The 71,393-nt window shown below is 31.5% G+C and overlaps 6 protein-coding genes across 14 annotated transcripts; 2 read left to right on the top strand and 4 right to left on the bottom strand.

The window, feature by feature from the left end:
* Positions 1–790: 790 nt before the first annotated feature.
* Positions 791–1,746, bottom strand: LOC113852924 (pathogen-associated molecular patterns-induced protein A70-like). The gene has a single exon (XM_027483325.1). It carries the CDS (start codon positions 1,674–1,676, stop codon positions 1,104–1,106), a length of 573 nt encoding a protein of 190 aa, XP_027339126.1. The 5' UTR covers positions 1,677–1,746; the 3' UTR covers positions 791–1,103.
* Positions 1,747–12,012: 10,266 nt separating this feature from the next.
* On the top strand, positions 12,013–22,900 carry LOC113852750 (receptor-like serine/threonine-protein kinase ALE2). Of its 4 annotated transcripts, none has more exons than XM_027483112.1 (19): positions 12,030–12,643; positions 13,670–13,795; positions 13,920–14,045; positions 14,258–14,506; positions 14,593–14,727; positions 14,854–14,979; positions 15,084–15,212; positions 15,739–15,828; positions 16,507–16,635; positions 16,764–16,892; positions 17,531–17,737; positions 17,832–17,900; positions 17,979–18,056; positions 18,166–18,288; positions 18,408–18,779; positions 18,859–19,152; positions 19,541–19,930; positions 20,025–20,268; positions 21,998–22,900. In XM_027483112.1, the coding sequence occupies exons 1-19, from the start codon at positions 12,562–12,564 to the stop codon at positions 22,656–22,658; spliced, it is 3,759 nt and encodes a 1,252-aa protein (XP_027338913.1). In that variant the 5' UTR covers positions 12,030–12,561; the 3' UTR covers positions 22,659–22,900. The 4 variants fall into 4 exon arrangements, with proteins under 4 accessions (XP_027338915.1, XP_027338913.1, XP_027338912.1 ...); XM_027483111.1 differs by having other exon boundaries at positions 15,724–15,828; XM_027483113.1 differs by having other exon boundaries at positions 15,724–15,828; positions 18,187–18,288; positions 21,998–22,875.
* Positions 19,689–34,685, top strand: LOC113852751 (WD-40 repeat-containing protein MSI4). 4 transcript variants are annotated; one of them, XM_027483115.1, is made up of 17 exons: positions 19,689–19,699; positions 20,530–20,543; positions 24,891–25,214; positions 25,324–25,387; positions 25,585–25,671; positions 25,782–25,844; positions 26,060–26,125; positions 26,221–26,295; positions 28,894–28,969; positions 29,074–29,281; positions 29,984–30,065; positions 30,364–30,437; positions 30,589–30,700; positions 30,804–30,878; positions 30,968–31,044; positions 31,724–31,823; positions 33,955–34,685. In XM_027483115.1, exons 3-17 carry the CDS (start codon positions 24,973–24,975, stop codon positions 34,060–34,062), a joined length of 1,509 nt encoding a protein of 502 aa, XP_027338916.1. In that variant the 5' UTR covers positions 19,689–19,699; positions 20,530–20,543; positions 24,891–24,972; the 3' UTR covers positions 34,063–34,685. The 4 variants fall into 4 exon arrangements, 3 of the variants coding, with proteins under 3 accessions (XP_027338916.1, XP_027338917.1, XP_027338918.1); XM_027483117.1 differs by lacking the exons at positions 19,689–19,699; positions 20,530–20,543 and having other exon boundaries at positions 24,851–25,214; positions 33,955–34,070; positions 34,221–34,630; XR_003502456.1 differs by lacking the exons at positions 19,689–19,699; positions 20,530–20,543 and having other exon boundaries at positions 24,878–25,214; positions 30,942–31,044; positions 33,955–34,101; positions 34,221–34,625.
* A 6,488-nt stretch (positions 34,686–41,173) lies between these two features.
* On the bottom strand, positions 41,174–44,552 carry LOC113847394 (probable polyamine oxidase 5). Its single transcript, XM_027476484.1, has 2 exons — positions 41,732–44,552; positions 41,174–41,270 (listed from the first exon to the last, which is right to left on the bottom strand). The coding sequence occupies exon 1, from the start codon at positions 44,005–44,007 to the stop codon at positions 42,313–42,315; it is 1,695 nt and encodes a 564-aa protein (XP_027332285.1). The 5' UTR covers positions 44,008–44,552; the 3' UTR covers positions 41,174–41,270; positions 41,732–42,312.
* A 7,905-nt stretch (positions 44,553–52,457) lies between these two features.
* LOC113870878 (beta-galactosidase-like) lies at positions 52,458–58,216 on the bottom strand. 2 transcript variants are annotated; one of them, XM_027507403.1, is made up of 19 exons: positions 57,941–58,216; positions 57,745–57,840; positions 57,322–57,434; positions 57,122–57,188; positions 56,906–56,998; positions 56,651–56,794; positions 56,191–56,279; positions 55,999–56,104; positions 55,786–55,873; positions 55,512–55,630; positions 55,260–55,421; positions 54,897–55,072; positions 54,675–54,784; positions 54,479–54,588; positions 54,268–54,378; positions 53,815–53,925; positions 53,505–53,710; positions 53,285–53,419; positions 52,458–52,902 (listed from the first exon to the last, which is right to left on the bottom strand). In XM_027507403.1, exons 1-18 carry the CDS (start codon positions 58,115–58,117, stop codon positions 53,314–53,316), a joined length of 2,184 nt encoding a protein of 727 aa, XP_027363204.1. In that variant the 5' UTR covers positions 58,118–58,216; the 3' UTR covers positions 52,458–52,902; positions 53,285–53,313. The 2 variants fall into 2 exon arrangements, with proteins under 2 accessions (XP_027363204.1, XP_027363213.1); XM_027507412.1 differs by having other exon boundaries at positions 52,467–52,897.
* A 2,384-nt stretch (positions 58,217–60,600) lies between these two features.
* Positions 60,601–66,835, bottom strand: LOC113870866 (beta-galactosidase-like). Of its 2 annotated transcripts, XM_027507385.1 has the most exons (19): positions 66,359–66,835; positions 66,166–66,261; positions 65,896–66,008; positions 65,703–65,769; positions 65,489–65,581; positions 65,177–65,320; positions 64,616–64,704; positions 64,426–64,531; positions 64,237–64,324; positions 63,885–64,003; positions 63,633–63,794; positions 63,192–63,367; positions 62,965–63,074; positions 62,774–62,883; positions 62,559–62,669; positions 62,115–62,225; positions 61,805–62,010; positions 61,585–61,720; positions 60,601–61,204 (listed from the first exon to the last, which is right to left on the bottom strand). In XM_027507385.1, exons 1-18 carry the CDS (start codon positions 66,554–66,556, stop codon positions 61,615–61,617), a joined length of 2,205 nt encoding a protein of 734 aa, XP_027363186.1. In that variant the 5' UTR covers positions 66,557–66,835; the 3' UTR covers positions 60,601–61,204; positions 61,585–61,614. The 2 variants fall into 2 exon arrangements, with proteins under 2 accessions (XP_027363186.1, XP_027363193.1); XM_027507392.1 differs by having other exon boundaries at positions 60,794–61,200; positions 65,896–66,261; positions 66,359–66,822.
* Between the last annotated feature and the right edge of the window lie 4,558 nt (positions 66,836–71,393).

Here is a 71,393-nt window from a genome sequence, read left to right as displayed (position 1 = left end):
TAAATCAATTAAGCTCTTCCTTCTATGTCAGTTTTTATTTTTTTTACTTTGTTTTTTTTTATATATAGTTATTGCTATTTTACATTATAAAAGTGTTACTGGAAATGTTATTTTACAAAATCAGAGTAAAAGTGATTCTTAAAATTTTAAGCATTAAAATATATTATTCATATATTGAGCTTGTGATCCTGCACGTTTTTTATTGTATAATTCGTTACGTTAATCCATTGGTGAATATTGTAAACTCAGTCTTTTCTGAAGGGGAAAAGTACATATTACTAAGCGCGTGAACCGGGGTGGCTATGTAGTATTTAATAATCTGAATTACTTACCGAGCAAACACTTTTTGACTACCTTGAGACTAAGCCAAGAAATATGACAAAGGTAAAAAGAAAAAAAATGATAAAATTTATTGTAAAGGAAGTGCAAGTTGCAACTTACAACAGAGCTCAACAATGTCGAAAATTCCAAGATGTATGTAGAGGGTTATTTTTTTAACATTCCGGGAAAACATGTTCCTTCTCTTAAAATAATAATACTGTCATCTTTGTATGGTTATTTTTTTTTATTTTTAAAATTAAAAATAAAACATTATTCAATATTTTACTATTCTTAATGCAAGAAAGAGGAAGAATTGTTTATGTATAAAAATTGTATTATCGCCAGTCGTTTGCGATACATATAAATTATTCATATATTTTCACAACATTGCATCTCATTCATTTTTCGATCATTAACATTCAATCCATATTCATTCTACAAGTAAAAGTTTCTCCTAATTTAACGCTATTGCAACAAAGAAGTAACGCAGACTTGTGAATAATACAATTAAATGCAGTTTATGAACTATAATCAGTTCAAACTAATCAGAATCTCAACCCCGAGGGAAAAAAAAAAAAAAAACTGGAACGTTTTGCCAACTGGAGCAAAACACCATTCCTTCACAAAAGAACAACGAGCTAGGCCAATTCTCGTGTCCATGCAGAAAGATCGACGAATGAAGTATCTGAAAAAAGGATCGCAATTCACACACTGTGGCGAACATGTTTCTCCGTCTTTCAGTTAATCATGAATGGTGAATCCAAAGGCTTCTTCTTTTCTTTTCAGTTTCGTTTGAGCATATCCCTGTAACGTAGAATAGAGTCGAGTCTCTGCAACCTTAGTTGCTGCCTAAACCTATTGATAAAATCATCAGCCTTAGCATCCACCCCTTCTTCCTCTTCTTCCTCCGTAACCTTAGCTTTGGGTTCGGGTTCAGGTTCCTTCACAGACTCCGATCTGTATAGCTTCACCGACATAAGCCGCTCCAATAGCGAGGGAGCGCGGGTCAGTTGCTGTTTGGTCGGCTCATTCGGGTCGGGTTTCGGATCCTCTTCGTGTAGGGCGAGATTGAACGACCTCACCCGGTCCAGCAACGACGACGAAACCCGGTCGAACCGGGGTGCGTCATGGGTCTGAACTGGGTTTGACGTTTCGTGTTTGTAGCAACGGAAGGACATGAGTCGATCTAGTAAGGAGGGAGAACGTTGGAGTTGTTTTTTTGTGGGGTTGGCGAAACGAGAAGTGATGGCTATGGTTGCTATGACGAGGTTGATTATGATGAATAGGCACGAGGGTGTTAACCAACTTGACATCACTTCGTAAGCTGAAAATGCTTCTCCCTGTGTTTCACTCATCGCCTCTCTCTCTCTCTGTGATAAGAGATTCTATCTCTCTCTCGGTGGTTTTGATTGCTTTGGGTCTCGTGGAGGTTTATATATACAAGTGTGAGGGTGTGGAGAAGGGTTTGACGTTTGTTTTGCTTGGGCTGTTTCTTTTTAGTTTATCTGGTTTTTCCAACGTACTCAGGAGCTTCACAAGTGCGTTTTATTGTTCTTAATTTATTTCTATTATGTTGTTTACTGCAATTAGAATTCTTCTGCTGCCTATAATTATATTTGAGCATCGTGACGCGTTTATTGAATGTGATTGATTTCTATTATTTTATAGCAAATGGATAAAGATGATTCACGTCTTTATAGGAGTATATTATTCTAATACTTGTTATGAAAAAGAAAGAGGGATAAAAAAATAAACTAAAAAAGTGATGAACGTAATGAATAATATAATAAATAATTATAAAGTAGGCATATGAAATAATATGGATTAGTATAGTAAATAATGTATGTTCGTTTAAGCTCTTTTAAGTTTATATTTGGGAGAAGTCAAGTGTCTGTTTTTCAAGGATTAATTAGGGGAAGCTTATGAATTTTTATCTTTTTCTAAGCTTGTATGTTGGACTAATCCCTTTTATATATAGTAATTGGGCAGTTATCATATGTTACGATACATCGTGTACTGAGTGGGAAGATATTCATAATTAAGGTGATTGATAAGTTCATTAAATATTGTAATGTGTGATCATAACATTCAGGTTAAATGACAAAATGAAAGAACATTACGAATGATTCATCTAGTATCTCTTTTCTGCATGAAATTAGGATTCAAAATTGAAATTATACCAAATTTTAATTATGACATCACAATTTTTTTAGAATTAAAATCATAATCTCAATATCTAATTTCATGAATTTATAATATAAATAAAACTTTTTTTTCCAAATTTTGATAGAATGAATTAAAAAGAACATCGTGTTATATATATATATATATATATATATATATATATAATATATATATATATATATTAACAACTATTTGTCAATTGTTTATTAGCAATATTATTATTTTATTCCATCCATCAACTAATTAAAATTATAGCTTTTTGTCTGTTTCCTACGTAGCATTATAATTGAGCGTTATTTAAAATTAAACAACAAAGTTCTTCAGCTTTTTAGGTGCTTTTTCACGAATGTTTGGTTAACTTTTAGAGAGGAAATAACCCAAATTAAAATGGGAAGATACTAATTGCTGGTGCACAAAAACATAATCTACACAATGCGTCGTGAAATTGCCAATGTTCCACCTTTTTATTTTTTTTCAGAATTTGTTTCAGTTTAGGGACAAGATGAATACTCCAGAAGGTGACGCAAAGGTCGGCGAATGCATGCTCACAGCTCACGCGCACACACCTAAATAGCCTTTGATCATTCGTCTGGATTTGTTTTTAATATAGAAAGATATCAGATATTAATTAATTAGTACATATTATTTATTGTTGACCATATTTGAACTACCCTTTCAAGTCTACTGTTTCGAACTAGATTAACTTATTTACATTTAGAATATACTCGTCTGAATACTAACTTATAGTCTTTTTTAAATTAATTTTTTGGATGACTTCGTAGTTATCAACTAGTAATTATTTAAGGAGTACTAAGCGTTGTTAATTGTGTCAATTTTAGTCTTTGCAGACAAATCTGACTGCAACGTGTTTATGAATACAATGTTTGAATACTGTTTGCGGTCATGAGTGATTTGAACTTTTGGGTACCTGGGAATTTAATGATACCATGAAGAAATCAAGTGGCTAGAGTTCAATTTCTTGAGCCTTGACTCATGATACTTATCCTAATTAACTCCATTAGAGGACGAATTTTGTTAAGATACGGAGTTTTTAGCAAAAGTTGTATTTGGAATCATAAGCCAAGAGTTTGTCATATCCATGATGATAAGGTGTTGGTTACTTTTAATATCTCATATCCATGATGACAATTCTGCTTGCAATTTCAAATCTAAATATAATTATACGTTGAATAAAGACGACCTCCAATGCAAAGGGACATCATGAATAGAATAATTGATTGTTTGGTTTATCATTTGTACTATTAAGTAGCTTTTCTCCAAACGAAATTTGGAAGGCAGCGGAATTGAAGTGCTATTCAAAAAGGGGAGAAAGAGCAAGGAACGTGTAAGTTCATGACTTGGAGTTGAAGACTAAGTGATCGAGGTCAATGGTATCGACTTATATAGACAAATTACATGACTTGGTTTTGAAACTTAAAAAACTTGTTGACCAAGAAAAAAAAAACTTAAAAACCTTATATTTGAAATTTTTTAAACACTTCAACTATGGGATTATTTCAAAATCACTTCCTAGTTGGAATGATTACAGAGAGAAATTGCAGCACCCTACTGAGAATATCATTGTAGAAAGTGTTCTGAAACATTTGAGAATTGGAAAGAATTGAAGCAAAAGAAACTAATTTTAAAGTTAAAATTCATAGATGCAGATAAAATTGTCAAAGAAATACTATTAACATACTCTTTTTAACACACTTTTAAATATTAGGTAAAATTTATTAAAATCTATAAAAGTATAAAAGAGAAACATTAAATTAAAACTAAGAAAAAGTAAAATTCAAATAATTTTTATAATTTTAAAATTTTAGTCAATAATTAAAATGTACTAAAACAGTATATTAGAAAGTATATTACTAATATTTTTTAAATTGTTAAAACATTCTTAAGAGAATGAATTTATTGTAAAATTTGAAAGACAAAAAAATATTTATAATGTCATTAAAAATTGACAATATAAATATACGAGAAATATTAGTAATATTTTTTTAATATATTATTTATTATTAATTAAAATTTATTTAAAACCTTAATAATAAAATAAAATGAAAATTATATAATTTGATTTTTTTAATAAATTTTATCTAATAATAAAAAATATACTAAAAAGTAAGTTGCTTGACATTTTTTTAAAATGGCAGCACATCAAAGGTATGCTTAAAGGCAGCATACAATTTACTTTAAGACAGTAGTACGCGTATTTTTTGGAATTGAATTTACGGGAATTTCAAGATGTTGAAAGGGAGCTTTTTTTATGAAGTTAAAAAATTTTATCTTGTGTATAAAAAAGTTTAAAACGAAGAAATAAACAGTGTAGTACTTAATGTTTCTGAAAATTTTACAAATAGTTTTTGCATATAGGAAAAAAGTTTGAGGCTATATTAGAATAAGATTGTAATATCAAAATGGAGTGTTTGTAGTTAAATAATTAATAGTCCTGAATTAAGTATGATTGCAATAATTATGTTCATTTGTTTATTGTTGAGCAATCTTGGTCTTTAGGGCATAATAGATTAGTAAATATATTATAATTAAATGGGTAGAATACTCATAAAAACATGGTTTGATTTGTTGCGAACATGATATCAATAATGCTTATTTCCTCTACTGAAAGAACTTGTAAAATATTAAAAAGTGCTCACACTAATGTTTGTGAGTCACAATCATTAGTAGAAGCAAACTAGCTAGGATCAAGAAATGGAAAAAGAATCCATTAGATAGAATTTAATGTTATAATAGAATAAGGAATCGATGTTGAATTTGTAGGAACAAATTTGTATGTGCTTCCACATATCATCAAAGCCAATAAAAAGGTAATTTGCAAAACACCAAGTGCTTCGACCTCATTTGTTTATTAAGAAATGTGAGAATATTGGTCAAGTCAAAATATTTATTTCATACAGAGCCAACAATATCCAGTCAGCAGCAGATGTCTTCACAAATAATTAATTATTAATTAATTGGTGCAGATAGATCCATGTTCCCTGTGCCCATAAGATTTATTTTTCTCCTTTTACGTTTAAAATTAACGATTTATGATATACTGAAATGGGGAGAAACTTACCATTAAAACTTCCCCTTGTATTTTATTTAACTTTAAAGTATAGAGATTATCTAAGAAATTACGTGTTTTATTAAAAAAATTAAGACACTAATTAAAAACTAAAAGTTTAAAATATTAATTTTTTAAAACACGATTAAGATAACCCATATTTTATTGGTACATAGGAATTGATGCAATACTTTGCCATTATCTGGCTTGTCTCGACCTGCTAAAGTCTTCAAAACTTTCTTTGGTAGATAAAAAAAATAACCAAAACGAAAGCTTTTTAGTGTTCAACCTGCATCATTATTTTTAAAATAAACATTAGTTAATCAAGCAATATTGCATAACTACCGTTCACTAACAGTAGACGTGCTATATATACTGTTTATTAAAATCTTATAAGTTTAAATAAAATTTTAGACTTTCCAAAATTTATAATTTTTTTAGTTTTAGTTTCTTAAAATAAAATTTCTATTTTTTTTAGTAATTTATATCTTTTATAATATTTATTTATATAATATCTAACTTAATTTATATAATGTAAAAAAAATTAATGTGAATGATTATATGATATTTATATTTTCATTCCTTTCATATTTTTAAATATTAATTTTTAAAATTTTAATTTTATAACTTAAAATTTTATTTAAAAATGCAAAACTGTTGAGACGAGGGGACTGCACCTGATCTGCATTCCCACGAGGTAGGATTAAGGTCAAGGTCTGCCCAGTGTGACTAATTAATTGTGAATTCTAAAACTTAAGTATGAAAGTTCACACTTCAAACATCAAAAACCAAATCATTAGGTCACTCCAACCTACCAACTTCTTTTTTGCTTTTTAGCCATTGTTATATTTTTGTTTGTATTAATATTTGAGTTTGATTTTAATCAATTAATTTTTTAATTATTTAATTAGTTTAAAAAAATATAATATTTTTTAAATAATATTTTGTTTCAAATTTATTAATCTTCTCGAAGATTAAGGAAGTATTATTCTTTTTTTATTATTTCATCTTGATAATTTTACTAAGTGAAATAAAAAAAAACATTAATACAGCGATACTAGTTTAGATATAGTTAGTATATATATATATATATATATATATATATATATATATATATTTACCAAAGATAATTTCATATAATTGATGATAATTCATAATTTTTTTCTTAATTTTATGCAATTCTTTAAAATGATAAATATTTTGAAATAAAAAAATCCAATTTTATATTTTAAAAAATTATATAAGCTAATATAACTTATGAATAATGTAGATTAGTCCGAGTGACAAGCAACTATTTAAATAAGATTTTAAATTTAAATTTTTATAGATATAAAAAATCTTTATTAATAAACTCACTCATTATATTCAAATGATTGAGTCTTTGAATAAAAAAAAATATTAAAAATTTGATATTATCTCAAAAAGTCCAATTAATATAATATCAAATTAAAAATGAAATCCACTACTTACCCTCCTTATTCTTGTGGGCTGGTCTCTTTTCATTCACGAGTTTTGAAGATGGTCAATTTTTAGGGCTGCCATTTTAGGATACCTTTGGGCCTTAATGTATATTTGTGGAACTATTGACAAAGAAGAAGTACCACATGCATACGATTGAGATGTATTGATAATAAAAGATTTTACTTCATAGTCCACCTATCACCTTTCATTTCTAAATCATCACCATTCTAATGCACAAAATCAATACAGGAATAAAAACAAAATGCACTTCCTTAACATATAATTTGTTTTTTACTTTTCTTTTATCATCATATCACTTTTCCGAAATTATACTTCAGATTAAAAAAGTATAATATAGGTTACATCAAGTAATATAATTATTGGTTGGTGAAAATAGTGCAAGTTGTGCACTTGATTAAGACCAATTTGTACACCTATTAGGGTTTGTTTGGTTCTTTGTTCAAAATTTCTGTAAATTTGTTTTAACATTTTCTTAATGATCTTGAAAACCCATACTTTTTATCTTATCTTTGAAGGAACTTTCATGTTAAAATCTTCAAGTTTGTTCTTGTATGGAAGGGGTGGTTGCCCGCAAATTTTCACAAGTGGGAGGATTTGTTTATGATGCTATCTCCTTTCACCCCCACACTTTTTGCTGAATCAGCTTTGTTGGACCAACCAACGAAGAAAAAACAACTGTCGTTAACACATTTAGTGTTACACTTTTTATACCTTTATTAAATCAAATTTATAAATTTATGAGAAGATTCATTAAATAAAAACAAACTTTTTATAATAAATTTTAGCTAATAATAACAAAATATATTGAGTAATACATTAATACAATTACTTCCATCTAAAGAATTAGTAAACAGTATGATGTACTAAAAATAATAATCTTTGCATAACATAATCAAACATACTTATACAAACAGCTTGGGTGGATTTAAAATACGTATGATAAAAAAATACTGAATACATTGAAAAAAAAACATTAATGTACCGTTTTTTTGTAATAGTTTTGTTAACTTGGGTTGAAGAATCGAAAAATAGTCATTTTTATTACAAAAATGTAACATCGATTATTACACTTTTTATTTTTACAATGATAAATATTTATTTTCTTAATAAAAAATTATCACTTTTAGTTACTCATCGTTAGACACTGAAGTTAAGATTTTTCTTCATTTTTCTTTTTAAAAATATGATTAAAAAATATTATACACATGGTTACATCTAGGTATAACCTTTCAAGATGCAAGACACTGATGGGCCAAATTATAGTAAAATATTTTATAGAGGTTTCTTCGAAATTCAGCTTTGTAGGAAGGTGCCAACTCAACTACTGTGAGGAATGTTCTTCAAAAGCACGTGTCTTTCAGCCTTAGAAAAAAGAAAGATCCTAAAGCTATGTGTGTAATATATAAGAATTCTACATTAAAATTGAGTTAACTCGTTTTCGTTCTTGCACATGGTTTGAATCATTGGATGAAGCACTTTTATGCTGGTCCCCTTCTTCCCTTGGTAACGTGATTGTTATCTCGTAGGAAAAATTGCACACTAGGTTGAGCTTCCTTGAGGCAACGCCATATCAAAGAAGTATATGCTAAAACAGTAATAATGGATAGTGTCAACTGATAAAGAATAGAATTGATCAAATTAAAAGGAGTAAGAGGGTGGAGTAAGTAGCAAGAAAACCAAGGGATGCCAAGGAAACCTTTTGAGACATGCAGTGTGTTGTGTCACCACATTCTACTCGCAACTTTGTTCCTCTTGAACTGCCAATCCAAGTTTGCAAGTACATATATATTTTCAGTGGGGTTATGGACTTGAAAATTAAGGTAAAAATATTGAGTATTTTCAAAGATTAGGTGGACCATATTGTGTAGTTATATTCCTCTTTGTTTGTTTCCTTCCACATAACTTATGGTTTTAAAAAATAATAATATACTCTTATTAACATATTCATAATTATTAATTAAAATTTATTAAAAATAAAAAATATGTGGGTTTCACTTTTTTTTATTTAATACGATTGATCAGACAAATTTGCCTAAAATAAAATAATACAAGTAGACTAGATTCAAATAACACTGTATATATATATATATATATGTTTCATATATGGATTAGTTTTTTACCCATGTTAATTAAGGATGTATAATAAAAATGTATATTTAATAATATTGTTAAGAATTATAAAATATTACAATATATTTAATATATTAATAATATTAATTTACTATTTATTAATATGTCCTTAAATAAACGTGAAAAAAAAACATATGAATGTGTTTCACTTTGTGCTTTGTGAGTCACGACATATTTTGTGGAGATTAATGAGCAGGCAAATGATGTTTGTTGACATGAATACCATTTCGATACTTGAGGGAGGCTGTTGGTGGTTGTCAAGAATGTTTGGTAGTTTTCACTATCCTGGTCGTAGTGTAAATTTAGCTAGTTCAAGGTATAATTTGCACATGGATCCAAACAAAAGGGTATAGTTTTCGTAATTGTGACACGAAATTATAATATTGTAACAAATCAGAATTGAAAAGCATTTGAAATTATAATTGTGATTATACAGAGTGAAAGATTAATCTTCTAATAAATTTATATGAGCACCAGTTAAACTATAAGTTATATAAACTCAGTCCAAACAATTGAAATTCATTATGTGATCTTGTTTGACCAATTTGTATCTATTTAATTTAAACTTAAAAAATTATTTCCTATATTTGGAATAAAAACATATATTTTAACGCACATTTATAATTAAATTTAATTTTGATCTATATATATATATATTTTAATTACATTAATGATTTAAAATTGAATTTATCAAATTTTATCATGTTGAACTTCAAAATAAACAGACTCTTTTAATTTAAAAAATAATAATTTTTGAAGTTTTTGATGATAGAGACAAATCTTCATGAAAAATGATGAAATATTTATTTACATAAAAAATTGTTATCAAAGAGAAGGAAGTTTTATATTATAATAAAATTCAGGTTAGGTGTTGTATTATGCTGTCTTTAAGAAAGAAAATGCTGCTATGACATTTTAAATTGTCATGATGCAACTTCAAATGAGTTGTCATTGTGTCCCTAAATAAGGGGTGTTGTGTTGCCTTTGGAAGCTTGAAACCACATGTGGGCACTGAGTCCCATTTATAAAATAAATTAGTGTTTGGAGAGACAAGTTTCTATAAGAAAATGGGTAAAAACAAGAGTTTGCATATGGACCCTACACCATTTAATGTTGTTATGTTACAATGGTGCATGTGGACAGCAAAAGATTAAGCACCACTGTTCCATCACCACTACCACCATTTTGAGGCCATTGCCCTTACACTACAATCCAAGAAAGCCATCACTCACTGCTAGCCATCTAATCTACACTACCCTTCCTGAGAGGCCTTTATTTCACCCCCTATTTGGGTCCCCTCTATGTAATTAATGAGTGTCTCACTCACTCTCATTCATGTACCACTTTCTTTCATATCCCATCAATGACTATGCTTTTGTCTTCTACACTTCATTCAATTTTTATTTTTCTATTTGGGTGATTGTCATATGCACCTCAAGAATACATGATTTTGGGACAGGAATTTATTGCATTGATTCCGTTCTCAGAAGCTTTCTTTTTCTAAAAATCAAAACATTAGAAAAGGAAACATCACCTTGATCAAAGTTTACTGTAATGTTTGTAAATCGTCCATCAGATGAAAATTGGTTGAAAAAAATTTTAATTTCTTTGTGCCCCCCATAAAATGTTTCTGTCAAATTAGGATATGTAGATGTTTTTACAAATTCTGTAATACATAATTAATAAAATTATTAAATATTTATGTAGCATGGTCTGATTTATTATTATGATTATTATTATGGGTTGTACAGATTACAAATGCGGTGATCGATAAAAAGTACATTGGGTAACAGTTAGGCAATAATCAACCTGAAAAGATAATTGGATAGTGCAATATGAGCTGCCAAATGCCATAAAATAAAACTCTTAATGGGATCATTGCTGCTGTCTGATTTCGTATCGTCTCAGAAATTGATAAAATTGCTCCTAAAGTTCTGCTTTTTGTCTATTACATACTAATGTCATGGGTGCCATATTTTCCGCTTATTTTCCAATGAACTCTTCACCACTCTATGCAACTTGTTAATAAAACTAAAATTTCAAGGTGAATTAACGAGTTTGATCGTTCCATGATTATTTGTTTTTCAAAAATGTTCTTTTAATAAATTATAATTTCTATAATAAGTTAGGCAAATACTAATTATAAGATACTAGTTAAAAGTTTAAAAGAAATTTTAATACTCTTTTAGCATAATTTTCATATATTTTTAACATGATTTTTAATTAAATTTATTATTTATTAATTTTTTAACAACTGTCTTTAACAAATTTTAATAAATTAAGTTAAACACTTAATTAATTATTTTCTATTGCGATCCATTTTATTGAAATCATGAAATCATGATCTTTCTACTCTGTTAACACAAATATGATTGAATTAGATCCTTTGTTTTTTTTTTCCAAAAAAAAAAACTGTAATTTAAAATGAAAAGTGTTAACATTAGAAAAAGTAATAAATATATATAAATTAAAAAAAAAGTTTATAACCAATAACTTAATTGATGACCATTTATTATGTGTTGCAAAAGTCAATTTAACCATTAACTAATCTGAGATCATGTGGGGATGAGAAATGGGGTATCAGAATAAGATTTTGCCACATGGCACACCTTACTATCAATAAATCACTTTCTCAAGATGGGCAACAAGAGCTGCCCAAAGGGAAGAAGAAAAGCAACTAGGCAACCTCCATTGAACTCAAATCAAAGAAAAGTTTGGTAATTATCCTCTATTCACAACAACACAATCTCAAATCTGACCTTCCCATTGAAAATTAGTAAAGCAAAAAAATTAAAATATACAAAGTATACAATTTTATATTTTTTTTTAGTACAAATATTAAAACTGTTCTGTTCCTAAGCCTCTCTGCCCCACCCCAACTGCCTCTCTCTCTGAGAAAGGTTCTGTTACTTCACTTTTTCCTTTCTTGAGTTTCCTTCAAGTGTTAGTGGATTGTGCAATACACAAAGTTCATATTTTTCTATTGTTTTGCATCAATTTCAAACTTGATCTAGTTACCAACTCCAGTGGAAGAAATAGTTCCACTTTCTAGTTTATTGTCTCAAGTTTTTTTCTAACTTTGACATGGAATTCTCTAAACTCTGTCTATGCCAATTCATGAGCTCAACAAGTTCTCAAGATACACTTGTTTTGGCTCTTGCCCTTTTCACCAAAGACTCTTCTGCCTTGCTCCATAACCTTTCTTCTCGTTGCTTTGGTGTTACTATGTGTGGGTCGTCTTCAATTTAACCTCTGCTTGTTCTTGCTTCAAGCTATCAACTTGTAAATCTGTTATTTTTTTTCCCTCTTATTGGTTATCCTGTGATCGTTTTGAATCACTTTTTGGGAGGTTATTGTCTTCGGGGATTGGTTTGGAGATGAGGGTGATTTTAGCACTGCTTCCGCAGCTAGTGAATCTTTGCATCATTGGCTTTGTTGTGACACTCCAAGGATCCGAAGGTAGGTATATAATTTTTAGAACTCTGTGTTGAAGTTAATCTCTTTATAAATTTTAGCCAGAGTTTGTCGCAGATTATGATGAAACTTGTTCCTAGGCTAGAACATGATCTGGATCAGCATCCATGGTTCTTAAGTTGTCATAATAATAATAATAGTAGTAATAATACCATAGAAAACTTGACACTATTGCTGAGTTTGCAATAAAATTATTTGTTCAAAACTTCATACTTGCTTTGCTTACAAAATATAAATTTGGTTTTAATATATTAAACATAAGGCAAGCTGGTGGTGGATTTTGAATCCGCTGTTACAACTTAAAGTCTTGTGAGCCTATGTGCCATTAGCACCAAAGTACATTGGCTGCTCACAATAGATTGAATCGATAATTACTGAATTTTCTATCTGTAATCATTGCTTTATATGGGAAATTCTCCTCTGCTAAACATAGTATACAAATAGATGCATGTACATTTTACTGGTTTAACCAGGTCGTAACTTGCAACTCCCGTAGACATTTAAAACTAGAGAGTTTCTTCTGGTGAAGGTACGTTTGCCTGTGGATTGATTTTTTATAGTCCCCATAATCATTTTAAAACCAAAGAGGTTCTTCTAGTGAAGGTGCTTTTTGCATGTGGATTGATTTCTTATCCCTCTTTAAAGTCTTGTTTGTTCCTTTAGAATCTAGTGGCTTCAATATTTAAATTTGTATATGTAGAAAGATAATTTCTAAATTCTTTAAAAAATTTCCCCTAAATTGGAAAGAGATCCTTTATTTTTATTTCAAATTTAGTTATCCAGATACACTACAAAGCATAAACCCAACCAGAAGAGAAAGAATTACCGAGATTTCAAAATGTTAACAGAAGATATTGCTGATGTGAGCCCATATGCTTGCCCAATTAATTAGTCTATGTCATCTGATTTGATATTTGATAATTTTGAGCTTGCTGATAAAAAAATTGTTAAAACTTTTCTTTTTCTCCCATGAAAATTTTGGCTTCCCAACTGATAAATGTCTTATTCAAGGGTCTATTATATCCCCATCTCCATCATTTCTTCCTGTCATTCATCCTAGAGAAAAAGCACCTGGTCCTGTCCATCATGGACAGTCATTGGGAAGCAGTGCACCAAGCTCACCTTCAGATCCAGATGGTACATCTAATCTAAATCTAAATATGTCATACAAAATGGGTTTGAGTTTTTATTATTTTAAAGTTGATTATTATTTATTCCTAGTGGCTTCTTCTGGTGTTTGATACTTCTGTCCTTCTTTCAGGGTTTGTTATATCCCCATCTCCAGCAAACTTACCTGTGAATTCTTCCCCAAGTAAAGCACCTAGTCTTTTACACTCAAGAGAACCATGGAGAACCATTGCACCAAGCTTTCCAGAAGTACCAAATGGTAATCTAGTCTTTTACACTCAAGAGAACCATTGCACCAAGCTTTACAACATAAATGTGTGTTTGGAAACACGTTGAAAAACCTGTAAACTTATATCTAACATAAATTAGTAGCGTTGAAGTAAATGTATATATGTGACCATGTAAACGTGTAACCAAATATACTCTCTTATGGGGATCATCTGACCATAAAATTGGGTTTTGATCTTCCAGGGTCATTCTTGCACCCTCCAGTTACATTACAACCTGCTGCATCAGCTCCAACTCCTAAGAAGGTGAAAGGATTTGATCCATCTGTATCTCCCAGTCCTAGTACAAGCACCATAACATCATCACCACCGTATAAGGCTGCTCCTGCACCGTCAACTGATAAAGGGAATGTGACACCATCCATACAATCAAGTCCACCTCAAAGGATAACACCTGATGTTAGGCCTCCTATACCCACACCATCTGCTCCAGGTACATGACTGAGCAGTTTCTTCTACAAGGGGAACCTTCTCATTGATATTGACCCAAATTCTACTCTTGTATTGTTTCTTGAACAGCTCCTGTTGTAATACCCTCTAGCAATCTGCCAAGAACTTCACCAATCAGCCAACCAATTGAAAATGGAAGTTTGCCTCCTAAGGTTGATAAGAGGAATGAAAGTAATAGTCATGAGAAAGAGCCAATATCACGAGGTTTGTGATAAAAACTTAAAAGTGTTGTCATGTAGTTGGAACTCTTAAGGATGGGTTTCCATTTCATCATCCAGCTTCCGGTTGGTATTGACCTTAAATATGCTCTCCTGTTGAATATTTGAACAGCCCCAGTTGAACTACCTTCTACCAAATTGCCCAAAATTTCACCAGCAATTCAACCAACTGAAAATGGAAGTTTGCCTCACAGAGAGGGTGCAAATAAAGGTCACACCCCAGAGCTGCTTTCACCAGGCATGTGATCAAAATAACATTACTTCTGAAATTTCCTTTTTCTCATCTCCATCTTCCGGTTGATTTTGAGCCTAAAATATGATCTTCTAATGCATTTTGAACAGCCCCTGTCATATTCAATTTGCCCAAACATTCACCAGTGAGTCAGCCAACTGATCATGGAAGTTTGCCTCTAACTGTTCATAGAAGGAGGAATAACAACACAGGTCACTCATTGGAGCCAGTTTCACAAGGTAGTTTCACTTGATGGTTTTGTAACCTTTTTTTCATTTCTAATTTCCAGATGATATTGACATCAAATCTCCAATTCTATGGCATTTTGAACAGCATCAGTTGCAATACCTCCTGTAAATTTGCCAAAAAATTCACCATTCAGCCATCCAACTCATCATAAAAAAATTCCACCTAATGTTGGATAGAACTGCAAATAATGGCCATACTGACACCCAAGCACCAGAAATGCCACGAAGTTATATAGTCTTATGACTCTTATCTAATCATTTCTAGCATTCATCTGTTATGATTCTAAACTTATTTTTCATTAAAGCTCAAAATCTATTGCATCCCCACCATAGAAAATGGAAAATAACTAATGAGTAGGACACCCTATTTTACCAAAAATAACTCTATCCATGTAACCTGGAATATCTTATGACTTTATTTAATGAAAGAAGGGAGAAAGATAAAATATCAAATCTTAAATTTATCAGATTATCACTTTTGTCTCATTTTTTTTCCTTTAAGAAAAAAATTATGCAGCACCAGTCACATCACCGAGTAGTTCACTTCCCATAGAACCACCATTGGTCCATCCAGTCATATCAGCAGCGTCTCCTTCCAAATTACCAGGTGAAAATTTTGAGAAAGGGTTATGTTATATTGTCCCCCTCCTCCCTCAATTGATATTGTTGTTTATTTTAAAATATGTTAAAGTTGCATTTTTCTGTTAAATCATTTACTCTTTTTATTGCCACATCAACAGTCCTCTACTCTTCAAATGATGAAGGTTTAAAGCCCAATCTTATGTATAATTGTATATTTTGTTCCTTTGTTGCTGTTGAAGTACTATTGTTGTTGATGATCCAGAGAGAGATCTGATTATATATATCTCATTTCAATGTCACATAATAATATGACAATGAGTTGAGAAATACGGGTTATACATCTGATAAAAGACATACTCTTGCTTGGATCTTTTAAATCAAGGGATGAAGTATCCCTTATTTTCTAACTATACACTCTTTTTCACTTTATATGTGCTAAATCCACAAAGTTACTACTAAACATGCAAAAGAATTTGTAGCCTCAAATAAATTTATTTTAGTTACTGCTATCCACATGCATCTTAACTTGAAATATATTTTTCCAAGAATCTCTTTTAAATTTTTTATTATTTTTTCAACATATAAATGTCTGTAACTATCATTCTAGAGTGTTCACCTTTCAACATTTGCAGATTATTATAATATCTTTTATGTTAATGCTATTGTGCATTAATTGATTTAATTGACATTAAACATGGTGCAGCACCTGTTCTCTCTCCCGCATTAACACCTTCCGGAAGCTTGAGTTGGAAAAATGGTGGAGAACCAGTTTCTGCACCTCTTTACAAAGCACCAAAGCCACTACCGGTTATAGTACATTCCCCTGCTCAAGGTATGTGGTAACATTAAACTAATTTTGATGACTTGCAAATTCTTAACTAGAGGATTGCTCATTGTACTAACAGAATCAATCATTCTTCAATTGACGGAAACTTAATTGGCACAAAACATGTGGTGCAGCACCTGTTGTCTCTCCTGCATTGACACCTTCCAGAAGCTTCAGCTGGAAGAAAGGTGGAGAACCAGTTTCTGCACCTCTGTACAAAACACCAAAGCCACTACCTGCTGTAGTACATTCCCCTGCTCAAGGTATATGGGAACATTAAACTACTTTTGATGAATTGCAAATGCTTAACTTGAAAATTGCTCATTGTACTAACAGCATGACTTCAAAATTGATAGAGTATTCTGTCAGAGACTTACACTCCCAAAAACCTAAGCTGGTGGAGGACCAAGGATGATTTTATATCTCTAATACTTTCCTCCACACTAGAGTTTTTTTAGCTTGAAAAGTGGACAATACACCAAAACATTTCACCGTGTATTTTGATTCTACTTAGTTATGTTGAATGGACATGGCAAAGAACTCATGATCACTTGGTCATAAAAGCTCTAATATCATGTGAAAATCAACTCTGATAAAAGCGCAAATTTTTTTTAGGTGAAGGCACAGGAATGATTTTTTTGTCTAACAAATACAAAGTTGCCATCATGCTAGAATTCTTTTGAAAATGTAATTTTACCATATTTAAAATGATCTTATGCACAACCATTCTTTTTTACCATGTTCAAGAATTGACTGTCCACAACCTTAAGTTTTAGCTGATGGAAAACAATGTGAATAAGAAATTTAAATATTAAAACTAATAAAACAAGCACTAAACGAATATATTTCTATATAGACGCATGATGAGTTAATTTATTTATCTTTTTTTTTTCTGATGTAGCTCCTGCTGCACATAAAGCGAGGCAATTTCAGCCTGTTCCTGAGCCACTGATTTCATCTCCTAAATCTCCTTTTAACAAAGAAGATCATTCTCCCACGTCTTCACATTCAACTACAGTTTATAAGCACCACCATGCAAGGAAAACAATCCCCAGCCTTGCTCCTGCATCAACATATTTGGTTTCTCCTCCCACTTCGAAACTCGGAGGTTTGGTTTGTTAACTGATCGACTGAGTTGTTCCACAAATTAAGCTTACTCACCACAATGAAATATATATTTTTTGTTCGGTTATTTTATGTAGATCAACCATTTCCTCCCACATTGCAACCAAGTAGACAAAGACCTCATACTCCACCACCAATGAACACAGGTACCTATATAGTATTAGTCTGGTGAACTTTCAGTAAATAAAGGAAGTTTTAAGTACTGAAGCTTTTCTGCATGGTAGGTCCCGCAGTCTCACCATTCAGTTTCCCAATTCAGTCACCAGTGAGCCAGGTTTATCCTGCTCCTTCTCCAACCAAAAGTAAGACAAGCTAAAACTCCATACTCATTACAAATATTTTAGAAAATATTATCTTTTCATTATCGTACTTATCCTTTTTGCATCCGTTCACTGTGTTTGTTATTGCAAGTTCCGTTTCATCCTCCTAAAGTATCTCCTCCTAGAGTATCTCCTTCTCGGCCTTCATTTAAGAGACCTAAGAAGCCAGTCTTGCCTCATGTTCCAGCACTGCCACCCCCACCTCCCAATGAAGGTTAGTACTTTATTTGTTTTATCTCTAGCAAGGAGATACATATGCTAATATGAGTTCTTTTTGGATTTTTCTGACTGTATATATCAAACTGATCTACATGTCCATTCTTTGTTTTTTAGATTGTTTGTCAACGGTTTGCTCAGAGCCCTATACAAATTCTCCACCTGGAGCACCTTGCAGATGTGTCTGGCCCATGAAAGTTGGTCTTCGCCTTAGTGTTTCTCTGTATACCTTCTTCCCTTCGGTTTCAGAGCTTGCTTCTGAAATTGCCACTGGGGTTTTCATGAGGCAAAGTCAAGTTCGCATTATGGGAGCCAATGCGGCAGGCCAGGAACAAGATAAAACTGATGTCCTCATTGATTTGGTACCTCTTGGGGAAGAATTTGATAACACTACAGCCTTTTTAACTTCTGAAAGATTTTGGCACAAACAGGTTGTTATAAAGACTTCAGACTTTGGTGAATATGATGTGTTATATGTGAGCTATCCAGGTATATATAAATTCTGAATGTCTTGTATTATCTTCATGACTCTTCTGGTTAGAAATTTTATGGGATCCTCTTAATACAGGTTTACCTCCATCTCCTCCATTACCACCTTCAAGCATTAGCATTATAGATGGTGGTCCATATTCAAGTGGTGGCAGTAATGGTAGGACAATAAAGCCACTTGGGGTTGACATACCAAAGAGGCAGCATAAAGGTGGACTTAGCAAGGGAATAATAGCTATTATTGCTCTTTCAGTTTTTCTAGCATTTGTTTTATGTGTTGCTGCTGTTTGGGCCTTGCTCAAGTGCAGAGATCATACGAGTCAACCAACATCAACCCCACGGGTTTTGCCACCCTCCCTTGCTAAAACACCAGGTAATACACGTAGTAGTGTGTTATCATCTGGTAAACTATTGCATTTTTTCCTGTAACAAAATTTGTTTAGGTGGATTGTATAAAACAACACTATATTTTACACCATAGAAAAAGAGAGAGAAGCGCTGCATTTACAGGTTACAGACCTTATTTTTAGTATCTGTCTCATCTAATAGAATTAGGAAAACAATGGTTGGCAGAATTCTATGCAAAAGAAGAAAATTTAATTGCAATAATTTAAATAAGTAAGCTCTTTTTCACACTGTATTACTAAATAAATTGAACTCCTATATTAAGTGTTTCCTTTTCATGCAATTTTCGTGTCAACTTGATTGTTTTATCATTTATCAGCCCTTCTTATTACAAAACCAACGTATGAATTTCCCAGGTGCTACTGGGTCATTAGGTGGAGGTGTGCTTGCTTCAACTTCATCATCATTTCGATCTAGCATTGCTGCTTATGCAGGATCTGCCAAGACTTTTAGCATGAATGACATTGAGAAAGCCACCGATAAGTTCCATGCTTCTCGAGTACTTGGAGAAGGTGGTTTTGGACGTGTTTATAGTGGTATCCTTGAAGATGGGACAAAAGTGGCAGTCAAGGTTCTAAAAAGAGAGGATCATCACGGTGATCGTGAATTCTTGTCTGAAGTTGAGATGCTTAGCCGCCTTCACCACAGAAATTTGGTTAAGTTGATTGGTATATGCACAGAGGTCAGCTTCCGCTGTCTGGTTTATGAACTCATTCCAAATGGCAGCGTGGAATCCCATTTACATGGTACTTACATCTGCTTGCTGCTTCAGTCTTGAGTACCATTCCAATTGTTTAGTTCATCAAGTTAATGGTTTTCTTATATCTGGTCTTCTGGTAGGAGTTGACAAGGAAAAGAGCCCACTTGATTGGAGTGCTCGGATAAAGATAGCTCTTGGTGCTGCTCGTGGACTGGCTTATTTGCATGAAGATTCAAGTCCCCATGTCATACATAGGGACTTCAAGTCTAGCAATATCTTGCTGGAAGATGATTTTACACCAAAAGTATCTGATTTTGGATTGGCCCGAACAGCAGCTGATGAGAGAAGCAGACACATATCAACACGTGTTATGGGAACTTTCGGGTATACAATTCCCTCACTTTCTCCTTCTATATTGGAAGGTCTTATCTTCTAGTTATCTAACAACCTCAATACCCTTGAGTTTTGCCTATCACTTCAACATAATAAATATTAGAGGTCTAAAAGCTTGGACACAACATGGGACACAATTACGATACCATATAGACATAGGGATGCGACAGTTTTAAAAATTATAAGATAGGACACAATTGTAATCATGTAAAATAAATATAAAAGTAATATAAAACACAAATCTTAAATCAGAAGAGAGAATAGACGTTTTAAAAATAAGCATGAGCCATTCTAAACACAACAAATTGCTACAATCCATTACGTATTGTGTTATTCACATCTGTATTAGTATAAAAGTTTCAAAAGTAAAAGTTTAAAAAATTGTAAAATGCCTTTAGAAGCGTTTGAAGTGGATACATATCTAATGGGAACTGAGATCCAAGTGCGTTAGGAAAGGATCCATTGATGAATTGGAGCTAGATTAGCAGTATATGTGATAGAAAATATCTTATCCTGTATAGTAGAAAGCAGTTCTGTATTACAAACTGCATGATGGCAATTATTCATAGAAAATAACTAATGGCATTTATTTATTAGGAGTATTTTTAATAATAGGGTGTGTGACTGGGCAAATGTGTTGTCATTTGTAGCTTGTGGATGGAGAATACTCTCTGTACGAGGCTTTTGTCTCTGGGACAGCAAGTGTATTGTTGTATTGTGTGTGATTTCAGTGTTCAATATTATATTTTTTAAGTTTATCAATTGGTGTCTCACCGCACAAGGGTAACATTTTGAAGTGTCCTCTTGGTGGAGGTGGTGGAGGTTGTTTAGTCAAGTTGAAACTAGACATCTAGAAGACTAGAATTTTATCAGATTGGTAAATTGAACTTATTTCTTCACCACATCTAAATACATTATCTTCCGTGGACATTTATATTAATATATAATTTTTTGAACTCGTATAAGAGCATCTTTACTGGTAGTTCTTGAGAATGGTTCTTGAATCCAAAATTGGTTCTCCGCAAAAACTACCATTAATCACCAGCAAAAGTGCTCCACGCTGGAGGAATAGTGACACTATTTCCCAAAAAAATAAATATTTTAAAGCATTCCTCCCTAAAATTTGTTAAATTTAATTCTAAACAAGTAATATAATAATTTTGATGAAAACTATAAATAGTAATTCAAGAACTTAAGCTTTAGTTTTACCACTAAAGTAAAAAAATAAGAAAGTTCTTCAAACACGTTACACTGTGAGACCTACATAAAATAAATTTAAAAATCCATTTGGGTTCTACTGCTAAAGGTGCTCTAATGTCTGAAATAATTTTCAAATGAGATTTATTTTTGAAGAAGCAAAGGTAAAGCAATAGATAGAGTTGAGTGCTATTTCTGGTAATTAATTGTGATATTTGACTATATCTTGCATGTGGGTTCTCCACTTAGCAGTGTGACTAATATTGAAGTATCAGGGACAAAAATCTATCATCTCTAAATTGCATGATAGACTGACCATTGTGATACTTGTGATATTTAATCCTTATTAGTTTTAGTCCTGTTTTTCTAATATATCAACTGCTTTTATTATAACCAACTCTTAGTTTCAACCCAATATCTACACTCCTTTTGATTGTAGAACTGTTGTAATTCCTTGTTGAGTTCTTATTATCACACATTCCCTGATATATATTTTCTTTCATATCTGGAAAACTAATTTCAGTTATGTGGCTCCGGAGTATGCAATGACTGGGCATCTTCTTGTGAAAAGTGATGTTTACAGCTATGGAGTTGTTATTCTTGAGCTTTTGACAGGAAGAAAACCTGTAGATATGACACAACCTCCTGGTCAAGAGAACCTTGTTGCATGGGCTCGTCCACTCCTCTCAAGCAAAGAAGGATTGGAAGCAATAATAGATCCATCTCTAGCAACTGATGTGCCTGTTGATAGTGTGGCTAAAGTTGCAGCCATTGCTTCAATGTGTGTACAACCGGAGGTGTCAGACCGTCCTTTCATGGGAGAAGTTGTTCAGGCCTTAAAACTTGTATGCAATGAATGTGATGAAGCAAGAGAAGCGGGTTCAAGTTCTAGCCAGGATGATTTATCTGTTGATTTGAACAATTCTAGACAACTATCAGATAATTTCCAAGGCCAATTCTCAGCGACTAACTATGATTCGGGAGTTGATATTGAAAATGGGTTGTCAGCATCAGAGTTATTCAGCTCATCAGCAAGATTTGGAAGGCAAGTATCAGGATCATTCAGAAGAAGACATTCTTATTCAGGTCCACTGAAAACTGGAAGAAGCAAGCGGTTGTGGCAGATAATTAGAAGGCTTTCTGGTGGTAGTGTCAGTGAACATAGAATTATGTTCAAGTCATGACCAGGTTCCAATTGAGCCAGTGCAATTTTTGTACTATCTTTGTGCATATTTTTGTTAATCTGCAAATTCACAATATGCTAGAGGAATTGCTCCTCTGCCCTTGTCCTTTGAAGTTTGACAAGCGAATACAAGTTGTAAATAGGATTTGACACATTTTCTCTACTAACCGGTGTCATATGTAGTCCGTTTTAATTATGTGAAGAGGGAGAGCAATGCAAATCTATCTAGAACAAATTTTAGTGAGATAATAATTTTACAAAACTAAAAAATCCTAAAAATAAGAAAATATTCTAAAAAATTTATAAAATATCAGAAATATCACACTAATAATTAAATAATATAATTATTATAAATAAATATTCTTAAGTTTCTTTTTTAATTTTAGAAAAATAAAAAAACTATTTTACTTAAAATATCTAAATAACTTTAAAAGTTGATTAGGTTATTTTTTGAAAATAATATTAAAATACATAATTTATATCCTTTAATCATAATTATTTATAATAAAATTTAATATTCATTTTTATCACTCTTAATAAACAAATATCTCATTTGATACTTAAAACGTGGCGTAAATAAATATATATATTTTAAGCATGCATTTACTTCAATTATATAATAAATTTTTATAAATTATAAAAAAAAATAAATGTATTTTCAAGTCTTTTAATTATTTCTTATCTTAAATTTGTTATTCTTACTCTTATTAAATAAACATTTCATTTAATATTATTTTAATAATAAAGTAGCACGTGTATGTGTATGTATATATATATATAGCATGCATTTTATTGAAACAAATTTTTATAATTTATAAAATAAAATATATATATATATATTTATTTATTTTTTTAAATTTCTTAATTGTTTCTTATCCCAATTTCTAAGAAAGGAAAAAATAAAATATTATTTATTACTTGTTCTTTAGTTATAAGGATGCTTCTTTTACATAATTTTAATATGCACCACTAACTAATTTTTCATATATTGCACATATTTAACTAATAATAACAGATTATTAATATTTTATTATTATTTATAATAATATGTTTAGTTATAAAAATGATTTTTAAGTCTTTTTTTTTATTACAAATTAAGCCTTTATATAAAAAACAAACAAACTAATCTACTCTTTACAAATTATTTGTTTTATTTTTAATTAAAAAATTTATTTCTTTTATTTGTAGTATTCTTTATTAAGATATTACTTTATTATTTTTTTCAATTAATGTATCATTTTTTGGTATCGACCCAAAAAAAATATTTTATTCATATATTAAATTATGAATTTATTTATATACTTTTTATTATAAATATCAATTTTCCTCATAAATTTTTTAAATATGACATTTAGGATCTTTTCATTTATTATGCATGATAATTTAAGATTTATGATACAAATAATAAATATATACTATATTTTTTTTATATAAATTAGATCATCATTATTTTTTAAAAATGATAATAATTGACATTTGTATTATAAATATGAGATTTTATTTTTAATCAGAATTCTTTTATTGCCTATTTTTATTTTAAAGATATCAGTAATATGATTTTTAAAATATTTTTTGTTAATAACAAAAATGTTTTAAAATAAAAAACTTGTTTAAGTTTTATTTTTATCAATTATACCTTTATATTTTTAATAATTTTTAATTAATAATTAAGAACGTAATAAAAATGTACTATAAAATATAGTTTTTCTATTTCTCTCCTCTTTTTTATTAAGTCAAATATAGAAAAGTTAATTATTTTTATCAAATATTTAAAGTTTAGCAAATAATGTATAATAATAACTTATTTATAATAATTTTGTATTAAAAATTACATAATATTGATAAATTTAATTTATCAATAACATAAATAATAATTTTTAATACTAAACATTACTTATTAAATTTTATTTATAATAAGTTATAACTTATTTATCCTTCTTATTTATAATATAAATTGCATAACTTACCGTAATTTATTTATTAATGTACAATGAATTAAAGTAATTTAACCCTAAATTCAGACATTTTTTTAATTATTTTTTTCTTCGGTTAAGAGAAAGTAAAAGCATGATATAAAAGAAAGGCCAAATTTTGGCATTATTTATATTATATGCACAAACAATACATAGGTTCTAATTAATTAATAATAATAAATTCACTTATAAAAAAGACATGCGATGTTTTCATTAATTTATTTGACATCAAACTGGTTTTTGACTTGAGGGTGTGGAAGATGAAACGAGAGTAGAAAGAGAGGGAGCAGTGAGTAAGAGCAGAGAGTAGAAGTGTAGAGTGATTCAAGCACTGAAGAAAAGATGGAGACTCCTCCTTCGCAACAAGGCATCGTGAAGAAGAAGGAAACGAGGGGTCGAAAACCTAAGCCAAAGGAAGATAAAAAGGAAGAACAACATGGGAAAGCAATGAAGGAAGGGAGAAAGACGCAGCAACAACAACAACCTTCCATTGACGAGAAATACACTCAATGGAAGTCCCTTGTTCCCGTTCTCTATGACTGGCTCGCCAACCACAACCTCGTTTGGCCCTCTCTCTCTTGCCGGTCTCTCTCTCTCTCTCTCTCTCTCTCTTTCTTTCTAGGGTTTTCTCTTTTTCCTTTCCATTCTTAAAATTCCTGTTCTTTGACGCCCGATTTTGTTTCATGTTAATAGGTGGGGCCCTCAGCTTGAACAAGCTACCTACAAGAATCGCCAGCGTCTCTACCTTTCGGAGCAGGCAAGTACTCAACACTTATTTTTTCTTCTGATTTTATCAAAGATTAAACCTTTTTTTTATTTGATGAAAATTAATTTTGTTGCATCCTTGCTTGGAGTTTTTGTAATGGGTCTATGCTGCTGTGGTTAATTGAAATAAAGGGGGAAAAAGGATTTTTTTTTTTTGAAAAATGAAATTGATTTGCTTTTTGTTCGTAGACTGATGGTAGTGTTCCGAATACTCTGGTGATTGCGAACTGTGAGGTTGTGAAGCCTAGGGTTGCAGCTGCTGAGCACATTTCACAGGTGAATTGTGATGTCTCTTATATATGAATGTTTTTTGCATTTTGGTCTGAGATTCAATTAAGCATTTGGATTTTATTTTATTTTATTTTGGTTTGTGTTATTTGTTTCAGTTTAATGAAGAGGCTCGCTCACCATTTGTGAAGAAGTACAAGACCATCATACATCCAGGCGAGGTATATATATTAGCTGTTTACTCTGATGGATAGGCTAGAAACTGGGTGCATTTGAAGCATAGCTGTTGAAGATGAATGGATGATAACTTTGTTCCTTAATCTGCTGTGATTTTGATTTTATGTTTATTTATGGCTATTCATTGCTGATTTATATTTTGCCTTGATTTCATTATGTTGATGATTGGGATGTGATCTGATCAGGCTTTGTTTTGTAGGTGAATAGAATTAGAGAATTGCCCCAAAATTCCAAGATAGTGGCCACACACACGGACAGCCCAGATGTAAGAGCTTTACCGTTTACTTTCGGTTTTTATTTGTTTGGAACTAGTCTATACCTGGTTTTGTCGTTTCTTATTTTTAACTCTTAAAATGTCAGGTCCTTATTTGGGATGTTGAAAATCAACCTAACCGTCATGCTGTCCTTGGAGCTACAAACTCTCGTCCAGATTTGGTATGAGTGTGCATTAATGTTCCAATTTCCGCAGCATAATTCCATCTCAAAAAGTTCAATCTAATTTGGAACATGAGAAAGAATGAAGTGGATGACTGCTCCTATTTATTTATTTGTGATAAAGATATTTTATTTTCCTTATAAGTAGGATCCTCGGATGCATGTGTCAGATTATGCTGCAATTCATTTGATTGCTTTATTTATTAAAATTTTTAGCAGTGGATCTGTTGAACAGAAGAGTGAGATAGCATTGTTGGGATTAGAACATACTTGGGGAGCAAATCCCTATTACCATGGTAGTCAAATTCGCGAGTTAACACGTAAAATCATACGATTTTACGATCTGCTGCAGGTCCAAGGATCCTGATCCTGGGCTGGAACTCGTTTTGGTGGGATCTTTGGGATCGCACACAATCTTCCTCATGAAATTGTGGAATCTGCAATCTTGGGCGAGTTGTTTCTGCCCTATTTTTAGGGTTTTTTTTACTCTTCTCTGTGATTTCTTGCCTCTTTGCAACCTGCGAAGCTCACTTCTCTTCTTCCTCAGCACAGCGAATCTGTTCATTCCATTCTCTACCCCTTCTCCTTCAACTTGCCCCTTTTTCCATTTTTGGACGTGACCAGGACTTTGCAACTTCATTCCTCTGTTCTGCGATCCCTATAGCTTTCGCTCTGATGACTATGTCTGCTCCGACCTTGTCTGTGTCAGCGACTCTGCTTTGCGCCGGCAACCTTGTCATAGCGGAGCTTTTTGCTGTGGTGGCCATCGCAGCTGTATTTGCAGCCAACGTAGCCTAATTGTAAAAGTTATTTAGGGTTTAGGGTTTTTTAAGGGTAAAACAAGACTTCTCATCATTTAAAAATAATTTGGCTTTCCTTTTTTACCCTTAAAGTGGCTCTGTTTTAAGTTTCTTTAAGGATCAAATAGTCTTTAGGGTTTAGGATTTATGAAGCAGATTTTAGGGTTTTTTTAAGGGTGAAAACAAGACTTCTCATCATTTAAAAATAATTTGGCTTTCCCTTTTTACCCTTAACGTGGCTCTGTTTTAAGTTTCTTTAAGGATAAAATAATCTTTTATCAGAATAAAATACTTAATCTATCTTTTCCCTCTCCATTTCTGTTCTTAGTATCTCTATTTTGAGGTGGGGTGGCTCACTTCTCTCATTTGTCCTCTGGTCTTTATATTTATACTATTTTACATGTATTTATACAATTTTGTAGGATCTTCTAATTCGTGTTACAATCCTATGAGTTACTATTTTTCATCTCATCTCCGATTCCACTTAGAATCTTGATTTTGACTATCTTGCCTATTACGCGCAAATATAATCTGATCTGTATCAGATCATAGTTGTTAATAATGCATTATAGTGGCGTGGCCATCGGCCGCCACGGCCTCCATGTTGTGGGGTGTTTGTCTTGTCACGGAAGTTGCAGGTGGTTCACGTGTGATTTTGGGGAAAGCAAGAAACCCTTTTCTATTTTTTCTAAAATGCACCGATTTGATAATTTTTAAGGGTAGAAAGGTCATTTACCCTTTATAAAACATATATATCATAAAATCGATTTCATCTTCCTCAACAGTCTTCCTCTCTGGATGAAAAGTCAGGACCTACACAAAGCCATTTCTCCCCTCCTCACAGGCTCACCCATTCCATTTTGTCAGAGAAATCAGCTTGTCTAGAAGCTCACTCACTCCATTTTGCTGGAGTAATCAGCTTTTCCAGTGTCTCCTCTGCTTTTCTGTTCACCGGAGAAATCAGCTTTTCTGGAGGCTCACACTTCATTTTGTAGGAGAAATCAGTTTTTCCAGCGTTTGCTCTGCTTTTCAGTTTGAGCTCCATCTTACTGTTCACGGATCACTCTTGCTTCAACCACTGTTTTGCTGTTCATGTTCTGTTTTTCTGTTTACATAACATATTATATATCCATATTATAAATTTCTAAAAAGTGCTCATCTCACCGCCATAACTTTTTCGGGGTCAGCTACTATTCGCCACCATCCGAGATTAACAATTATGTATCAGATGCTGCAATTGAAAAATGAGGGGCTCTATTGAACAGAAGAAAAAACAAAAATAAACAGAAATCAATCCAGCAAGTCATGCTTTGTGTGTCATGAAAGAAGAGTGGTACTTGTGCTTGTCTGCCAGAGTGGTGTAAACATTTTCTGGTTTGCTGCATTGTGAAAGGCTGGGAAGAGTCTTACCTCTGTCTTATGGAGGAAACTAAAAAATCATCCAAGAACAAGCTGTATTTGAACCTCACAAACCATAGTCCATATCCCAGTGTGTCCCAGCTGCATTGGATTAATGCAGTTTTCTTCTTTAGTAAAGATGTGTTGGATACTTCTTAGTTCTTTGATATATGTATCCAATACCAATATGTGAAAAAACAAGAGAATGCATCATATTTCCATGCTTCTTAGGGTAAAACTTGGAACTTCAAGTGAATTAGGTGACCTCCAACTTTAGTTCCCTTGAGCTATCCATTATAAAAGAAACTCCTTTTGCAACATTATTGTTCCTTCCATTTTTTTTTTTATTTGGTATGGTTGCTGCTTCTTGATATATTCATATTGATATAACTTTTTGCAGATATTGACTGGACACCAAGATAATGCAGAATTTGCTCTTGCAATGTGCCCAACTGAACCCTATGTTCTTTCAGGAGGTTGGCATACTTGCTAACTATTTTTTAAACAATCTTGATATTAAATTCCTACTCTATTGATGATGTGGTTATCCTATCTCTGAAAGAAGTAATTTACATTGCAGGAAAGGACAGAACAGTGGTGTTGTGGAGTATTGAAGACCATATAACATCTGCTGCCACTGACTCCAAAGCTGGTGGGTCAATTATCAAACCAAACTCCAAATCTGGAGAAGGCAATGATAAAACTGCTGATGGTCCTTCTGTTGGACCACGAGGTATCTACTGTGGCCATGAGGATACTGTTGAAGATGTGACTTTCTGCCCATCTAGGTAATTTGCATACTGTATGCTGAGTAGTTACATTCATATGTGCTTTTCCTTAATAAGTGTCTATTCTCCTTTTACTATTCGCCTTAATATGAAATTTTAGGCATTGTGTGGTTTTGACGGTAAATAGGAGGGAAGTTCAGTGGTAGAAAGTGAGAGGATTATACTGTTTTCTCTTGTTTGCTTGCTGACCCAAATAAATGGTGGGACTCGCATAAATATTTTCTCTCCATTCATGAGAAGAAATTAGGAAATCAGATTAATGTTTTAAATGACAAATAACTCCTCTACATTGCTACCCCCCATTTTGTTAAAAGGATCTAAAAGTTATTTGACATGATTACATTTTTTTTTCCTTGTACATTTCTTTCCAGCCTAACAAAACAATAGAAGAGAAAAATGTTTTTTCTCTCTATTTCTCTTTTTTGCTTTCTTTTTTCCCTTCCTTTTTTTTCACATTTTAGGTGAAATCTTCGGTGCCCTCTGCTCTTCCTGCTTCTTCAACTCCATATTATTTATTAATGTGCTATCTACACCATTTTCAAATATATCTTGAAATAGGAGGGGTGGGGGTGGGGGATTGTTCTATATTTTTCATTTTTTGATTTCTGTTTGAGGGATCTAGTTCATTTGATAGTAGCAGCATGAACTAAATACCATACTTGATAACCATATCTTACTGACATCATTATGATTGTGCTGAAGTGCACAAGAGTTCTGTAGCGTTGGAGATGATTCTTGTCTCATCTTATGGGATGCACGTGTTGGCTCTAGTCCTGTGGTTAAGGTATATACTACATACTTCTGTTTAAATTTGTTTTCCTTGATTGATATGTTGATAAAAATATGGATTTTATAGCATATTGTTTTTGGTGAACAGAGCACTTTTTGTTTTTAGTTTACTCACAAACTTGTTGGATTAAGAGTATGCAATGACATTGAGGGTTTATCAACTGGGAAAACATGCATCTGTATTTGAAAATATTTATATACACAACCCTCTTTGTTGTAGACTCTAACTTTTTAACATATCATTATGTCTTTTCTGAAATTGTTTTTTCTCACTGCTATTAATTTGGTAACAGGTTGAAAAAGCTCATAATGCTGATCTTCACTGTGTTGACTGGAACCCCCATGATGATAATCTGATTCTTACTGGGTATGTTCTGCTGCTGTATATTTCTCTCATTGATTTATCATTTAATTTAGTTTGGACTTATGCACTACGCTTAGATTTAATCATATCATTATGCAGTATGTGCAAGTTGAAGCATCACTTCCCTGTTTGACTTGTCACCATATCTCTGCAGGTCAGCAGATAATTCTGTTCGCATGTTTGATCGTCGAAATCTCACCGCTAATGGAGTTGGGTCACCTATTCATAAATTTGAGGGTCACAAAGCTGCTGTTCTTTGTGTTCAGGTAATTCTGGACATGTTTTTGTTTTCTAATAATTTTTCATGCCTTTTGGCATTATATTATTATTACACTGTAATATATGCTAATTACTGTTTGTTTATTTCAGTGGTCTCCAGATAAATCATCTATATTTGGAAGTTCAGCAGAAGATGGTCTCTTGAACATTTGGGACTATGAGAAGGTGCAATTTCAGTCAGTAATGTCTTGCTATTTCTTGCCCCAAAAGTAATGTTGGGTGTCAAAGCCTTTTTATTTTGTTCTGTAATGCAGGTTGGTAAAAAGATAGAGCGATCTGGAAAATCGATAAGTTCTCCTCCAGGGTTGTTTTTCCAGCATGCAGGCCATAGGTATTAGACTACACTTTCTCTGGTACCCTTAAATATACTTCAGTTAGTTATTCCAACTATCTAGATCTGTAGCTGAGGGAATATTGTTTACTTTGAGTATTTAAATTTCTTTTTAGCCAGATAAGCATTATCTTTTGAATCTGAACCTTGTTATTTATGTTTGTGGTCTGATGTAGCTCATCAAGTTTCTTAAACATTTTGGGTTTTGCTTTGTTGCTTATGTTGCCTGAATCTCTTTTTTCAATGTTTACATCTGTTATTCTCCAATCTTGTGATATCAAATTCATGAAATTATCAATATCAAATATATATGCTGTAACACATTGTATTGCCTCATTAAATTTGTTCTAGTGTTTTTGGTTTGATCAGTCTTGTCAGATACTGTCCAATCAAGGTGTAATGGTTGCAAGCTTGGAATATCAATTTTTGTAGAATTGATCTCTTTAAGATTGCACAAACTAGTTGTCTTGTAGTGCATTTTGCATCACCCTCAGACAGTTTTATTGTTTCTCCCTAATGAATTGTTCATCTCATATTTTGGAAGACTGTCAAAGAATACTGGACTTGTTCTTTAAAATGCAAGTCTTTTGTTTCCCGCAAAATATTTAGTGGACAACCCCCCCTCCCCCAGATTTGGTTTTTTGTTGTTTTTACTCATGAACTTTGTATTTGAATGCAGAGACAAAGTGGTTGACTTTCACTGGAATGCATATGATCCGTGGACAATTGTCAGTGTGTCTGATGACTGTGAAAGTACTGGTGGAGGGGGAACATTGCAGGTATGGAAACCTTTTTTCTAATTTTAGAATATAATTATAGAAAAAAATCATTTGTCATCTTCATATAATTGAAGATGCTACTTCTGTATATAAGTCTGGCCAAATCTGTTGATATAGTTGAGGTAATTCTAATGAGGCACTGTATTGGTATATTTGTTACTTGCTACATGACAAATTTACCTATAGAAATTGTAGTCATTAAACTCAGCTGCAGCATGTGGTCAATGGATCAATGAATTAATCATTGGATGAATTCCATAAAATTAGATATAAATTAAGAAATTACACACCAGTGTTGTTAAATGACAGCCATGGCCGAATTTGGTGTCGGTTTTTAACCTTGACATTATTTGGCGGTTTCTGGGGGCGGCAGCATGGCGGTCATTATGCACATGGCGGTAACACAGGCCATGACGGAAATTGTTGAAAAATGGTGTTTTGATGGGTTGGGCCGCAAACCCAACCCGGTTTAGAGGTTGACCCATGCCCAAAAACCCTAAGGCTACATCTCTTCTGCCCTCTTTGTGAGTCAAACATTTCCCTCTCATCTCCGATCTCTCATATCTGATCTCTCTCTCTTCTCTGATCACGTTCTGCAGATCTCTCTCTCATATCTGATCTATCTCTCTCCTCCGATCTCGTTCTGCATTTTGCTGGGTGTCTCTCTTCGTTGCTATTGTGCCGCTGTGGAGCGGCAGTCGGCTACATGATGCTTGCTGTGGTGAAGTATTTCTTTATTCGCAGAGGTTAAGCCCTAATTACAGTGTCTTGGTGTGGGTGTGCACTTTTGAAGTGTAATGGAGAGATGGAGCGAAAGTCCGATCTTGCCCTTGCTAGTGTCGTTTATGGTTTTTTTAAGGGTAAAATAGACTTTTTCCACTTAAAATTTTTTCCTTGTCTTCTCAGGCGGTAAAATTTTTAAAGGGTAAAATTTTTAGGGTTCTCTGCTCTGTTTTTCTTCCTTCTCTAAAGCCAACTTCTTCATCTTGTTCACCATTTTTGCTGGAGAAGACATCCTTTCCAGCTGTTTTCCGGCAACTGGAAGACCCTGTTTTTTGACATCAATTTTCCAGTTTGCTTCTATGGGCTCTGGTCCCTCTTTTTTAGTTTTCCCCTCTCCTATTATATTTTTTTTTCAATTCTGTTTTTACCTCTCCCATTCTGTTTTACTCCCCCATTTTTTTCGTTTTTCCTTATTATTTTGTTTTCTTGATTCTATTTTTCTGTTTTCACTTCCAATTTTCCTTTTCCATTTTTATTTTTAATTCTCTACTTCAGCTTTTTTTTTCACTGTTTTACAACCATTTTATTCTTTTTTTTCTCAAAACCTTCTTTTATATGTAGTTAGTTTTTTAGTTTTATATATTATTTTGCAATATATATATATATGACCACCATACTTCCGCCATAACCCACCATGGCATCCTCCATAATTTTATTGCTGTTTTTTAGCTTTTCACCATGACCCGCCTTCTGCCATTAATAACATTGGTTAGTACAGATATTTGAACTTGCCCCAAGATTAGATGCTACAAGTAAAAGGAAAACAAATTCAAGACAGCTATTTACCCTGCCTTCTACCCTATAGGCTTGTCAAAATCTGTGTGTGTGGCCGAAATGTGACCCAATCATTAATATTCACCAAAAACAAAACGCTAGAAAATGCTCTCGTTTCCCCTTCAAAGAACTGCAATCATGCACACATTTTCCAGGCTCGTCCTGGTATTTCCAGTGTTGTTGTGGTGTTCCTGGTTGTTTTCTCGTTGGATGTGAAGATGTACTCACAGTGGAGCAGCTACAGGGCCAGCATAGGGGAATGGGTGGGACAGTGGCAAGTCTGTGTTTCCTTCTCCTTTCTTGGGCACGGTGGGGCTTTAGTGTTAGAGTATGCAATGCACTTGCAAGTCAAGTTTTCGTTGTCATTGTTCTTTTTTTAAAATCGGAATGACTAAGTTGTGAAAATAGAGAGTCAAACCTGTTTATGCCTGGTTATATGCATGACTAATCTGAATAGTATACTGGGACCATGATTATTGAGTTTAATAGCTTGTAACCACCATAATTGAAACATGCTTATTGGCTTCTCTTTAGCATAAATGATTGTCTTATGCATTCAAACTCATTTGGGCAGATATGGCGCATGAGTGATTTGATCTACAGACCAGAAGAGGAGGTTTTGGCTGAGCTGGAGAAATTCAAGTCTCATGTGGTGGCCTGTGCTTCAAAGCCTGAAAAATGATATACTTAGTAGGGAATGAGCTTTACATATCTTGCTGATGTATTTACTTTAATCACCCATGTATGGGAATGGAGTAGGGAACTTTAAATTAACATAGAACAATGGGGGTTTGTGGTTAGTATTCCTTAAATTGATACAATTCTGTTTTCTGTTTGAAGATCATCGTGGTCCTTGGTTCATGAGGCTGCCACACGGCTCAATCAATCCGACAAACAACTGAACTGAACATATGTGGTTGGTTGGAGGGGTTGGATAATGCTTGGACACCCTTTTTTAATTCATGATCCTTGGCTCTTGTAGCTCTAGACAAGCTTTTTACAGTTGGCAAATGAGATGCATCTATTCTCCTTTGTTGTGCCCCTTATTCAATTTGATTTAACTTGATTATTTTTTGCATCCATTGCTAGTAGTATGCAATTAATAGATACTGTGCATTGATGGTGCTATTATTTGCTGCTGTGACTGAAGCTACTAGCAATGTATGAAAAAACAGGTAAACCGTTTGAAATAAGGTTTACTAGAAATGACTAGTTTTTCACAGAAGTAATGAATTATGGTTCGTGTTTCTGCTAGGTGTTTGCATTTCATGTTAGTCTGTTTTATGTCCTTAGTACGATTTGTTTCTTACAAAAGATCCTTTTTGTTAAACGAACTGTACACTTGACCCATTCACTGGTTTAACAATTGAATTTTACCCAGTCTGGTAAGATTTTTGAACTCTTCCTGAAAGCATCATTCCAAATGAATTGAATTAGAATGTGCATTCTGACAAACAAATAAAATCAGATTGAATTATTCATTAATTATTTGAATTTAATTCATCAAATGTTCAATCAAGTTTTTTTTTTTTTTTTTAATTAAGCAAATTATCATCAGTTTGACTTTAAGCTCGATTGTGTAAACAAGTCAAATTTAATCTTCACAGGCAATAATGATAAAAATGCTAATTTTAGATAGAAAATAATGTATTTATTAAATCTTATTTTTATCTTAAAACTTATCGTTACATAATTTATAGGATATCAAAAATACGCTTTAGACTACATTTGATTAAAACAAAAATAATCAAAATACTAAAGAGGTAAATAAGTCAACATAAATTTATTTATTTTTTAATAAATTAATAAATAAAAGTCAGCAAGAGCAAGGTAGTCAGAAAACGATTGACCGGAGAGAGAATTACAAAAAAAGAACAAATGCTACTTTCATATGCATATTGCCACTTTCAATACTAATTGATGATCATATTTTGCATAAGTCATGCTTGAGTTTCAAGTATACAACTTTAATCATTTCACTTATAGATTCATTAAATTATCAATTTTATGGCTCAAGCAATTGAAATTAAAATATACAAAAATAATTTAGAAAAAAGTAACACCAAGTATATCACATAGTAAGTACCTACCGAGAGAGCAAGCAATGGTCAAAGGTTATCAATTTACCAAAGCTGTGTTTAGATAATGGTTTATATAAGTATTTAAACTCTTTTTAAAATGATAACTTGTGTCTTGAATTAAATCACAAAATTTATTAACCTAAAAGTAACTTATTAGAGTCAATTTATTTTTTCATAAGTTGATCATTAGCTCTTTCAACAGACCCCCAATACACTTGTAATAACAAAGCTTAACAATATTGATTTTATTAGGTGAGGCACTCGAATGGTTATTAACTTATTTCTTAGTCTTATAAACATGTTTCCATTTTTTAACAGCAATAATGAGGTTTAAACCTATATGACTCCATGCAATCTATCTAAACCTTTCGAAGCTAGCTTAATTTTATGCTTTATTATCATGTATCCTCTGATCAAACTATACGTGTCTATGTCAAATAAGTAAATTTCATACATTGAAGCAATGTTTCAACTTTCAAACATTGTCGGTAAATGATTAAAAAATATAATTCTATCGTATTGGCAAATCATTTCATCCACACAATTAGATGAAAATGAACACACATTTCTACATCTATGGTTAAGAACCCAATTCTATATGTCTAGTTCCTTTAGCTTTTCATAATAAATACGTGGTGACCAATCACATGCAACCTTAAGAGTATGATGAAAAAGATAGGCATTCTATCCTCTCTTTTTTCTTGTCATTAGGCATTCATATCCCTAAGTTGAGGCATCCATACACTTTTTTTTTTGTGGTGGGGGGGGGGGGGGGTTGGTTGGTTCAGAGATGGAATCTATACCTTGAGTTGGGCATCTATGCCCTTATGTTGGGTATCTTTTCCTTTTGTCTACCTTGTTTCTTTCTCTAGTTTGGGCCTTTTTGCTTCAAGCATCGATATGTCATTTCAAATTGGGAGATTATATTTCCTACATGAACCGTTCAGTTCAAGGACATGGGTTGGGTCATTGATGTTGTCAAAACTCGACCGAGTTGTCCATGTTCTTATCAGTTTTGTTACCTATTCGATTCATTAAGTTAAATGTATTGCTTATCTAACTAGAACTAATCAATCTCATGCACATGATTTTGACTTTCTTTTCCTTTTGTTGAGCTCTTGCTAGAACTACATCACCATATGTATGAATTTGACGCCTCTGTTATTATTATTATTCATGAAAAAAAATATGTCGCAACAGGAGGGTCTAATTTTATCGTACACCATTCCAATTTTGTGTACTTTTGCCAGTGTGTGTTTAGAAATATGTTTTAAAAAAATGCAAACGTGTCTCAATGCAGAAATTATAATCATTTAAATTAAATGTTGATTTATAAATATTTAAATTCAAATTTAAATATGTTACTGATTCTTATCATAAATCTAGTATTCACTTGACTTTCACCATGGAAGAGATTTTCATTTTCATGAAGTGATACCAAATACAAGCTGAAGGTCTTTCTTGTACAAGATTCAATAACATTGCAGTACTTTCTCTACTTCACTGTTTTGATTTTTGAGTTCTTAAACAACATACTTAACAATTTTCTTTGGAACCAACGAAGACACTTTTCTGTAAAAAAAAAAAGGGATTTCATGCAATTAATATTAATACAAAAAAAATTAACAATTTTATTTTGATCTAAAGTAGAAAGAGATTATGTGAATCAAAAAGTAACTAATAGTATATGAAAAACTTAATATAGTTTCAATTTGGTATAAAGTAAACGAGCTAGATTGAGTGATAAAAAAACCGAAAAGATGAGAAAATTGTGAAATTAGAGACGTGTGATAGTTTACCCTTAAAATCATGATTAAAAAAAAATAAAATCTTCAAACAGTATTATTTTAAAAATATAGACTGGCAAAATAAGGGCGTGTTTGCTTTGAAAAATTAAACACTGTTTTATTTTTGTCTCAAATCATTACAAAAAATGTTATATTATTCTTCATTTTATTTCATATTTTGAATAATTTATTTAGTAAACATTAAAAGTAACAATATATTTTTTTGCAATTATTTATAAAACTAAAAATTAAAAAAATACAATTCTATTAATACACTAGACTCTAGAAGAGTTATATTTTTGGGTAATATGATACACAATGGAGAGTAAAATAACTCACATAATTAATGGTGAGACAGTGGTACTAATTAAGAAGAAGGAATATAGAAAAAGAAAAAAAATATTAATGAAAGTTATGCGAAAAATTTACATGTCGTTATTAGCCCCTCTTTATTTCTTTTGGATATTAATCCATTAGCCTCTCCTTTTTGCTAAGTAAAACATGAACACACAATAACATAATCTTGTCGAGATCACTTTACGGATTAATTTTCATGCAGGAATCCTAAGAAAGTAGCTAATAATTGTATGAACGCGACACTAAGAATTATTCCTCAAAGCTACTTGTATCAAGTGCTTAGCAGAAGGATAGCAAGTAGACATGGAAATAATATGAATTAGTGGCATTGTCAAGACATTCTTTAGACAAAATCTTAGGTGATATACATCCCATATTCCCCATTAACTTTATAAAGTAGCAGATACGGCACATTGCTTAATTACCACTCAACGAATAATACAAAAAGCAATAAAATAGGGGAAAAAAAAGTTTCATCGGCAATATTATTCAATACTATTTTTTCTTTTCTTTTCTATTTAAATCAAGAATGTCTTTCATGGGAGTCAATTTTGGTCAAACATGAAATATCCACTCTATATATGATGATGATAACGACTCTTCAAGTAATTTTTTTATATATGTAAAAGTTTAAATTTAATTTTTTTAAAAAAAAACTAAATATGTACCACCTTAACCAACCATTTCTTAAAAATATTATTTTTATTTTAAAATACATGGCTTAGACAGAAAGAATATTAAATTAAGATACTAATCAAACTCGAGAATCCACTCTCCTCCACCTCAATCAAATAAAATCTTTAAACTTGTTAGGTCTTTGTCATGTACTATTTTTTTCACATGCTTTTATTGCATCCTAGACATCTAAGTTGACCAGCTAGGCTGTCCAAAATTAAAAACTTCAAGATGCTGGGATCAGAAAGGAAAGTAAAAGAAGGTACTGATTAAAAGAACAAAATAATAAGAACACAGTTCTTCTGTGTAGAAGCTATTTCCAAGTTAAAGAGACAGGTAATAATTATAATGAATTGTAGGCAGTGTTAAGACACGCATTTCAGACACAACATCTGAACCTCTTCTCAGGTGAAAAATATCCCACTGGTCATTTTCTTTTTCTTAATTATTTTCCCTGAAAATCACATTAGACCAATTAATCGATCAGGGATTAACGAATCCTTTACCCTCAAAGTTTACTTCCTTTTTATATTTAATAAAAACCCTCCATGTATTTAAAGCTTAGTAATTATTGGAAGAGCCCCACCATTCAATAGGATTCAATTCAGACATTGGATATAGCTCATCCCACCCCTCTCCTCTTCAACAAAACAAGAAAAGAAGAGAAAAATAAAAGGAACGAACTTTAGTTCATAATCCTTTTTTATTTATTTCAAATTAAAAACTTTAATAAGTAGTTGTTTAGCATTGTTTGGTTTAATACTTGTCAAAATAACATATTTAAGGAGGACTGTCCTTCTCATATCATGGACATGTCCAGCTAAAATATTATGCTTTGCTAGTTTTGCTTCAATCGTCATGAAAGAGAATGTGGGCAAAAGATAGTAAATAGTTGGATCTACCACTTCAAAGTGTGATGCCCATCTCAAAAAAGAATTTGGGAAACCTCAAAACAATCCTATTAGCTACCCTATGCCTAGGACTACACCTCAAAGATTCCATTCTCAAGATTTAAGTGGCCTACTTCTTGATCTTTCTTTATATACTATTAACAAAAGGGTCTACCCCTATCACTACCTAGGTCTTCCTAAAGAAAAATCCAGATCCCCAATGTGATAACTTATTTAAATGTGTCATCTTCCTCTTTGTCATCATTGGCTCTCTAGGAATGAAAAAACGTTATTCTTATTTACAAAGAATAAAGAGATAGGGACCTCTTAATCATCTATCATTAAACTTTTAATCTAAGATTTGCAAAAAAGGAAAAGCAGGATCATTATGATAAAGAAGTTGGACACGTAAAGTTAAAGAAATGTTTGTCCAAAGGTGAATATGATAGTAGGAATCATAATTTTTGTGAAAGAGAATGATTAAAGTACATCCAACTGAATAAACAGAAAAGCAAGAAGCAATGGAGTTGAGTGGTACGTATATTATATATATCAACACTTCTACAATATCCACTGCTTAAAAGAGAAAGTAGGACTCACGATGTGATTTACATTCTTAGTCCATTAATTTTATATTGTTTGATCCCAATTGGTGAATAATCAGTTCCCATGCTATAATGAGAAACAATTGTCTAACCTTATGTTAAATTTAGGCTCAATGAGGGGGAATTTTTGTGGGCTAGAGCTCATTGTCATTACACTCAATTTTGATTGAAGTATACAAACGATCGGCTTATAGCATCAAAAAGTAAGGTGTAGCATCTTACAATAAAATATTTCCAATGTGCACGTGTAGTCAATTCAATGGTCCTACTCAAGTTCAACCAAATCAAGGAGCAACCCAACACCTTGGGTAGGATTGTGTGGCATTGGCTATTCTTCAATAGAAAGATTATCTTATTAATTTCAATATAAAAATTCATAATTTAATTGGACAATTGACACATCAACTTGATTATAGCAAAATAGACCTATGATATTGTGGGCATGGAATATTGTTAATGAAGGTGCGTGACCACAATGATAATTGGAGGCAAAGAGGGTCATGTTTTGGTAATTAACATGTTGGATTAGCAGGTGAGAGGGTAGAGGAATGTAGATTCTCATTTGTTCGTTTATGTATCAGACAAGGACTAGATGACAGATTGGTCTGTGATATGCAATCATCAAAGGGTGATTGAAGCCCACAAGAGGCAAAAAGAGAGAGCAAGTGGGCCATTTCAGTGTTTTTCTTTTTTTCTTTTTCCTTTTCTTTTCCTTATTTATTCTTTTAAAAGGAGAAGGAGGTTGGAGTTAAAAACTTGAAATGGGGAATGGGGAGGGCCTTGGGAAATCTTACAATAATAGAGTCACTTTACATTGCACTTGATTTGACCACTCGGTCACCAAACAGATATTCTTAGATAATCCGTTAGCATTTATCAAGCAAATGCACGAAGCCATTGGCAGAATTTGTGACCCCAAAACAGGTTGTTATTCCATGTGACGTTTGTTCAGTGTTTTTATCACATAAAGGGTCTTACTAATCATTATCCTAAGGATACCAATTGAGAATACTATTAATAATCTTAAAAAAAGTATAGGTTATTTTTCATATTTATGATATAATAATTTTGTTCAATAAAGAAGGATGTGGAGGATGAGAAATAGGTGAGTTAAGCCAATGATTAACAAATGTGAGAACCACCATAAGGCCTATTTATGTCAATGAAATTGGTTTATTCTTTGCATGAAAGATAATCAAACGGATGAGATTAATTAAGCATAGAACATAGATAAAACATGGCATTGAGACATTATGACAGAAGAATCATTGTAACATGGGGTTGTGGAATCTGTGAAAGGAGGCAAAAATCAAGCAAGCCCCAGGGAGTCACAAGTATGGTGGATTTGGCTTGAATAACAAATGGTAGGTAGGGGATTTTGTTACATGGAGCAAAGTGGTCTACATATATGTATGTCTGTCCTATTGCCTATATACGTACTACTAGGCAGGGGAATGGGACCAGTCGTTTTCATGAATCCTGACCAAGCGAGCTTCTGCACAAAAGATCACTGCAATCAGATGGCTATAAGCATCTACAATTCTGTCTCATTGTTAAAGGACATTTTGGTTATTGGTCTGATCGACCGCAACTGCTCATGGGGGCAGGAGGGGTGCATAATGGGACCCTACCTTTCCTGCCTCTATCCATTTTCATGTGAATCATATACAGTTTTAGCCAGCTCATTTATTGTCCCAAGTTCTCACACCTCTAATATCACTCAAACATGTTGAAAAAATGTAAACATAGATGCAATGCAAAAACTATATAACTAGTTGTACGCGGTTAGCCTTTGCATGGAATCAAGGTTTATTGTGTGTTAGTGATATTGGTTTTAGACTTCAGTATTTAGTATGGTTTTATATAAGCAATGTACAAGTCCATTTTACATTACACTAAACTTGAAAGCTTGGTTATGTAAAATGGAACAAGCAAGGGTGAAAATACACTTCTTACCACTTAATTACAGAAGCTCTATATATCACATCAAGGCCAATTCTCATAAAGGTAGTAGGATCATAGTTTTGAGTAGAGTTGATACATGACAAGAACAAATAGGCCTGAGCAGTTGACAAGCCATATTTCATTTCATAAAACTAATGAGGGAGATTCCGAGCTGGAAAGAGCCGGGTTTGGCGGATCCTGTCCTTCGAGGGAAGCCAGAGAACACACATGGAGGTAGCATATATGATGATGATATCTGAAGCTTTCTAGTTCTAAATTCATATTCTGAATGTCAATAAAAAATCTCGTCTAGTTTTGGTTTGATGATTAACAAGAGATTAAATGAAAAGAAACTACACTCATGAAGCGAAAGAAATATTGGGGAAAAATTACTTCAAGTAGTACATCTAAATGTCCCCATCTCACTATTCATCTTGCCCCCTTCTAATATTGATTTTTTCCCAATCACTCACTCACTACTTTCCTTAAAGAGAAACGAAGACGTTTAAAATGAAAATGGGAATAATAATATCATAGAGATTGATGTTCAAAATTTTAAAAGGGAGGGGAAAAAAGGAAGTAAAAAAAAAGTACTAGTTGTTATAAATCCCAACACAATGATAATGTTGAAGAAGCCTATTAGCTTCTCTAAGACCACTGAAGTAAGCACCATGAGTTGTAGAATAATGAGTTCTGTGAGTTGCTTCTCCTGCAAACAAAATTTGAAGTGGAGAAGGATGACAACAGCTATCTTTTGGCAATGGCTCTGCCATTGTATCTAAGTCATCACCACTTGATCCTACTGCAACATAACTGTATGAGCCTAAAAATAATGGATCAGTCCCCCATTTGCTCTTCAAGACTTCACTGAACTGAACTTCATTTTGTTGAGATCTCTCCTCAGAACTCACATTCCCATTGCACAATTTATGTGGACTTGAACCTTTTTGCCACTGTGGTAGAAAGCACGAGACAGTGGATGAAACCCCATTGATGATCTCTTCATCTTTGAGTGACTCAAGCGCCAGTGCTTCTTCTCCAGCAAACCAAGACAAGAGGACACTAGAATTGGTGTAGATGGGAAAAAGGGTAGCTGTTCTTCTCATCCACCAGGGTATTTTCTTGTTCCTCATTTCAGATTGAGGTGAATGAAAAACCATTTGAAGAAAAGGAAACCCTTTGGATTGTTCATGTTCATGTCCATGTTTCCCACCTCCATGTGTTGGACTCAGTTGCATAAACAACTTGTTAACAACACCAAAACCAAGCCTTGAAATTGCCTCAGCCTTGGAAGGTGGAAGAGGAGGACAGAACATACCTGAATCATCACCAATAGCAGCTTTTAACACTCCAAGTGAAACAGTGACAATGACATGATCAGCAGACATAAAGGAGCCATCACAGAAATGCAGCTTCACAGGCCTTGAACAACAACCATTATTTTCCACACCCTTCTGCTCGTCATCTATCACAGGTTGCCACTCAATCCTTGTGACCTTTCTACCTAACTGAACTAAACCAGGTGGTAACACAGAAGCTAAGTACTGAATTATGCTTACATACCCTTTAGCAATTGTGATTTCTTCACCCGGGAACATTATGTACTCACTTTCAGCCCCATAATCTAGACTCAAAAGGTCACCAGCTGAAGTGTAAGTCCTCTGGGTGTTCTCATGCATTGCAAAGATTGCTTCTTGAAGCAACTTCCTGCTCCAGTTCCCACACCCTTTCACCTCCTCATGCTCCTTCACAGAACCCAAGTAAGCATCAAGGCCTTGTCTGAGGAAATAACCAATACTAAGGTTGTCGTTGTTCCCAGACATGTTGGAAGCAGCTTTAGCAGCCAGCTTATGATAAGTGTCAAGTTCACCCTTTGCAGTGGCTTCAGTGAGTTTCCCTTGAGAGTAATCCATGAGGTTGTTGAAGAGCTTTGTGATGGGGTGAACAACGGAAGGGTGAAGGTGGAAACCACCTTCAGCAATGGTGATGGCATCATCAGGGTTACCATCCATGCACTCCCAAGGTTGGTCAGAGTGAAGTGAGTTGGTTTCTTGGGCAATTTTGTGAATTGGGCTTCCTCCAATTCCATGGATCCATGTAGCACCCATCTCAATACGGTCACCACCAAACTCGGAGGTGTTGATTCTGCCACCAATCCTTGTTCCACCCTCTACAACACACAGCTCAAACAAGTCCTTTGAAGCAGTGGCAGTGTAGAGCTTGTTGGCAGCTGTGAGACCTGCCATTCCTGCTCCAATTATCACAATCCGTGGCTTCTTCACCACCATTGTTCAGACTATGGATTAACTTTGCTTTGCTTGTAGTTGTTACTCTTTCACTAACAGGCAAAGGAAAAACAACAGGACAAATCACACACACTGGTACAACAACACAACAACAACACAAGTGGTGGTGTGAACTGTGAAGGTGAGATTTGAGTTACTGACAATGATGAATTTATAACTGGCCTCTGCTTCCTCACTGAATGCCCTTTTTCTTGCACTTTTATTTTTTCTTTTGTCACTCTGTTAATGTAAATAATTACTGCAATGATATTGCTCCAAAAGAAAATGCAATTCAAAGTCGCATACAACACGATACTAATAAATCAAAATAGAATATGTTAAAGGTGAAAGAATTAAAAATATAATATTTAATGCTGTTATTATTATTATTATTATAACTCAGTAAGATTGGTTATTTTTTCAGCTTTAGTTAAAGTACACTCGGAGTTATGGAAGAAAAATATTATTACTAACTAGTGTCTTTAACTAATATTAGACAATTATCAATATTTATCAATTTATAGAAACATACTATAAGATGTAAAATCAATCATTTAAAAAAAATTAATGACCGTAAAATAATAGAAAAACCATGCAGCAATTACTAATTTTAATATGAAGAAAAAGTACTAGTAACATAAACACTTCCACCAATGAGTCCTTTTTTTTTTTTGACATTGTGGTAGTTTACTAATCTCTAATAAAGACAGGACTCTACTTTTCCTTTTATCTATTCTCTCAACAACTACAATTGAATTACAAGGAAAATGGTTCAAACCCTTCCAATCCCAAGTCTCAATTGAAAATTGCTCTTGCTGACTCTTAAACCATATACCCCACAGCCATGAATGCCCACGAGTGAGTAATAATTCACAGACAGTCACTGAGCACTGAGCTATATGACTAATGTCTATGACTATAACCTATGGCCAGGTTTACCACTGGGGGAAAAAAACAAAAGAAATTACATGATGACAAAGAAAAATAAATAAATAATGTGAAAATTCAAAGAAAAAAAAAGGAAAAAAAAAAAAAGGTTGATAGTGCCTTTCACCAACCTCACATGTAAATTGAGTTAGGGACGGCCCACCAACTGAACAAGTCAATGGTCCTGATCAGGCGATGGGCTGTCCTTAGATGAGTCATAAGGAGGACACCGTACAAATCCAACAATTATAATCAAATTGCTGCATTCTACACTCCCATTCCCATCTCTTACTATATATATAATAACATTGTTTAGAGTAACCCTGTTGTCTTTATAGTCCTAACCTTAGAGCTTTCTTCACCAATGTTTTAGCTCAATATTATTTTAACTTATTTATAAAAAATATTTTTTATTATTTTTATTTTTTTAAAGAGAATTTAAAAGGGTGGTTTTCTCAATGAAATTTCCACATGCACTTAGTTTAGTATTGTGTAATAAAATATTATTAGCAAGAGTTTTTAAACACCCATTTATATATTATTTGGTGTTAACTAAAATTTATTGACTCAAAATACGGTAAATCAAACTTCTTATTTGATCTATTTTACTCATAATATTGTGGATTTTATTAAATTTTAATCCAGAAAAACAGTTTTAAAAAGTGTTTTTATATTATTTTAAGTTTTTTTATTAGAGTAATTAGAGTTTAGGTCATTAATTAAGAAATTAATAAGTAAATTTTTCACTAAAAACATGTTATTTAAAGTACATAGAAAGTTATGAAAAAAAGGTATATTATTATGCCTTTTAATTCTTTTACCAGTATATTAACGTACTAATTAGTATTTTTTTAATATTAATTTTATGTGATTTTACTACCTAGTATTCTATAAACACAATTTAAAATTATTAAACATGTTATATTAAATATTTTTATTATTTAAAGTAATGGTGGCAAATTGTTTATAACAAATACTCTTAACAAAAAAAAATTATGAACCATTATTCTTGAAGGCAATTTGAAAAAATTTGGATGGACATTTGGAAGTGTTATAATATAATATAATTTTGGATACATATGAAGATGGGTCTATTTCAGTGATTGTTAGCAGTTAGCAGAGGGTGAAAGAGAAAACAATCTGAATAATTAATAGAAAGGGCCCAGTGAAAAACTAAATATTGAACCAAATATCTATGCAAGCATCTTTGATATTTGTGGTCAACGGTTTACAGACTTGAGAATTGGAAAGAACAGAAAAAGCACAGTGCATGAATCTGCTAAGTAAGCGGTGATCAGTGAGCAACGTCAACACTCAGCATTACGCCCCCTCTTTACTAATTCCACCATCTATCTTTTTTATTACCACATTTTTATCAACCTTTGTCCCTTTCTCATTGTACTTGTACCCAAAAATAAATAGAAAATGTTCACTTACCATTATCAGAATCCATTTTAACTATTTTAAAATACAAAATTTTGTTAGTATATATTTAAAAATAACGCTTTTAGACTCTATAAATTAATTTTAAGGTTCGATATTCATAAATAAATAATTTATTATGGTTGTATATTTTAATCGCTAAACTAAATTTCAGTGATGAATTTTAAAATTTTATATATGAATCATTTTCTTTAGCAAAAAATACTCGTAGTAATTTAAGATAAAAAATGTTTATCTATCAATTATTGTATATTTATTTTTAATTTAAATATATAAAAAAAATTCAACATTCACACGTTCATGGTTTCATGCTAGTACCGTAAGATGCATGCAATTAAGCCAATTATTAACCTAAATTTTCTTCTCAATCTTCATAAAAGATTGTGCAGATATGTAAGTATCACAGGAGAGTACCCCACATTTTTCTTTTTTTTCTTCCCCTGTACTAGCTAATTAACGCAGTGTCCTACTTAGGGGCAAGTGAACCATATAAAAATCATAATCAATCATATATGTATACAGTAACTCTTAATTATTGACTCATATTTTTACCCAAAACTTTTTATTAATTAGAGGTAATGTACCATTATCAAAGCTTAATTACTCACAAGTCAAAACCCCAAGTACTCTCACATATTATTACCCCATCGTATGACGTGAAATTTCTTTTTTAGCGTTGAACCCTTTACAGAGCGTCTATAGGGTATCATGTGTCTGGGTGAAGAATTACTTGCAAAATAGCTATACAACACAAACTATTTTCTTTGTGAAAAAAATTAATTAGGTTTAGTTATAAATCTATCTTTATAATTAATTTTAAATTTTATATAAATTTCTATACTATTTTATCTTACATAAAAATTTATGACTCAATATTATCCCTTATTTAATAATTTTTACATTATAATTTTAATAAATAATAAAAATTAATTCATAAAAAATTTCTCATACAGGAATTGAACTATAAGATTGTTTAATCAAAATTATTTATAATAGGACTAGTTTTTTTAATAATTTTTATACCTAAAATTCAAACCTAAGATCTTACTGAAAAATAATCAAACATGTACTATTTAAATTGACTTCTATTAATCTTTTATAAACAAATTACTTGTAAGACTTATAATTTACATTGAAGGCTACTATATTTAATTATGAATTATTATATAAAAACTATTAATTTATGTAATAATTAATAAAAAATTATATTCACAGTGTATTCTAATTGATAATATATATTTTACTGTAAAGTGTATTAAAATTAAATTCATAAGATTTTGTGAAAAAATAATTCAAACATACTTATTGTTTTAAAAACAATAGGAATTAAATGTAGATTAATGTTTCAAAAATTAAGAAAAATTAGGGGGAGGGGGGAGTACTGGAAGAATTTCTTCTCAGAAATTTAATTTCAAAGATTTTCATTTTTAAATAAACATTTCTGGTAAATTTCATTTTTCCTAAAATGAAAATGGAAATAATTTCTAAATATAATTTTGAAAAAAATAAAAAAAGATAAAAGAAGAACAAAATAGAATATATATAATTGAACAATGAATACAAAATAAGTTTCCTTGTTAGATAAAATAAATTGAAGTTGAGAAAACTAGAGTATTCATCTTTCAATATTTTTTTGAAAGAAGTTTAGTATATATATATATATATATATTTTTATTTTATCTTTGAGAATAAGTTTTTACTTTCTAGGAAGTCACATGACTAACGGTTAGAAAAAAGTGAAAAATTAGTTCACCTTGGACTCATGTAAATCCTGTCGCCATTGCTGGTCAATTCTGAATGTGATGATAATCAGTGTCCATAGAAATATCAAAAAGGTCGGAAAGAAAGAATTAATGATATAAAGTATGTTACAACTATTTTTGACCTATATATTTACAATTCTTGCCTGGTTTTTACTTTTGTTGAGTAAGAGACAGATGATTGAGACCCATATCTCACCTCAATTTGACAGGGAGGGATTCATCTGAGAATGATTGTGTTGGAATGGGTACAAAAGTGGTAAAGGATTGGAATCATAGCTCAATTGTTGTTGGGTTTCACTGTCCTGTGCCTTACATCACCAAAGCAACTTTACATATATCATGGCCGTGAAATCCAAAAGAGATGCCATAAGCATTTTAACAATTGTTCTTATCTTTTTTGGGTGACTTCAAAGTCTTTTCCTCAGTAAGCAAATTAACTTGTGAAGTGAGAATATGTAGATGCACAAAGGTGTGCCTTTTTATAAAATTTTGTACATAAACTTATTTATTATTATTATTATTGATTATCAATATATACTACATAATTTAGATACAAAGCCAATGATGTGAGTTAAAATTAAAATGAAAAGTAAAGTACTTGGATGAGAACACTCATGGAGGAGTGATGTGAGGTTTTGGCGTATAGAGAAGAAAACCATATGCATAGGATTCTTGAGCCACAAACTTTCCCTCATGAAGCTGCTTTTGTAGTTTAGTGGGCATATCTAAGTTTTCTGGCTTACCCTTTTATGCCATATCTATTGACCCAAATTCAAGCTAAGGTTGCTCCTAAAATGTTACATATCTGTTGGCATAGAGTGGTCAAAGAATTCTTGTTCTATTCTATATTGCTAATGCTTCTAGACTTACTAGCCTTGATTATTACCATCTATTTATTTATGTGAGTGTTTCCTTGCAAAGAGGACCACACTAACAAGGCCACCATGATACTTATCATTTTGATTCTTTCCAACAGTACTGCCAAGTATACATCAACAAATTGGTAAGAATCAATGAAATGCACTAGTTTTATCAATGATTTCTTTTTAAGGTATTGACTAAGTGATAAAGGATAAACTATTTGCTATATATATGCATTTTAATTTACTTGAAAGTAATCTTAATTTATACATGTAATTTTATTACATTTTAATCATTGTCAATATATCATTCAAGAAAAGCTTAACCTTTTACTTTGTTTTTATTGATAATTTTCATCCATCTTCATCATAGTCTTTGGATTTTTGTCGAAGTTGTCATTTTACTTTTTCTTCATTCCTATCTTTGAGGGGGCGGCAGATAGATTACAAAGCATTCAAAAGCTATAAATGGGAGTCTAAAACTTGAGTATAGACGAAAATAATAAATTGAATACTACATCTTCATCTAAACTTCAAAACAATAAATTTATACGTTTAGTCACATGTATCAATTACCCTTAATTCATTCCTAATTTTTTTAATTTTGGATTTTATTATCCTCAAATTTTCAATAAGAGTTCAGGTTTAATTGTATTTTTATCTCTTTAACTTTGGATTATGAGTAATTTTAGTATATCAATTTTTTTCAAAACAATTATTATTAGTATTATTATTATTATTATTTAAATTTAGTTCTCATTGATTTTATTTTACCTATTTTTTTAAAAAAGTTTATATTTAAAAATTTTACAAATTAAACTGATTAAAATTATTTTATACTCAAAACTTACCAACCAAAATATGCAGTTTCATTCATAAAAAAAATCTCAAATATTGTCTTCAAACCCTAATCCCACGCATTATTTTCACTAAATTTTTTACTCTGAACTTTTAAAATTAAAAGAATGTTAATAATTTATTCTTTAATGCACTCTTTCGAGTGTACTTTTTATTATTTATTAAAATATTAAAAATTATCAAATTATATGAGTCTCACTCTTAATTTAATAATTTATATTCTAAAATTATATTTTTTTAATATATTTTAATGAATATGAGAGTATGTTAAGAGAATTGTGTTTGAAAATACATTATTAATGCTCTTCTGTAAAATATTTCAAATTCTAATTTCATTACAAGCTTTCAAAAATTTGGATACAAAATAAGAATGTGATAATTAAGAAGGAACCAAATTTACATAATTTTATAAATATATAAATTTTATTAGTTAAAAAAAGAGAAACTAAATACATAATTAAAATAGAAGAACTAAAAGTACAATTAAATTAAAAGATTGTTACACAAATAAATAAGAAAGACTTCCAACTCTAAATTTGAATTTCTTTTTGTTTGTCTTGAATTATAGGATAGATAGTACAATTTAAATGTGTTTTAAAATTTTATAAATATTATCTTCTATGATAAAATTTTAAAAAATATAATAATATGTCACATATATAAATATAAATATTGGTATAAAAAGTATAAAATAAAATGAAAGTTGAAGTATTTTCAAAAAACGAAAACTGTTAATAAGATGCACCTTAGAGAAAAAAATCAAAGAAAAATATATATTAGCAAACCTTATATATACACACACACGGCACGTGTCGTCACCTTTTATGAAATGACTTTTGACACTGAATGTGGTGTCCTTATGAAAGACTTCAGACGCCCAATTTTAACACTTGTTTCTCATGCTTCACAGTCATGTATGTATCATATTCATATGTGTAATACCTTTTTCCTTTATTTTACATAGTAAAGATATTGTTGAATTAATACATACTGATAATTAATTTTTAAAGTAAATACTTTTAAATATTATAATATTGCTGTCGAAAAGCTCATAAATACATATTAACATAAAAAGTGATTCATTAATTTTAATCATATATTTTTACGTATAAATAACTAAAATTAAAAGTTATTTGAAAGCTACACACAGTAGAACAAGTTTCAGTTTACACGCAATGCAAGTTGATAAAGATGAATGAAGGCATATATATGAAGAAACTTTTTATTCTTTATCTTTACTGCATTATCATATCTTAACTTTAAGTTATCTTTTTTCGAAAAAATAAAAATTGCAGTTCGTATCGTACTCGTTCTAGACCTGAGAAAAGGAAACAGAATCAGATGCATGTGACTGAATCGAAAATTGGAGTCTAACGTTAAACCACGTGACTAATTAGCACAATTGAAGTTTCATGTTTCCACGTTTCAATCCCATATTTGTTCTCATTCGCCTTCCCAATCAGAGTTGTGTCCAACTAAAAACATCATTCGGTGTTGGATTCTATCTCTGTCAGTGTTGCTCCGTTATTTGTTAATAGCAACAGTTCATCTGATCAAATGTTTTTTCCTTCTAATGATAAAGATTTTTGCTAAATAGTACGAATACGAATTCGTACTTAACTACTTAAATTGGATTGGTTAATTGTCATCACTGTTACATGTGTTAATCCTTTTCCCTCTATGATTTCAGTCACGTCAATTCGTACCTAATTTGTGTAAATCTTTTTGTAACGAAATGGGATTCCTCTATGATGAAACTTTGAATGACTTGTGTGCTTAATTATTTATTGCTATACGTGAGTAAACAGGTTTAATGTACAGTGACACAACCCGCAAGGGATTGAGCATTATTGGATGATAAACGCTAACCAGTGTTCTTAGAGTATTAATTAAGAAATTAAGAGTGATGCTTTTTCAAAACTATAATAAATATACATCCTCCTGTAATTTCTAACGCAATTTAACGTAAATTTTAATAAAAATTTACTATTTTTAATTTCTTATTCAGTGCTTTTAGAGCACTCGTTAACAAGACCATTGTTGAATTGAACAAAATTACTTTGCAATTTGAATGGACCAAATAAAACCTTAATTAGACCCTGCATGCTTGCATTACTTTTAGTTTCATTATTATTTATAGTTTTAGGGTAGTTTCTTTTCATACCACATTTCTAAAAATTAAATTTTAAGAGAAACTTATCAAATTTAATTTTGAAAATGACTTCTTTTTGGGGTGAGTTTTATTTATCTTTGTTTGGTGAGTAATTTTGAAAGTGACTATTATATTTCAAAATTTTATTTCTAAAAAAGAAATAATAATGTGGTAAAAAAAAGATGGTGCAAAAATAATTTCCCCAAAATTTGTTATCAGATATTATTATCAATTTTCGAAAGTCACATTGGTATCAATTAATCCTAGTCCAGTCTGGTGGACTCATTTGTGACACTAGGCTTTGTCCAATACAATTTTTTATTTTTGGATGCTCCCCTGGAAGTTGGTTTAGCGAAAGATTGAACTTAAATTTCTTTAATATGTTATAGTCCTTCGTAATCAAGAAGCACAATAGCATCAAATCATGATGTTATAAGATAAATATTTTAGACGACACTCGGAAGCAACTTTTATTACTTTCAATCTGTTCTTACATAATAACTTCAATGGAAAATCAAATAATTATTTTTGGCAAAATGTAGTATTTCGACACATTATGTAGCAGTGTATAAGGGCCCAATCTTCATTGATGCAAGCCCTGTAATACAAGGATCAATGTATTTCTCTCCTATATACATATTTTATTTTGGCCAGGCAGTGCATGATTAGACCCTGCCAATCTTTTAGGGTGTAAACTTGGAGCTACTATAAGACTTGGAGCATCAATGTTGAGCTTCAAATACTTTATATACTGAACTTTATAATATTATAACATCTGAACCACATTTATTTGGTAAATTGCAGCACACAGGATCCTAACTGCATAGGGACTCAATTGAGACCTTTGCATTTCCACGCCATAGTTATAAGACATATATTGTTTGCCAATGCTGTTCTGCACAAAACACCACAAGGGTAATAAGCAGCAGCAGAACAAAAGGATAATGAAAACATGGAAATTATAAAATTCAAATGATCTTATATCTAGTGATTTCTATATGCTGTTGTCATAATAGTTGAGGAGACAGAGAAAAGATATATAACATCAAGAACGTTAGTTGTTAACATAGTTTGGACTTTGGAAAACATTGAGAAAATCCAGGGACTACTAAGTTACGGGGCCTTAAAGTAAAATTAGGTTAAAATTGTGTTCTTAAAACAGCACCATAAATTCAGCCGACATCCAAAGGATTCTAGCTGAGGACTTTATTAGGAAAATCTTGAAAAAGAGCTATTAAACAAGAGAAGCACTAACGGGAATGGAATAGTTGGAATACCCTTATAGGAGAGCATCATATGGGCAAATTTAAGTTCTTTTCACCAAAGTAATTCCACTAGGGTCACCTCCCCATTCCTCAAACACAACCAAGAAGTTACCACTTGGGTTCAGCCATGAGCTAGGAACATGGTACCTGTCCAAAGGCAAAAGAAAAGGCTCTCAGATATTCAAGTTTTTACATCAAATACTGTTGGAAAACAAGAAGTATAAATTCTCACCATCTTTGGGAGGGTTGTCCACAATTTATACGGCATTTGTTATCAGTGTAAAATCCAGCATAATTACAATTATTACAATTGCCATGCGCTATATATGCTGGCCAATGGCGACCAATGCTCTGACCATTTATCCATACTTCACCCTTTCCCATGCTACTCATATCAAGAGCCAATGGATCATTGCTAGCTGGTGCGCTAAAAGTTGCCTAATAACATTGAAGCATGAAATTAATTACTCAATTTATGCTGAATCAGGTAATCATCAATAGAAGTGGCTGAAATGCAACATTTATTCATATTTTATTCTTACCTTGTACCATGTCAAAGGTTGGTTTTTAGCCACTGATGATCCTCCTGCCCATTCTACAGAATCACTCCCACTTAGAGTGTGAAGGCTCAAGGCTTCACCTTTCAGCCCAACCTGCCCAATAGTATATGCATGTGTTAATCTTTACTACTATGCCTTTCTAAAGCAGAACATAAATCTTTTGTATATTGCACTAAAATCTGCTCAACAAAATACAACATATTATGCATTCTTATCTATCCTAGAATGGTGCAATTGTTTAATTTTTCATGAAATTTTGCTTCATTAGTGATCGAGTTTCAACACATATTAACAATTAGTATCTAACTGTTTTAATCTTCACCTCAGTATTCATGAATTTGTTTGTTCATTTTGGTTTCGGGCAATATACACCCACCATTATAACAAAACCTTTCCAATTTGCTAGTGAGCAATGGAAGGTACAAGATAACAAACCTTGTAAGACCATTTCTGCTGAGACAAGTCCCGTGTTCCCTCATTTAGACCCTTCAGTGTGACTGGGCCCAACACCCCAGCATTCCATGTTTCAAAGTGCAAACCAACATTCTGGAATTTAATGAAAATAAAACATTATTAAAATTTAAAAATCTTACATAATAACAGATTAAAATGTTACAAAAAACATATTAGAAAAGAGAGAACTAACCGGGAGACCAACGGTAACACTAAGTAAAGAAAGCTTGTTATTGCCAGCTGTCAGCTTCACACCGTCACTAAATGTTAATTTAGGATTCCCCAATCCCCCATACACAGTTCCTGCATTCATAAATGTTATGGATATGTGAATCTGAAGTTTGTTAAAGAAAAATGCTAAGAAAAAAATGCATAGTAATGTTATTCACCTGAAAGTTGACCATTAATGAAAACATGAAGAACATGGCCTGCTGACATTACAGTAAGAACGGGAGATTCCCCATTCTTTAAAAATCCTTCATCAGGATTAATGTTGACACTGAACAAAGGATATCAATATTGATTAGATGGAGAGAGGTTATATAATAAGTAAGCAATAAGTGATTAAATTCCAATAATTTAATAAGTTTGATGAGTTGAAAGATGCTTACTCTGTCATATACCACAAATAATCTGTAGAATCGCGGGTCACATTGACCTGCTCCCAAAGTGCATCGGCTGTGATTGAATCACCTTCACTGGATGAGGCAGGTTCTTCATTGTATGACTGCCAAGTAAATGCGCTGTGTACTTGAGTCATCTTTTTCAGCCAGCTATGGGAACCAACCTGCATAAAATTGGTAAACAGTAGTGCCTAATGAATATCCATACTTCAAAATATATTAAAATAATCTTTGTCTGTCCTTCAAGAACTTATTAAACAAAAAACAGACTGATTTCAGCATAAATAATTTCACCACACTTACATTTATTAAACAAAATCATGTTTAACATAATCAACAGGCTTGTGTTACCTTTGCAGTGTTGAAAACTTCAGTTTCGCAGTCAGGAAGAATACTGATAGACCAAGGTGGTAGGTCATATTGCCCATTTCCAAATGTAGCTTTTGCGGAAGATTTTGTGTCATAATTTGCAAGGAATGCAGAACAAGCATCGGAGGTATTGAACACATGTGCCTAAGATTACATTGACAAAAGGAATCAAATGAATTTTCAACACACATGCAACTGTGTTGGTTTTCATCATAAACAAGATAGGAACTTCACCTCAAGGTTATATCCAAGTGATATCAATGTGGGATCTGTAGCCACTAAAGCCGGCTCACATTGTTTAATTGCTTTATGCAAATCTCTCAGATGCCCCCATTTTGGTTCATTTGGAAGTCCTGGTACAATGTTATAGTTGAACAAGCTTCAGGCTAATGTGACATAGCATATTTCAACTGGCAAAAGGTTCTATTATCTTTATGTTTCAAGAGCTTTAAATGTGTGCTATTATCGTCATCCAAAGCTTGTAAACAATTTTAACATTACTGCATACCGTATTCATCAAGGGGAGAATCATAGTCATAGCTTGTTGTAATGAAGAGGCCACTAGACGTCCGACCAAAATTAGTTCCTCCATGGTACTGGACTCAAAAATTATAAATTACACATAAATCAAGGTTTCTAATTGACGAAGATAAATTTACATAGCACACAAGGTGGGAAATATTCACAATGGATAAATCTTTCATGCTGAGGGCCAACATACCATATAGTAGTTAACAAATGCACCACCATTCTGTATGAATCTTGCAACTGAGAATGCCAAGTCTTCTGCTGGTCTACGAGGGTTTGCACTACCAAAATCAGTGTACCTACAAAACAGGAAACATTAATCTAAACGTAGGAGGAAAATTAAAAAACATTTTCATCCTACAAAGGTAGCATTTGTAAGACTTACCAGCCAGTCCAATTCTCAGTCCAAATTTTGGGTTTGTACTTCTTGTTGGGCTTATAGTTTTCACAGTAGAATCCATTGCAGGTGTCAATCTGTGGCATAATTAGTAAATTAATACAGATCAGATGCAAGGGAGTCGAATCAATTTGCCCATGAAAACACAAAGCTTTCTCTCATAAAATTAAAATCAGAAAAAGGAAAAACAAACACAAAGAAAAGGGTCCATTGGGCTTATGAGAGAACAGCAAAAATATCATCATATAGTAAAAGCAATAATCCTATCCCAACCAAAGTAACCAAAAGCATGCTATAAATAAACTCCATCACCACGTAAAGATGGATCACATAAATTTAACAGAACAGAATAAGAATTATAATTTTATTTGGTAAAAGAGAACTCCAAATACACACACACAAATTAAAACGTTTTATGCAAGTGTGGGAAAGAGAAAGAGTAACATACAACAGGATCAGGAGCATCTTCTTGCTTGCACATAACCCAGGGAGCATCAGTATCTAGACCTACGGCCATTTGAGCAGCCCAATTCGTATAAGCTTTTCCAGGAGCACCAATTTGCCGTTCCACTGGTCCAAACTCATTCTCTATCTGCCAATTCAATTGAGTTTTAGCTCTAAATTAAGCACAAACATTATAGTAAATTGTCTCAGTAAACTTTATATTAAAAAGATTATATTTAAATACCATGTATTTATTTACCTGTGACATAATTATTGGACCACCCTGGCTTTGAAACAACTCCTCTGATTTCATCAAGCTGACAATCTTTGCAGTGAATTTTTGCATTGCCGCCTACACAATCATGACAAAAAATTGGACAATTTTTGTTAGAAAATTCACTAAATATTATTAATTAACCAATAATGATAAGTAAATAATTAGAATTAGTGAGGCTACATAATCAAAATTGCATACCTTGAATGGCTCATTGTCTGTTCTGAAAGCAATACCCGGAACATACTTAAGCCAAACAGGAAATCCTCTGAATAGAAAACAGAGCATGTGACCTTTGAGTGATTCCTTAGAATTATTTTTCCCCTTTTTACCTAAGAATTTTCCTTTTCCCAATAATAAAAATAGAAGAAGCTAAACATTCATATCATTAAAATCATTACCCAAAGTTCCATTCAGCACATATGTAGGGACCAATACGGAGATGAACATAAAGGCCAGCTTGCTGTACCAGCTTAACGAACTTTACCAGATCAAACCTATCCTCGAAATAATACTGAAAATTTTCAACATTTTATAAATTAGTTTCTTTTCTTATTTTTGGGAACTTTCTGACCAGTGAAAACAAAATAAAAACAACAACGGATTGAAATTGGAAACACAAACATCCGGAAAATGTTATCTAAAATCCTTAAAGCTTAATTAAGCAACTAATAATAACAAGATTTTATTAAAGAAATATTTTTTATATTTTTGTATTTTCAATGTAATATATATATGTAATAAAAGCTTATTAATTTGCAAGCTTAAATTCAGTCCTAAGATTGAGGATAGTAAAATCGATAAATTTGTTGCATTTGCATTACTTGTCCAGGAGAAGGTTCATGACCATTCCAAAACACATAGGTCTGAATAACGTCAAGGCCTCCATCTTTGGCCTTCTGAATGAGGTCAGGCCACATCTGCAATCAGAAACATAAATTTTAGTCCATGCATTAATGAAAAAAATAAAATGGAAGAAATTATTGAGAAAACAAATTTTGATGCAGTGAGAGTGAGTACTTGAGGTGTGCTTCTTGGATAATGGATGGAGCCAGAGATCAAAATTCTTCTATTTCCATCAACAACAATTGCTCTGTGGTCATAAGTCACAGAGGCTGTGACACTACAAACGCACAAACACAACAGCATTAACACCACCCCATGAAACCTCTTTCTAACTAGATTCTCCATAATCATTATGAAACTCTTGGTGTGTTTCTGAAACCAACAGCGTTGTCTTTCTCTTCTTCACTCTTGTTTACACATGTGAAGTTTGTGAAGAGAGAAAGAGAATGGAGGGAGGGACGAAGAGAAAAGGGGTGGCTTGTTGTTAATTTATATGTTAGTGGACAGTGTGTTTGATATCTTTTGTTTGTATGTTACATTTTATTACAAGGTGAGGTGTGTAGGTTTGATGGGTTAGTTGAAGTATAAGTTGAAGCCAATGTTGCTGCTTTTTGTAGATTTGGAGAACCAAAGAAAAAGGTGGCAAATATGAGTCGCTTTTAACTTCATTTTCCTTCACTTCATCTTTGCCTTTTGCTTTGGGAATTGTAACTTCAATTCAGGTGGCAAGTTTACATTCGATTATCATTTTCCTTTCATGATTTTACTTTTTTATTTTATTGAAAAAGATACGTAAATTTAATTAAGTTAACACTTTTCCTAACTTTGGTTTTCATGATTATTTTTAATCATTTAAAATGATACATTTTATAAACATGTTTTTTTTTGTATTGTTATGTGATAATGTTTTTTAAAGTATTTTTTATTATTTTTAATTGTTTAATGTCAATTATTTAAAGTAATATTACCATTTTTCTTAAATTAATAAAGAAAAATAACCAACAAAGTTTGGTATATAATTGGATCTCTCGATGATATCAAATAAAAACTTTATAATCAAGCTGTTTTTAGTGTAAAAGAAAGTTAAAATGATCTACTCAGTTTATGTCTAATTATTATCACTCAAATACAATTACATTTTACTGAATTTTAGTGTGCAAATAAAGTTATAAGAAAAACGTCAATCAAACAAAAGAAATAATTTACTGAATAAAAAAAATAGAAAAGTGATGTTTAACACACGACCGAAAGAAATTATTATTCAACTAAAATAAATTTGCAGTGTTTGTTAAACTGAGTGAGCAAATTTGTTCACTCTAATAACATATGATACTTATGACTCTATGTTTAATTTAATAATTACCATGACTTTGTTTAATTCTATAATCACCCCGATTTAAAAAAAATTATTTACTTGAAGTCAATGAAAAAATTTGAAATTTTTATTTTGGTAAATTTTCATTCTAGATTAAAGAGGGAAATTATTAATTAAAAATTTCTTTTAATTTGGAATAAAAATCGAAAGGATTCATAAAAAAAGTATTTTAGAATAAAAAATAAAAAGATTTCAAGATATTATTTTAGAGTAGAAAGGGAAAGAATTTTAAGACATTATTTTAGAATAAATAAGGAAAGAATTAAAAGTAATTGTTTTGAAATAAAAAAAAAAGAATTTAGAAATTATATTAGATTAAAAATAAAAAATTGAAAAATAATTCTATAGTAAAAATGAAAAATAAAAATAAAAAGATTTATTTGACAAATGTAACTCTTACTTTTACGTATTTTAGGTACAACATATAAATTAATGTAACGTAGTTCTTGAATACGATTAAATGGATGATTTTGGTTTTTTTTTTTTCTTGTTAATTGATATATAATTAACATATAATTGGTCTCTAAAACATAAATAAAAATTTAAAAAATAAAATAATCGTTAGTGTAAAGAGGAAAGGAAAAATAATCTACTCAATTAATGTCAAATTATTATCACTCAAATATAAGTCTTCCAAGTGGTAAATGATTGCAGATTGTTAAAGATTTATTTAGTATTAAAGATTTATTTACGTGTAATGAAATTCATTGTAAAGTATGTGTAATAAAATTTACATCATAGAATAAGCATCATAAAATTTTGAATAAATAATAATATAAAACCAGAGGCATTAATAAAAAAATTCTCAAGGCTTCAATTGCTCGTTGTGTTAGTAAAGTTAGGTATTTTTGGTTTTGAGAAAATTAAAATTCTAATAGAGGTTAAAAAAATAATTTTTTTACAAATATTCAGAAATTGATTTTTAAACAATAAAATATTTAAAAAATTAAATGACATTGAAGTGATACAGGAGTTAATCAATTCAACACTTAATAGAAAAAAGTTAATAATAAATACTAAATTTTAAGATTTTAAAAATTAAATCTTAATAAATTTTTTTATAAAAACTCCTTACAAAATGTATTACGTTTGTGGAGACAAAAATTGTATCTAAACCTAAAACTTATATCATAAAATTTTAAATAAATATATAAGATAATTTTCTATATAAAAAAATATTTATTTTTCAAAATATAAAGTTTACTTTAGAGGTGAAGCTAGAAGCTTGGACAATCAGCAGCATCAGCAAAATACAAACTTTCATCGGAATTTGAAAGGGGAAGAGAGTATAAGAGTGAAACTAAGGATTGGATGCGTTTGGATACATCTGGGTTGGGTTTGTTTTGAATGGAAATTTTTATTTTAAAAGAACTTATTTTTGTAAAAATGTTTTATTGCATTCATGAGAAAGATTAAAAAGATATGAAATAAAATAAATAATAAGAAAGAGAGTAATTAAAAGTTATAAAAGTTACTATAAACATTTATTAAAAAAATAACTCTCTTGAATACTGCACTCTTCACTCGTGTACCAGATATTTAAAAGCGTAAAAATTGACTGAAAATTATACATAACCATGTTTCGGTAATATCAACAGAATAATTCCTTTAACTTTTGTTGAACCATTGAAAAACTAAAAAAAAGTGACCATTGGAAGCAAGTGCAGTCATGGGGCTTCTTATATATTCCTACACATTTTGTGTGTCCAATAATTTCCTTTTATAGCAATGTGTAAGGGCTCAATCTTGATTTGATACAAGCCCTGTAATACATGGATGAATCAATGTATTCCTCTCCTATATACATATATTATTTTGGCCAGGCAGTGCATGATTAGGCCCTGCCAATCTTTTGGGGTGTAAACTTGTAACTACTAGAAGACATGGGTATCAATGTTGAACTTCAAATACTTAATATACTGATCTTCATAATTTATAAGATCTGAACCACATTTATTTGGTAAATTGCAGCACACAGTATTCTCTGCATAGGACTCAAAACGAGAGCTTCTTTGCATTTCCTATATATTAGCTATGAGACAGATATTGCTTGCCAATGCTGTCTGCACAAAAGACCGTAAGGATAATAAGCATCAATAAAAAACGGTAATGAACGGCAATTTTCAAATTCAAATGACCTATATCAAGTGATTTATATATATTGCTGTCATAATAGTTAAGCAATCAGAGAAAACGAGATTTGATAAAAAGAAAGGGAGCAGATAATTTGAACACCAAAAGTATTAACAATTAACACAAAATGGGAAAATAGAAAATAATCATGGCTATTAAGTTTCACGAAGCCTTTTAAAAAAAAAGAACAAGTTAAATTGTCTTCCTCAATCAGCAACTTAAATCTAGCTGAGGGTTTTTGGTGAGGAATATGTAGGAACAGAACTATTAAACAAGGAGAACACTGAAGGAAATGGAATAATTGGAATACCCTTATAGGAGAGCATCATATGAGCACACTTCATGTTCTTTTCACCAAAGAGATTCCATGAGGATCACCTCCCCATTCCTCAAACACAACCAAGAGGTTACCACTTGGGTTCAACCATGAGCGAGGAACATGGTACCTGTCCAAAGGGAAAAATAGGCTCTCATGATGTTCAAGTATTTACATCACTCAATGTTGAAAATTAAGGTGTGTGAATTCTCACCATCTTTGAGAGGGTTGTCCACAATTTGTGCGGCATTTTTTATCAGTATAAAATCCAGCATAATTACAACCATTACAATTGTCATGTGCTATATATCCAGGCCAATGGCGACCAATGCTCCGACCATTTATCCATACTTCACCCTTTCCCATGCTATTCATATCAAGAGCCAATGGATCATTGCCAGCTGGTGCACTAAAAGTTGCCTAATACCATTGAAGTATGAAATGACTCAATTTATGTAAACACTGGCAATCAACCATCATTAACAGCGACTAAAATGCAACATTTATAGAAAACTTATTCTTACCTTGTACCATGACAAAGGTTGTTTTTTAGCCACTAATGATCCTCGTGCCCATTCCACAGAGTTACTCCCACTTACAGTGTGAAGGCTCAAGGCTTCACCTTTCAGTCCAACCTGACCAATAATATACAAGTATGTTAATCTTTACTACTGCATATTTCCTAAAGGAAAACATAATATAGTGTAAATTGCACTGAGATCTTCTAAAAAATATGTACAATGTATTATGCATTCTTATCTATCCTAGAATGGTGAAGTTGCTTATTTTTCCTTGAATTTTTGCTTCAATAGCGATCAAATTTAAACACAATAACAATCAGCATTTCAGTCTTACCCTCATATTTGTTATTTTATGTGTTGATTTTTTCTTATTGGCAAACACACCAACCAAAATAACAAAACCTTTCCAAGTTGCTAATGAGCAATGAAATGTACAAGATAACAAACCTTGTAAGACCATTTCTGCCGAGATAAGTCTCGTGTCCCCTCATTTAGACCCTTCAGAGTGACTGGGCCTAACACCCCAGCATTCCATGTTTCAAAATGCGTACCAACATTCTGGTATTAAATGAAAACAAAACATTATTAAAATCTAAAAAATATTACTTATCAACAAATTTAAAATGTTACAGAAAACACATATCAGAAAAGAGATAACTAACCGGGAGACCCACGGCAACACTAAGTAAAGAAAGCTTGTTATTACCAGCCCTCAGCTTCACATTGTTACTAAATGTTAACTTGGGATTCCCCAATCCCCCATACACAGTTCCTGCATTCATACAGGAGCATGTTAAACTGGAGTTTGTTAAAGAAAAGTGCTAAGCAAAAGAGGCATACTAATGTTATTCACCTGAAAGTTGACCATTAATGAAAACATGGAGAACATGGCCTGCTGACATTACAGTAAGAACAGGAGATTGCCCATTCCTTAAAAATCCTTCATTACGATTAATGTTGACACTGACCAAATGATATCAATATAAATTAGATGAAGAGATCACAGAATTAGAAAGCATCAAATGATTAACATTCCAATAATTTGTCTTTAAGATGTTTGACAAGTTGAAAGATGCTTACTCTGTCATATACCACAAATAATCTGTAGAATCCCGGGTCACATTGACCTGCTCCCAAAGTGCCTCTGCTGCGATGGAATCGCGTCCACTGGATGAGACAGGTTCTTCATTGTATGACTGCCAAGTAAACGCACTGTTTACTGGAGTCATCTTTTTTAGCCAGCTATGAGCACCAACCTGCATAAAATTGGTCAACCGTACTGCCTAATGAATATCGTACTTGAAAAAATGTTAGCATAGTAAATACGAAATCCAAATGATTTCTTCTCACAACACTGTATAATCTTTGTCTGCCCTTCAAGAAGTTATTAAACAAAAGCAGATCAATTTTTTTTCAACGACAAATTGATTTCTGCATAAATAATTTGACCGCACATACATTTATTAAACAAAAACAAAAAAATGTGAAACTTATTTATCATAGACAGCAGTGTTCGGTTACCTTTGCAGTGTTGAAAACTTCAGTTTTGCAGTCAGGAAGAATACTGATAGACCAAGGTGGCAGGTCATATTGTCCACTTCCAAATTTAGCCTTTGCAGAAGATTTTGTGTCATAATTGGCAAGGAATGCAGCACTGGCACCGGAGGTCTTAAACACATGTGCCTAAGATTACATTAACAGAGGGAATCAAATGAATTTCAAAACATAGGCAACTATGTAGGTTTTCATCGTAAACAAGCATAGGGACTTCACCTCAAGGTTATATCCAAGCGATGTCACTGTGGGATCTGTAGACACTAAAGCCGGCTCACATTGTTTAATTGCTTTATGCAAATCTCTCAAATGCCCCCATTTTGGTTCATTTTGAAGTCCTGGTACAATGGTGTAGTTGAACAAGCTTCAGGCTAATGATAAAATGTTTTTCAGCTTTACCCATGTGGTGCCTACAAGTGAATTTGTGCACTTTGCTTCGACAATAAAATTATCACTTTCTTTTTTCTCTGATATCACTTTAGGCAAAAGGTTCCTTAAATTTTCCAGAGCTTTAAATGTGTGTTTTTATCATCATCCAAAGCATGTAAACAATTTTAACTATACTGCATACCGTATTCATCAAGGGGAGCATCGTAGTCATAGCTTGTGGTAATGAAGAGACCACCAGATGTCCGACCAAAATTAGTTCCTCCATGGTACTGGACACAGAAGTTACATATTAGACACAAATTGAAGTTTCTAGAACATGAATTTACACGACACCTTATGGATAAATCTTATATGTAGAGGGCCAACATACCATATAATAGTTAACAAATGAACCACCATTCTGTATGAATCTTGCAACTGAGAATGCCAAGTCTTCTGCTGGTCTACGAGGGTTTGCACTACCAAAATCAGTGTACCTACAGAACAGGAAACATTAAACTAAACGAAGGACCAAAATAAAAACATTTTCAGTCTACAAAGGTAGCATTTGTGAGACTTACCAGCCAGTCCAATTCTCAGTCCACATTTTGGGTTTGTACTGTTTGTTGGGCTTAAAGTTTTCACAGTAGAACCCATTGCAGGCGTCAATCTGTAGCACAGTCAGTAAATTAACACAGACCAGATGCAACGAGCCGAATCAATTTGCCTATGAAATCACAAAGCTTTCCCTAAAAAAATTGAAACCAAATCTTGACACTTTCTCAATGTTTCTTTTTACATATTTATTTTACAAAGGCTAAAGGACATATAACAGGAGAAAGGTGTGGTAGATAAAAGAATAAAACTGCTGCGGTAAGCCAAAGCACCATCCTCCAAATAAAAGAAAAAGAGAAATGGGTCAAATGGGCTTATGCGACATGGTATAGTAAAAGCAACAACCTTATCCCAACCAAAGTAACCAAAACATACTATTATAAACCCCACCACCCCATAAAGATGGGTCACATAAATTTAACGGAATAGAATAAGAATTATAATTTTATTTGGTAAAAGAGAACTCCAAATACACACACAAATGAAAACGTTTTAAGCAAGTGAGGGAAAGAGAAAGAGTAACATACAACAGGATCAGGAGCATCTTCTTGCTTGCACATAACCCAGGGAACACCAGTATCTAGACCTACGGCCATTTTAGCAGCCCAATTCGTATAAGCTTTTCCAGGAGCACCAATTTCCCATTCCACTGGTCCATACTCGTTCTCTATCTGTCAATTCAATTGGAATTTCTTTTCAACACTAAATTAAGCATCATCAATATCATTATTCTAATTGGCTCAATTAAAACTTTATGGTTAAAAAGATAACAAAACTGAAAAAATCAATGATAAAAATAAATTATATAGCTTATTTAAATACCGTGTAACTGTATTTACCTGGGACATAATTATTGGTCCACCCTGATTTTGAAACAACCTTTCTGATTTCATCAAGCTCACAATCTTGGTAGTGAATTTTTGCATTGCCGCCTACACAAACATCATGACAAAAAATTGGTCTATTAGGAAATTCATTAAAATATTATTAATCAACCAATAATTACAAGTAAATAATTAGAATAAGTGAGGCTCCAAAATGAAAACTAAATACCTTGAACGGCTCATTGTCAGTTCTGAAAGCTATACCCCGAACATACTTGAGCCAAACAGGAAATCCCCTGAATAGAAAACAGAGGATGTGACCTTTTGAGTCATTTCTAAGAATTATTTTTTCATTTAAGAATTTTCCTCTTCTTATATTAAAATTAGAATAAGGTGAACATTGACATCATGAAAATCATTACCCAAAGTTCCATTCAGCACATATGTAGGGACCAATACGGAGATGAACATAAAGGCCAGCTTGCTGTACCAGCTTAACGAACTTTACCAGGTCATATCTATCCTCGAAATAGTACTGAAAATTTTCAACATTACATAAAACTTCAATAAGTTTCTTCTTTTATTTTTGAGAACTTTCTGAACAGTGAAAACAACAAGGAATTGGAATTGGAAACACAAACACCCCATAATAAAAAAATGAAATTTCGGCAAATTTGTTGCATTTGCATTACTTGTCCAGGAGAAGGTTCGTGTCCATTCCAAAACACGTAGGTCTGAATAACATCAATGCCTCCATCTTTGGCCTTTTGAATAAGGTCCGGCCACATCTGCAATCAGAAACATAAATTTAGTTGCTTGCATTAATGAAAAAAATGGAAGAAATGATTGAAATTTTATTTTTTTTGATGCAGTGAGAGTGAGTACTTGAGGTGTGCTTCTTGGATAATGGATGGAGCCAGATATCAAAATTCTTCTCTTTCCATCAACAACAATTGCTCTGTGGTCATAAGTCACAGAGGCTGTGACACTACAAACCCACAAGCACAACAACATTAACACCACCCCATGAAACTTTCTCTTACCTATTAAATTCTCCATCATCATCATCATCATCATCATCATCAAAACTCTTGCTATGTTTGTTTACTTTCCCTCAGTTTTGTTCATTCATTTGAAGTTTGAGAAGAGATAAAGGGGACAAAGAGTTTTATATGTTTGTGGAGTGTCTGGTTTTGAGAGAGAGGTTCTTTTGTTACAAGGTGAGGTGTGTGGATTTGATGGGTGGGTTGAAGTAAACGTTGAAAGCAATGCACCAATGCTTATGCTTTATATAGATTTGGAGAACGAAAGAAAAACGAGGGAAGTATCAAGTATGGCTCCTCTTTCTCTTCTTTTTTCCTTCACACGCAAAACATTACCCGTTAAGTTAATACATCTTCTTTGCTCACTTGTTTAGGAATTTTAAATTCATTTTGGTGCCAATATTTTAAGATTTTTGACGTATAAAATAAAGAATAAATAGATAAATAAAATATATTAAAACGGTAAGAAAGTAAGTTAAAAAGATATGTTTTTGTATTAATAGAAATAAAATTAAAAAAATATTTTTATTTAAATGAATAATAAATAAGATAAATAAATAAATTTTATAAAAAATATTTTAATAATTATTACTATAATTTATTTAATAAAAAGTTAAAAAACTTAACGTAAGATTTTTTTCTTAATATTTATGTTTTATGTTTTTTAATTATTTAACATTAAAATGATAATAATAATAATAATAAATGTAAGTTACATTTACTAAGAGAAAAAATTTGTTGGATAATTTTTTTTTTATATAAAATCACTGCTCTTAATTTTTTTTCCTCACACAATCGCCTTGTCCCAACAAAATTTTGGATGATTTTACTTTGTCCTATTTTGAAAGATAGTTAACTATAATTAAATTAACATATTTTGTTATCATTAGTACTTTGTCTTGACTCTAATCATTCAAAAATAATAAAAAATTATAAAACAATATATTAAAAATTTAATAAGGATAAAATAAAATAAAAAATAAATATACTTTTACTGTAAAATAAAAAAAAACAGGTAAATGATCTATTCAGTTAATGTCAAATTACTATCAATCAAAGCAAATAAAATTTCTAAGAAAAACGTTAATTAAACAAAAAAAGAATTGCCTTTCTAAATAAAAAGGTTTATTTCAAGAAGACAAGAGTGGTGTTTCGATACACGACCAAAAGAAGGTGTTTGTAGACCAAATTAAGTTGTAGCGTTTATTAAAATGGGTCAGCATGATTGTTCTATATTAATGAATATGTGATATTTATGGCTTTGTTTAATTCAATAATCACCTTGATTGCATATTTTGTAGGTGTTGTAAGTGTTATTGATTAATTAAAATTAGAGTTTTATTTTAATAAAATAGTTATACTTAATGATATGACATATTATTAAAATAATCTTAAAATTTGGCTAAAGCAAAGACTCTTCTTACCATGATTGTGCATTTAAGAATAAATACGGCGTTTGGGTTTGCGTGGCTTTCACAACGACCTATATTTCATGCAACCACCTTCCTTCCGTATTAGACAAGACTCCACCAATGCCAACCCTTTTAACCAACTTTGAGTCCAATCCCGTTATGAAGCTTTCAACATCAAATTTTACTCAAATACAATAAAAGCTACAGAAAGAAAGTAAAGTATAATTAGAAAAATAATATGAGATTGTAACAAAATACTTTTAATGTATATTATATTATGAAATTGTTAAATTTTATTCATCGATCTTTAGTGATAATTATATCATACATTTTATAAACTACACACCCACTTTGAAAAGAGTAAAATCCCTAGTTGAAGACCCGTGTAGAAATTTTCTCAAGTAATTTAACCACAATTTTAACTTGACAATTCTTTTTGTCAATATCTTTTACAATAAAAGAAGCTTTATCTGTAGTATGATAATGAATTTTAATTTCTTAAAAAAAAAAACAAAGAGGACAATGAATATAGATTATTATAAATAATATAAATGATACATGCCCACACATGCGGGTGTTTGTGTGAATTTTATGGTCATGTTTTTAAAAGGATAATTGGATTGGATGCTCAGAAAAGTGAAGTTGAAGCATCTTAACACGTGTACCATGACGTAGATCCTTTGACTCCATCCATTATCCATCTTTAATTCATTCCAAGAACCAACCATAACATGCCACGTTTTCATTGATAAAGCAGTGTCATAGACTCGTTAAGTATCGAGTATGTAGCCCATAGTCCTGAGTTTTGTTTTTCTTTTTTCTTCTTTGATAACCATATATATAACTCATGTTTGATTTTAATTGAAATAAGTTTTGTACCAGTTTTCTACATTCATGAGAATTATAAATTAAGTTAAATGATATAAAATAAAATGATTAACTATTATATATATTTATGTTATCAAAATAATATCACTCTTACATAATACTGCATTCTTCACCCGTGTAACATATGATGACAGCAAATATTTACAATTATAGGTAGAAATCAAAGGATTCATATATTCATTATATTGATTAAAGAATGATATGATGGAGGGATTAAGATCTGATTGAGTGGTGGCAAGGGATTAATTTAATAAATGCATTACAAATTAATAACTTTTATCTTATAAAGATAAATATATGAATATTAAAATCGTGCAAAATTTTAATAAAATTTAACAATAATTTTGAAATTATTCAATTATGATAATCTCATGGTCTTCAAATGAAGCGGTGTACTTGCCCATTCTCAAAATGGAGTTCAAAATCATACAGATAGAATAAATAAAATATAAATATTTACATTACTTATTTATAAGTTTCTCTGGCTGAGGATCTATATTTATTTAACTTCAGTTGTTGGTCTGCGTATAATAATAGTGTTTGATTTGTGTTTAACATATATGCTAATTATAATAACTTAATTGAAGAACTTTAAATTTATTGGTGATTATATTTGAATTTAATTCAATGCATAAATTATAGGTATATATGATTATTTGACTCTAAGGGTGCTTTCTTTTTTTTGTTACACAATACATGAATTCAAGAAGATGGAATTTTTACGAAGAACTTAAAAGAAAAAGGAAATTGATAAGAGAAATAGAAAGAAAGAAAAGATTAAGTTATGTTAATTTAAAGCGATTTGAGAACAAATCATGAGGTTAAGAATTTGATACCATAAGCAAAAAGCAGTTAGTGGCAAATTGCAACTTGCCATGGCACGCAGCTATAGATTTGTGGAGGGGCGGTGAGGATGAGACTGCCACGTTGTCACTTTGGTGATAGCTCCTCCTCAATCAATAATTCCATATTCTCATACTTTAAGGTTAACGTTATCAATATTAATGATAAAGTAGATGTTTACTAGAATTTTAGGAATATTATTTTTAAAATATTAAAATAAAGCATTTTATTTAATTTTTTTTTATAACTTTCGTATATCTTATTATATATTAAAAGATACATAATAAGAAATGATAAGTGCTAGTCAATACTTTAAAAATATGAGTAAATAAACTTAAAAATAATAAATTTTAATTAAAATACATTATTAAAGTTTTTTCATGTAACTATTAATGCAATTAAATATGTTTTTAATAAAAAAATTAATTAGTGTGGTAAGGGATACTAATTAATAGATAACACTTGTTGGAAGTTAAAAACACGATTTGGTTAAGTAGTTATTAATTTTTTTTTTATGTAAATTGAGTGAGTAGTTAGTAGTATCTACTTGGGTATATTGTTATTATGAACCATTTGAATAATAAGAGATATGAAGTGATAGTCCTCCAAGTTAATATATGATATATTTCTCTATTTTTTATATAAATAAGATCGTATATAAATATGGACTTACATAATGAAATTTGGTAGAATAATCTGATAAAAAAAAACTAAGATATATTTTAATATATTAAAAATATCATCGTATAAAAAATGTTTGAATAATTTTAATCATGATACAATTATTACTATAACTTAATTTATCATATTTATACTACGATAGTCCAACTACCAGTTATGCATTTATTTTTAAATTTAATTTTAATTCACTAGTAATAAGAATTTTCTTATATTAACATCTAATATATTGATTCATCAAAACATAATTGATATCTGTTTCTGTAATACAATACTAACAAATATCATATCGATCAAAGATTTTAATATTTCAGCCCCACAAGATATAGTCAGACGAAATTTGAAGGCCTTTTACTAGTCTTATCCTTTGGTTTTGAAATTGAAATGTGAGGTTGTGAACATAAGTTTTGCTAACATTGAACTTACAAACTTTCAGATAAGCCTTATTCCTCAATGTATAGCGCCAAAAACATTGATGTGCGTCCATTTTATTTTATTTATTTTTAATTGAGACCATCAAGTATTCTTTGTATGTTCATCCATTTTAAAATGCTCATCATTTTTAAAATTATTAAATCTAGTTCATGACAATGGAAATTATGTGTTCAAAAATTACTTTCCTAAAGTTATGTTTTAGTCCTAGAAGATATGGAGGATGCTTCTGCCCTTTGTGTGTGGATAAATATAAATGTTAGATCATATAAATACAACGAGGACCACATGCGTCATATGTCAACCAAATGAAAACAACTAAGATGCCATTTGCAGGTCGTATGTAGATATCATGAAATAATATTATATGAAACGTATCACTTTTAAAGATTGGGAAGTTCTAATATATTGCCATTTTTATAATTCACGAAATATGAAGATATATTTATTAATTTATCCTAATCATGATGTGAAAATGATATCTAATGTTCTCTTTCCCTAATAGCCATATTAAACAATGCATATCATTCTTTATATGAATTCTAATTACTCAACGTATGTCAATACCCATCAATTGAAAACGACATTTGACTGTAGTTACGTGTTGTTATCCATTGAATACTT

The sequence above is a fragment of the Abrus precatorius genome, unplaced genomic scaffold (assembly GCF_003935025.1).
Source record: "Abrus precatorius isolate BTA unplaced genomic scaffold, Abrus_2018 Scaffold10, whole genome shotgun sequence".
NCBI lineage: Eukaryota > Viridiplantae > Streptophyta > Magnoliopsida > Fabales > Fabaceae > Abrus > Abrus precatorius.
The sequence above is the reverse complement of the archived record's forward strand: the minus strand, read 5'-3'. Positions and strand labels throughout refer to the sequence as shown.

Excerpts from the sequence above, each read along its gene's own strand:
- LOC113852750 (XM_027483111.1), top strand. The coding sequence starts at position 12,562 with ATGAGGGTGATTTTAGCACTGCTTCCGCAGCTAGTGAATCTTTGCATC. Across the intron at positions 15,213-15,723 it reads ATTGGAGCCAGTTTCACAAG|AAAAAAATTATGCAGCACCA; the intron begins GTAGTTTCACTT and ends TTTTCCTTTAAG. Across the intron at positions 16,893-17,530 it reads AGTACATTCCCCTGCTCAAG|CTCCTGCTGCACATAAAGCG; the intron begins GTATATGGGAAC and ends TTTCTGATGTAG.
- LOC113870878 (XM_027507403.1), bottom strand. The coding sequence starts at position 58,117 with ATGATTATGGAGAATCTAGTTAGAAAGAGGTTTCATGGGGTGGTGTTA. Across the intron at positions 56,795-56,905 it reads GTCCAATAATTATGTCACAG|ATAGAGAATGAGTTTGGACC; the intron begins GTAAATAAATAC and ends TTGAATTGGCAG. Across the intron at positions 54,379-54,478 it reads GTGTTACCGTTGGTCTCCCG|AATGTTGGTTTGCACTTTGA; the intron begins GTTAGTTCTCTC and ends ATTAAATTCCAG.
- LOC113852751 (XM_027483115.1), top strand. The coding sequence starts at position 24,973 with ATGGAGACTCCTCCTTCGCAACAAGGCATCGTGAAGAAGAAGGAAACG. Across the intron at positions 30,438-30,588 it reads GATAATCTGATTCTTACTGG|GTCAGCAGATAATTCTGTTC; the intron begins GTATGTTCTGCT and ends ATATCTCTGCAG. Across the intron at positions 31,045-31,723 it reads TTCCAGCATGCAGGCCATAG|AGACAAAGTGGTTGACTTTC; the intron begins GTATTAGACTAC and ends ATTTGAATGCAG.
- LOC113847394 (XM_027476484.1), bottom strand. The coding sequence starts at position 44,007 with ATGGTGGTGAAGAAGCCACGGATTGTGATAATTGGAGCAGGAATGGCA.
- LOC113852924 (XM_027483325.1), bottom strand. The coding sequence starts at position 1,676 with ATGAGTGAAACACAGGGAGAAGCATTTTCAGCTTACGAAGTGATGTCA.
- LOC113870866 (XM_027507385.1), bottom strand. The coding sequence starts at position 66,556 with ATGATGATGATGATGATGATGATGATGGAGAATTTAATAGGTAAGAGA. Across the intron at positions 63,075-63,191 it reads TATTTGTGGTATATGACAGA|TGTCAACATTAATCGTAATG; the intron begins GTAAGCATCTTT and ends TCATTTGGTCAG. Across the intron at positions 61,721-61,804 it reads GGACAACCCTCTCAAAGATG|GTACCATGTTCCTCGCTCAT; the intron begins GTGAGAATTCAC and ends CCCTTTGGACAG.